Source organism: Pagrus pagrus (assembly GCF_965226575.1).
Source record: "Pagrus pagrus genome assembly, chromosome: 13".
NCBI classification, from domain to species: Eukaryota; Metazoa; Chordata; class Actinopteri; order Spariformes; family Sparidae; genus Pagrus; species Pagrus pagrus.
In genome coordinates this window covers 23,446,480-23,516,531 of record NC_140197.1, presented here as the reverse complement: position 1 = coordinate 23,516,531, position 70,052 = coordinate 23,446,480, and the positions used below count along the sequence as shown (strand labels likewise).

Here is a 70,052-nt window from a genome sequence, read left to right as displayed (position 1 = left end):
GGCGGTTGCGAGGGGGGGGCAGGCAGGGGGCTTGTTGATGCAAAGGTCTGGTTGCTCAGGATGATCGGAGGGGTGTTAGGCTTTGCTACCGTTCACTCTCCTGGTCAAGAAGTGTGGCTTTGCAGCAGGACAGAGTGACCTCAACTGAACGCTCAGCAGTTGTCACAGCGAGCATCTCCGCTACACTTCCTGTCCAAAAGGAAAGACGTGTTTTAACTCTACCGTTTAGTTTTGGATCAGTGTGCTAAGTGCCTCATCAGGAAGGGTAATGAAAAACCATCCGCAACTTTTGATCAAAAATAAGTCTTCTAATGTGTAACAAGCTGAACTCAACTGAGCCGGACTGCTTGGTGAGGAAACAAGTGTGATGCCCATTCACAGGAAAAAACAATGCACAAAAACAGGTCAGACAGGTCACAATAAACCACATATAAAAGACAGATTGGACAGATATATTCAAACACCTTCAATGAGGATATTATGCTCCCGAGCCAGGTTAAAGGATTAAAAGATATATATGTTACATTTGATCCACTAATTAAAGGTCAGAGCCAAGTATTAAAAAGAAAATCAAACCAGGATGTCAAATATCACATGAGCTTCCATCTGAGCATCCTAAACCAGCCACTCAACACTTTTTAAGCTGCTAAATGCCCCAACAGGAAGTGACTTTAATAATAATACTATGGTTTGAACCCCTTCTGCTTATTTCCTAGCTAATTCTGTGTGATATCGGTTGCTCTACAGTGTCCTCTGAAGCTTGAACAGATATTTCATTGCTTTCAATTTGCAGGAGATGTTTCAGCACAGATACATCTTCATGTGTGGCAACCTGTTTCCATGAAGCATCGCATGCTTTGGACATTTTTCATGCAGCAGCTCGTACAGAGTGCAGTTTTCTAGGCCTTTCCACTATGAGCTGTTGATTGTCTCTCTCCTTAATTAGATCAGAATGGGGACTTCGTGTGCGTGAGTGGAGACAACTGTGTGGGCGCATTTTTGTCACATATTATCTTATCATTTCCCCTCTTTCTCTCCCTTTGTCCTCGCTCTTCTCCCCATTCTTTCTGTCTGCCGGTAAATATTTCATTTGCTCTGCCGTCGTAGCGGGCTGGTACATTAACCAGCGGTGCCAGTCGAGCTCTCTGCTTGTGGCTGGCTGTATAAAAATAAACACACTCTAGTTGTAATGAACAGATGTCACAGAATTTAAACGTGCATCCCCCCTCAGCACATCCTCCTCCTCCTCCTCCTCCTCCACCTCCACACACTTCACCCTCCTCTCCCACCTCTCCTCCTCCTCCTCCGCATCCTCCTCGTTCTTGCTCACGCGTAAAAGGCGCACATGCATGCATGCAAACACAACATGCACTTAAAGACATGCATTCAGACACACAGGAGCTGCAGGGTCAGGACACTTGTCCACATGAGTGTATGCTGAGCGTGCATGGCAGACATTGTGCCACTTTGCCAGCCTCTTCCTCTCTTCATCTGTCTCTTCTGTCCTCTTCCTCTCTGCCTCTCTGTCGTCCTGTCTGTTAGTCTGACAGCAGGCTAACACTGTGGTCATTTTACAGACTATTTTCATCAGGTCCTCCCATCCACTTCGCAGAACCAGCCTGTCATCCCACAATCCCCAGCGGTATCATCAGAACCCATTTTGGTACTGTGAGGAAGAGATGGGCATAAGTGCACAGCAGTGTGTGAGTGTGAGTCCGTGTGTGTGTGTGTGTGTGCATGTGTGTGTCCATCCCCCTTGTCACTCCCGCTCTTTTCCCACTGAGCGTGTGCCAGCTCTCTGTGTTTGCTGGCTGACAGGACCGAAGGAGAGACAATTGTTCTCCACGTACCCAGAGACCCTCCCCTGCCAAGTCTGGGATGAAATCCTTTCTATAGCGCTAACTCCTCACAGTCGGGCATCTCACAGCAAAACACACACCATTACTGCTCCGGGTGGGAGGGTGATAGCACGCTAAAAGTCAGTCGGATACACAAAGGTCTGTTTCACACAACACTGCAGAAAAAAGCTCTTTTAGCAAGTCAAGATGTCATGTTTTAGAGTTAAAATGTTTGTTTTTTCAACAAAGCAGATCCTTGTTTTAAAGTTTTTCTTAATTTATGACATTTCTGATGCTACTGGAACGATCTGCCCTGATTTCATGAAGATCTGCTTCATTTTAACATGTTTAAGACGAGCTCATTGAACAAATCTATCTTTGTTTCGTTTTTCTGTTTCTATGTTTATGCAAGGGGAAAAAAAATCAGCATGCATTTTTTAACCTGTCACCAACAATGAGTGTCAATCAATTCATCACCAGCAGCTGGTGCATGAGAGGAAATAGTTTCAGGAAAAGTCTTGAAAAAAACAAACAAAACAAAAACAAATAATCTAATCTGGCTGGCAGATCATCTGCTTTGTTCAAGGTCAAGGTCACAAGCATGGAAATTTACAGTGCTAATCATCCAAATCAACCCACGCTGATCACTTCAAACAGAGGAAGCACAGGTCTCGCTGGAGGTTGTTTGAGGCTAACGCTCAGCACAAGTACCCAGCCCCTATTATAAGTTTGGAGGAGCCGTGGAGGAAGTGATGGACAGAGCAGGTCATCCCGGTGATGGCAGCAGAGGCGGGCAACGGAAGATTAAAGGTGACGGAGTGAAGGCGAGATGAAGGGATGAAGGAGACGGGGATGAGATGAAAGGAAACGGGGGAGAGGTGCGGAGGTCGTCCGGGGGGTGATCAGTGAGGTGGATGCGATGCCATCTGACAGGTCCAGCTGGGAGACTGCCCGCCCCCCAGCGCTGCAAACTGGTCAATATGGAGGCCAATTACTGCTGCCCATGTGACCAGGGCATCATCCAACCCTATCATAACACACGCGCACGCACACACGCACGCACACATGCCATCTGTGCAGACCAGTAACGCCCCCCCCCCCACCCCCACCTCTACCTCCACCCCTCCCTCTCTGATCCAGTTGTGTCCCCGTGCACGCTCCTACTTAACCTCCTAAACAGGGGGCAGCAGCGCCTCCGCCGGACCCTCACGAGCATCCCGGAAGCACGGCCTCGGATAGGTGGAGAAGACTTCACTCTCTGAGCGAAACACCTCTCCTCTCATACACGTCAACATCTGGCAAAAAGCTATCTGGCCACCCGCCAAAGGCCTGACACCTACCTGGCGCTCACCCGGATCTCCACCTCTGTCTTTTCACCCCCTCTTCTACCCTCCCTGCCCCCCTTTACCCCCTCAACCTCCTCCTCCTCCTCCTCCTCTTCCTCCTGTTTCTCCCTTGGCAGGACCTCCAGCGGTAGCACACTCTCAGTTTAGCTCCTGCCTCGTCTTCTGCCCCACTGCCCGTGCTGCACCGTGCCCCATTGTGTGATAACAAACAGATGTTGCGGAATTTCCTCTGGACGGACTGCCAGTGACAGGCCCGCTCCCGCGTCTGGCAACGCGCGGGGACACTGGCACACAGTCTGGCGAGAGAGGATGTGCCGAAGACTCGCACGATTGTTTTGCCTCTGTGCAACATTTTAGTGTGGTGTGAGAGAAGTTAACAGGTGAAGCTCTGTGGAGATAAATGATGAAACGCAGGTGTGATCGGTGTGTTTGTAAATCAAATGTGTCCGTTTTTTGCCTCGTGGTTTGTTCTTTTAATCACCAGACATGTTGCAAACGCTCACAATCTCCTGATCAGATTATCTCCCCCTCCTCTCTCTCTCTGCATCGGATCCTTAATGCCTTTATCTCCACATATTTATGATCTGATATCTGCATTTTGCACAAAAAAAAAAAAGAGAGGAAAGATTACACTCGGTTATTATTTTAGCTAGACGTTAATTGGAATTCACACCATAGTACTTGTGACATTTTGATAATCGCACTATTGACTGTTATGTCGGACAAACACTCTTGATTTTTTTTTTTTTTTTTTTCCTCCACCAAGTTGAGTGAGAAAAAGAGTGGGCATGAACATGATAATTTAAACAGCGAGATTCATTCACTCACTTTTCATCCTGAGTGCAGCACAGAGTGTCACTGGAAGTTTTTTTTTTCCTCTTCTTGTTAAGAAGACTGGCAAAGACCGGCTGCAAATGCAAATCAGACTTTTATTTTTGCAAAATGATAAATTATTGCAAATAAGGTAATAAAAGACTCATTCATAAATAATGGAAGTAATTCTGTAAAGTTTAATTCACCTGATTGTTTTCAAAAAAACACCTGTGAATTCCTGCATATTTGCTAAAATCTCAGATGCAACACATTAACTCGTTTTTACATTTACTGCACGAAGGTTTGACATGTAATTAAAGTCTTAATGTGATGATACACTCTCTTAAAATGTGATGACATGTCACAACCTCTCTCACACACACTGTCCGTGTAGCTTAGTGTCTGACTAAAAGTAAAAAGCTCTCACTGCATCAATGATTTACAGAAGATTGTCAAATGAGCAAATCTGCCCCTTTTTTACTGACCTGAATGTTTTTCCTTGAAAAGTAAAAAACAAACACTGCTTTAATAACAACACAATTATAATAAAACTTAATCCACATTCTGGCGTTTTCTCGTCAGTGTGTGTCTGTTTCGTTGCAAGGTTACCACATGTAAGAACCGGATGCAACACACTCCTCTTGTACAACATAACATGAGAGAGAAATATGCATATTCATGGGCCAACTCTTCACAAAAAATGCCTCGCTGTTGTTGTGTGTATCTGTGTGTGTGTGTGTGTCTGTGCGTGTGGCAAAGGGTTACTCGGGATGAGCGCTCTCGTTTTTAAACGTCCTGGATAATGAACAGATGCTGCAAAAATTAGGAAAGAAACATCGACTCCTCCCAGCAGTGCCACTTTGGCCCGGTGAACTGGCACACTGGCGCGCACACTGGGTTGTCCTCTCCGGAGCTCCTGGTGCTGCTGCTGGGGAACATTAAGGGACTTGGCACGGCTCTCCTCCGCCAGCCTGCCAGCCTCTCTTTCTCTAACACACACACAGACACGCACACACACACTCTCCGGACTGTGGAGGAAGAGGAGGTGGTGGTGGTGTGTGTGTGAGTGTGTGTGTGTGTAGTATTTTGATAGATGCCCTCTCCCACTGGCTTCACTTTTGGGCTGGCTCTTGCAGAAATGCATGCAACTTTTTTTTTTTCTTTTGCTGATGAAGCCAAAAAGAAAATCGAGGCCTGAAACTAACACAAAAGTGTAACACAAGCTTTTGGGTTTTTTTTTCCTGTAGTGCTTCGGTGTGTGCGGGTTTGATTCCCAGCCGGGACTCCTCCTAAATGAATGCGCTCACCTGCCAAACTGAACATGTGGTGTGTAATTTAAGGTAGTTGTGTTAAATTGAACCTAAAGGACAGGAAGAAAAAAATTCATACAAAAAACGAAACGCTGCCAGTTATTCATGAAGTTTAGAAGAAGTTAAGGATGATTCAAATATTTCACGCACTATAATATAAAAACATCCCGCCAGCTCCACAGACGAGATGTCAGTATTTTAGCTGATATTTATGCGTTAATCCCACAAGTGCTGCGTGAAGACTCACTTCAAAAATTAGATTTTTAAATTTGGATTTAAGATATCTTCGAAAAATACACGTTTTCATCTTACACATTTTTTTCAAAGGGCGTTAAGAGACAATACGAGATTAATTAAATGCTCCAAAAGGTGCTGATCAGTTGGTTAAAAATGACCCTCTGCTTATTGTGTTGTACATTTTCAACCGAAACTAATTAAAAAAGCAACAATTTTCTGTCAACTTTTTCCACTTTTTGCTAATTATGACAGTCACATTTCATTTACCAACAAAACTTTAAAACCTGCAGAGATACAGAGATTAAATTCCGGTGGACACGCTGGTGGAAGCAGGCTACAGATGACTGTGAGGGGAAAATAATATTTGCAAATTGTTTGGTCAGTTGCTCCAGAAAACCCTCTTTTTTAAAAAAAACCTTTCAAATTATAATCCTATAATCCATTTTGATTTAATTAATGAAAACGACAAGATTCGTATTGAAGCGTCCTCGACTGAAACCCACAGCTGAAGTTTACGCCCTTTAAATTCAGATAACGTAATAAAATAATTTGAGTTCAGCTGCTGCAGATTGATATTGATATTAGTATCGATACTGGTCATTATCATCGCCACCCACAGCCAGCCTGTGTGTGTCCTTACAGCAGAGAGCACCCAGGACATTTTGGGGAACATATGGGTCCCGGGGCAGCGCTCCAAACCCAGCCGGGGTGGCAACGGCTGCCCCTTGCACTGTGTGTGTGTGTGTGTGTGTGTGTGTGTGTGTGTGGTCACTAGGTGTTTTCCAAATAACATTTCATATTTCTATATTTAAGGAAACACATCAGCGTCTTTAACCTTCCCTTTAACGTGTGAGAGTGTGATGTTTGCAGATTTAATTGATCTAAACAGCCCCGGATAAATAAATCCATATATTTATAAAGCCATATGATGAATCCTTGTGTGACATAAATATGAGATGTGTGTTTAAAGTTACAGCAGGCGAAACTATGTACAAGGGGGGTCGACTTCATAATTTATATGCGATGTTTAATGCATCGTCGAAAGGTGGAAATAAAGACGAATATTTAGATTTGGTCAGTGCTGTGTACGCTGTGTTGTCCGTTGTCATAGCAATGCTGCAAAGTCCAGTATTTTATTTAAGATAAAGAAATAAAAAGATAAAGAAATCACTTGTTTTTCAACAAGTAGGACTATTAAATGAGCACTTATCTGCAGGGATCGAAAGTGTAAGAATCTGAGCCATCGAAAAAATATGAAGGTCTTTATTATTATTATTATTATTATTATTATTATTATTATTATTATTATTATTATTATTATCTTCATGTCTCTACGTGTCACTGATTTGCCCTCTCTCATAGTCGCCAATGCTCTTTCATTACTTATGCATTGACGGAACCTGGTGTGAATCCAACATGTTCTGGAGGGACAGGATCTAAAAATAACTCCTAAAATGTGTCCACCAGCTCCTCGTGGATTGTAGTTTGCATTATGTTTGGATCATTTTGATTTTTCCCAGATTTAAAGCTCAAACCGCCTAAAATCCCGTCTCGGCTGGAGGAGCTCTCCATGGTGCTGAAACGAATTTCCTCCCCACATCTTGTCTACATGGTCAAGAGAATCTGAAGCAGACCTCCTTTATCATCCCGATGACCTTGAACGCAGCGCAGGGCATCAGCTTGCATTTGTTACTCAGGGTGTCCAGACTCTAACCAGTCCTTATTCTCCAGTCACTGAATCGAAATTTACACCAGATCCTGTTTTAATCCTGCAATTTAAATTATTTTCATACATTTTTAAAGACTGTTTTATAAATTTGAAGGCTCTGCCAAGCAAAAATGACGCATTGGCACCAGTTTACTTCATCGGGAGGGAGAGGCAACACTGCCCTCTCCCTCCTGTCCCAGTTTGTATGAAGGCCCCGAGGCTCTGTGAGGAACTCCTGCAGGTTGTGGCACAAGGCATGATCGTCCCTCATATTGTCCAATAAAAAAAGCCTGGTGCCTGTTAATGCTTTCCTAAAAGCCTGTAGCTGCATATTTTAATTATTCCGATATCCTTCAAATACAAATGCTGTCCGCTGAGCGTTACTGAAAAGTTATTGAATGTTGTAGTTCAGGGATGATAGATTGGTGTGAAACAAAATCGAGTTGCACAATCTCATTTATTCATTTTATTTTACCACACAGTTGGTTGAATACAAAGTTGAAAGACTTGAATTTTATGAAAAAAATGCTCAGCAACACATGGGATCCCTTAATTTCAACAGACTATTAACATTAATTACAAAAACAACACAATAAATACGTGCAGCAGTAATAATAATAATAATAATAATAATAATAATAATAATAACATAGCTTTGCAAATCAAAACGAAGATATTGAACCAAAATTTAATTTGAAAATCAAAGTACAGTGCAAAGGCTCAATCAGAAGAATAAAAGGCGATATGAATAAATAAATAAGAGTAAAAAAGAAAATGTGAAAAATGTCTGATTTCATTTTATTTTGATATATTTTTTTTTTTTGGAAGTTAAACCATTCTGGGCAGCTCAGCCACTGTCAGATTAGTTGGGTGTTAATTCCAAAGAGTGTGTGTGTGTGTGTGTGTGTGTGTGTGTGTGTGTGTGTGTGTGTGTGTGTGTGTGTGTGTGTGTGTGTGTGTGCGTGTGTGAGGCCGCGCGCACCCGTGCGTGCAGCAGCAACAGTGCTGATGAAACAGACAGTGTCCTTCCAGGCCTCGTCGCCTCCCTCTGTGGTCTCGTTGGGTTTTGCATAGATGCGAAACGACTGATTTGCTGGAGAACAGATTTCTTCTAAAACGACCCAACGTGCACATTTTCATCGGTTCTTAACGATTTCATCATTTTTCCAAAAATACAACAACCATCCCCCCAAAAATCTCGCGCGCTAAGTGTGATTTGCATCAGCTTGTTCGTTGATTTTGTTCCCAATTTCGTATTAGAAAATCACCGACCGGTGTCAAGGTGCAGCTGTAGCCAGTGATGTAGTGGTAAATATATAAGTGGGTAAACAGTCATCAGGATGCGAACAACCACCGATACAAACACAAATCACACAATCAAAAACGTTAATATTTTGAAATTCCCTCATCATCACACATCTTGATATGATTTGTTTCATCAGATTTCCATTTATTTCAGCTTTAAGAGCTTCAGATTGTGGGTCAGGTGGCTTACCCTCCACTACATCCCTGACTATAGCAAAACCAAAAGAATAAGACGGACTAAATGAAAGGAAACACTAATGACAATGAGTGAAACATCTCTCTAGAAAGCCTCATTCCTGGCAGGTAAGCTCGTCAAAAAGTGTGCCGTGGATAGATTGTTGATTGCAAGGGGACGCACGATAGGTTTCTCAGTTTAATTGTGAAAAAACGCGTTCAGTTCATCGTACACGGGGGGGGCCCGTTCGTGGTGTAAGTGCATGTCGTGGTAAGGCAGGACGTTTTCAGAGTGAATGCCGCTCCGGGCCCCCGAGGAGCCAAACACCAGGTTGTGGGCCCCGGTTGGTCTTGAGCCAGGCAGGCCGGAGTAATGCATAGAGTAGTGGTACCCCTTCTCGTTTTCGGGGGACGCGGAGCCTTGGTGCTTCAGGGAAAAGTTGCCATTGATGCAAATGGGCGGGCTGAGGGGCCCCTCATACTCGGGGCTGTTGTACTCAGGGGACCCGCTTCCACCGTACATTGAATCGTAAGTCGAGCAGTAGCCGTGCGTCCTCAACGGATGCGAGTTCGAACCCGGCTGGCAGTGAGGGCTGGAGAGACGCGCACACTGATAGGGGTAGGAATGCATGGAGAAGGAGCCGGACCCGTACCTCCCCCCGTCCGGACACTGCTGCTCGGTGAGGAAGTTACGGGAGTTTAGCTGCAGGCAACCCGCCACCAGGTTGGTCGTAGGCTGGGACAGTCCTTTGCACAGCGTCTGGACGTAGGCCACGAGGTCGGGCCTTTTTCCATTGCGTAATATCTCCGACAGGGCCCATATATAGTTTTTGGCCAACCGCAGCGTCTCGATTTTGGACAGTTTTTGCGTTTTGGAGTAGCAGGGCACCACTTTACGCAGATTGTCGAGCGCAGAGTTCAGGTCGTGCATGCGGGTCCGCTCCCGTGCGTTGGCCTTTACCCGCCGCATCTTGGAGCGCTCGATCCGGGCCGGGGTCATTTTGCGCTTCTTGGGGCCCCTTTTCTTGGGCCTGTCTCCTTCTGTATCCTCTCCGTCGTCCTCTTCCTCCATCCCATCATCCTCGTCGTCTTCCCCAGCATGCTCGGATTGCGTCCGGCTGTCTCCTCTCAGGTCAGATCCGTCCATTTCGTCCTGGGTGTCTTGGTCATCGTCTTTGATCTTGCTGGAGTCGCCATCGCTGTCCTCCGCCCAGCCAGAGTATTTCTGCACGTCGGGGAGCAGTGAGGGGTCACTGAAAAGCCTCGTCAACATTGTGGCTCTGGAAAGGAGAGAAGGAAATCGAAAATGAGGCCTGACGAGCACAAACACACACAGTATCGATGTGGATGTGCAGCAAGAAAATAATGATTTCAGTAAAACGCACTATTACGCACGAATAAATAAGATTAAAAACTGATTATCTATACTGTAAGTTTTTGTTAAAAACACACCCGAGTCGTTAATTTTGCCTAAAGGACAAATCCTGTACATTTGTGGTGAAATAAAAAACGAGAGAAATCAGCTCTCAAAGCTTTCTGCGCTGGGTTACAGCCAGACGGATCCCCATTTAATTCCCTGCTGTCATCCGTGTGCCCTGTCGCGTCCTCTCGCAGCGGGTCCCAGCGGCAGGGGCCACATTACAGGTCCCTTGGGGGCCCCCACTTTCACTCCTCCTGACGCCCATATACACACTTCTGGCTGCATTCCAGCACTATTCATCCACACCATACACCTCTCCTCAGAGGGGGCGAAAGGGATTTTTATTTAATTGATCGGCTGTAGCTCCGTTTAAAGTCACGCTGATTATTAAATTAAGGCTTACAGACGTGTTCCGACCGGAGCTGTAAAAAGGCACTTTAAATAGCCTGGCCTGTGAGCAACATTACAGGAGAAAGACTAGATAAAAAATAAATAAAACCTTAAAAAATGAGAAAAAACAAACACTTATTGATGTTAGTTCAACTGTAATAATAGTAATCATTTTAAAAATGGCTGTAAAATGTTCTAGAAATACCTCAAAATGTATCTATAAAGAACCACAATCGAACAAATTAACTATAAATAATTAGATATAAAGAAAACGTGCGTATTAATAAATCTAAAATAGAAGTAAATTGAACAGCCTACCACTTGATTAGCAAATGCTGTCCCATCCCAGAAAAAAAGGGGCTTCAGAGAGACGTGGTGATCTTTGGCAGCTGTAATAACTTCCTCCCTAACCCTCACATGCGTCTCTTCCCATCTATTATTATAGTGCAGCAGCAGATAGACTGCTAAGGTAGGCTGTGATGGTTGGTTAATTATCTCGGGGGGGTGTGCCAGGGGCAAAATCTAGTTTTTAAATCTCAGGCTCAGGAGGTTTGCTCAATTAGAGGAGAAAAAACACAACAACGTTTAATTAACAGACCATGCAGCTTACACGAAATAGATTTCACACATAATTCTGTATGCACGAGTGCATGATTTCAAAGCACTTTTTTTTTTTTTACCCGGCGATAACCCTTCACAGATGGAAATCGCTTGTATCCTTTTAGCCCTCGTTAAATATATAAAAAAAAACTCGCCAAACACAATTATCCAATCTCGCAAAAAGCCCCCCCCCCTCCCACTGTAACAACAACGACGCCTGTGCCTGAGACAACGTTGTGTCGAGATAGATTGTTGAAGATAAAACTAGACAAACAGAGATAAATCACGCTGCACGCTGCCTGTCACAGTCAATGGCGCTGTCCCACCCTTTCATTTGCTCCGAGATTGAACGTGGAAAATCATCGACAAAAAATCATCAATACATCTCCCACTAAGCTCGAGGAGCGTCCTTCTCTGATGGGCCCGATATCGAAATCTTCCGGAAAAAGTCTCACACCGCGTTGCCTTTTGTTTCTCCGATTCAAGGTCCAGACGCAGGAATCTCTAAATCAAATCAGTGTCCGATATGATCTATTTACAGCGCTGCCGTGAGGAGGGGTGGAGGGGGGGGGCCGCTCCGATGAATCCTCAGGACTGCTTCTTGTAAATGATCCTGGAAGGAGCGGAGACGCGTGCCCCTTTTGACTCGAGCGGGGTGTTTTTGATTTAGCTGGAATAATCCAGGTAGATTTGGATGTCAAAAGTTGAAGGGCACGCAGAGGGAGCGCGGGGGAGTGAGGAGGTATTTACGCGAGCGCGCTCAGACGAACACCTACTAAAACGAGTGCCTTGTGTGTCCATTTATGACATCTTTTTTTTTGTTGTTGTTAGGATGGATTTCAAAGCGTCACACACACAGACAAAAAAGCTATACATTAGATTTCCATATGGATCCATGCCGGGAGATAATAAGCCTTTTACTCAACAAACTGTAAAACACGTTAATTCACCTAAAACTGGCGCATGGCACTATGAGAACTGTATAAAACACAGATGAACACCTCGCATTGAAACACATCTGTTCATCTTTTTATCAGATTAATTTCTCCTCCATTTTGGATAAGGCACTTCAGCGTCCAGGATGTGTTTTTTCTCTCTCTCGCTAGTGTTGTTGTTTATGTTCCAACTTACCTCGAGCTCCTTGCAGGGGATGGGAGGCAACAAAAAAAAACAAAAAAAAACACACGCGCTTGAGTTTCAGACCATCTTCAGGGACCGCACGAGTGAGCGAACCAACGCTCCCTGTCAGCGTGTAGGCGCAGGCAGCTCTCTCTCTCTGCTGGGTTGTTCAGGGGTGCCTCTTCTCTCCAAATGCGCGCTCTCCGAGTGCCCGGAGCTTGTGAACGGACGTGCGTCTCGGCGTGTCTGTGTATACGTGAGTGAGTAAGTGAGCATGTATGCATGCATGCGTGTGTGTGTGCGTATATGTGTGTGAGTGAGTGAGTGAGTGAGTGCGCGTGTGGCAACCGTGAGCTACCGGGGACGGGGTTACATACCAGCTAAGGCTGTGATGCCAGCGCCCATATGGCTGGCACGTCACCGGCAAGAGCCATCACATGAGAGCCCGGTGATTGACATGCGCCCGCATTCGGAGAGATTTGCCCGCGGGGGGAGAGAGACAGAGAGAGAGAGAGAGAGAGAGAGACAGAGAAGGAGAGAGAGAGAGAGAAGGAGGAGGAGGTAGGAGGAGGTGGTGGTGGTGGTGGTGGAGGAGGAGGAGGAGGGCTCCGCCATCTGTCACCGCGCTAGAGCTCACACAGCCAGAAAAAAAGGAGGAAAAACAGAAGAGAGAGGGAGAAAATAAAATGGTGGAACAACAAAACTCATCATTGTTGACCTGTGCTGCTGCTTCAAGGGATGTAGGCTATCTTTTTTTAATCAGACCTGTGAATTTTTTGCCGTTCACCTGCCAAACTCACACGTCAGTGATTAATGCAATTTAGAGGAGAGCTGCGCAGACATCCCAGCAGTCACCACGAGGAAGATCTGAGGGATATTTTAGGAGGTAAATACACAATTAAGCGTATTGAGGTCAACATATATGTTGAGTGTTCCTCCTTGAGGTCACCTCTGTAATGTCTACTGTAGTTATATGCCTACAGTGACAATACAATAAAGGCAAATAAGTTCTTTAAAATCACATCCACACGAGCAATTAATCAATTATCCTCTCTAAAAGACTCTATCCTCATGTTCAAGTCATCAGTTTAAGGAGATAACACAATGATACTGTGTGGATCCCATTATAACATTACATCAATTAACTCTTCAGCGAATGAAAGGAGGGTAAACAGGGTTTAGTTGCCGGGTTTACCCTCCATCACATCTCAGGTTCAGAAGCAGGGTTGATGTAGGGGGATGGGGATGCATTATAAGTGCATTAAGGCGGTGGAACAGAAGGCATATTGTTTATTTATTTACCTAATTGGATCAAATTATGCATCAATGTATTCAGAGGAACGACAACCAAAACCAATTGTGATTTGTTCTGACTCTTGTGGGCACAAGCCGGGTGCAGATGACCCACTTGCCAAAGCTGCAAATGAGTCAGATTGAGAGGTATAATATTACATAGGGTTCTGCTGTGTGTGTGTGTGTGTGTGTGTGTGTGGACTGGTGCTCATGTGGTTGAGTGAGAAGATCAAATGCTTACTGGTTGCTGTGTCCGAATGTGTGATGTTTGCCAGAGCTGCTGCTGGTGTTTCCAGCATTCAGTGCCGAGCGAGGGGAGCCTGCAGGGGCGAGCATCAGAGAGACAGAGGGAAAGAGACAATAAGAGGAAGGGTGAGAGAGAGAGAGAGAGAGTAAGAGAGACCCAGGTGTGCAGGCTCACTAGGGATGTATGAAAAATGAGGAAGAAGGGGGGGTGAAGCTGTAGATGACAGGGAATTGGTGCTGGTAGGAGCTGGCAGCGGTGCCCAATATTTAGGAGGAGGCATGCTGGCACATCAGCACCGTGGATGCAAGAATTCCACTCCACCAGTATCCTGGTCCCTTCACTGTGTTTGCTTTGCGGCATTGTGTCCATCCTAGATCTGAGATCTCTCTATTTACAGACATTAGTGGAGTTAATGTGGTAGAAATTAGCTCTATGACCACCAAGTCCAACTTGGCACAAAGACACCCACCGGACTGAGGGAACAGGGACCTGGAGGCTGAGCAATAGCTGATAGAAGCTCATCATGTCCTTGGGTCTGGATCACCCCTACATCTCCTCCGCAGCCACAACTAAGGGAGTGTTTGGGGGGTTGCGGGGTCATCCCTGGGGTCACCAGTAGTGTGGCAGCTGTGGCTAGGGAGCCGTGATGCCGCACATTCACTAATGTGCCTCATCCCTTCTGGGATGAGGGGATGGTAACCTGGCACTACCCCAAACCGTGGTGGGGTGATTGTGACAGCGTGTGTGTGTGTGTTTGCGAGTGTGGAGGGGGAATAGAGGGGCATCTCTGCTGCTCGCCAAATCGGTGCCCTATCCTACCTCAGCTGATGCTTCTCAACAAGTCCCAAACAACCTTCAGGTCACCTTGCCAAAATAAATGCTAAATGTCAACAGCGTGGCTTTAGCCAGCGCCGGGCTAGAGGCGACTGCAATCAGGGAGGATTTGATCTGATATTGAAACGCCGGAGGAGAGCTTGTTTGGACTCACGATATTTTAGGATGACTTTACATCCTGTTTGTACGCGGATTAGTCTTAAGTAAGGGCCACCTGCTGTGCTTTTTCATTGGCTAAACGCGTGTAATCAAAATGCAAAAACTGAAGCCCTTTCCCTTTAAGATATCAAATTCTCCATCACTGTTTTTTCCTCCGTGGTCAAATGACACCCAATGACTCTCAAAGTCATCAAGCCACACCTCCACACCTTTGTCATCCTGCCCCTCCTTTTCTCACTGTCAGACATGTGAGGTGATGACCTGCACTTCACTTGTCTTTCTGGAAGAAGTGCAAACTTCTGCTGGCACAAATTTGAAATACAGCTCTCTCTCTCTCTCTCTCTCTCTCTCACACACACACACACACACACACACACACACACACACACACACACACACACACACACACACACACACACACACACACACACACAGACCCTCCCACCCCCACCAGACTCCCGGACCCCATCTGCACTCTCCTCTCTCCAGCCCCCTAATTGCATATGCACAAATGCAAATGCCTATTAATTAATTACTTGACTAATTAGTGCAGTGGTATTTTAGAGCGATAAATCAAGTGGAGATGGGGCCGAGGACGGAGGGGCAGGAGGAGGGCTGCGCAGAGCATCGACAATGAACCCACACCAGAGGGAGTGCTCCCATTGTACAAGTCCTGTGTGTGAGTGTGTGCTGTGAGGAGGAGGAGGAGGAGGAGGAGGTGCACAGTGGAGCCTCTGAAGTGAAATCTAAAAATGCTGAAGAGCCCGAAGAGGTGACTGAGCGAGGTGAGTGCTCTTTGTCTGAGGAAGGTAGAGGGAGAGGGGGGGGAAGAAATTTAGGTTGCATGTGTGATATGACCTCTGCTCTACCAACTGTGTCTTTTCCTGGCAGGTGGCCAAGCTTGGATGCACCTATTTTCACAAAGGAGAAACCATCAGCTACGCACTGTGACTGCTCCCGCTGATGCATATTTATACTGATATTGTAAACCATGTACAATAATTCAATGAGCATAACAGTTGGCATCGCTTACGCAGTGATACTGATGTGATAATTGTGGCATCTGTGATTGGGAGGTGAATAATCCTGGCAGCCGTGATAAATTGTGTATCTGTCTATGTGTGTGTGTGGGTGTGTGCGCGCCTGTAGGTGTGCCAGGCCCCCACCATAGGTACCCATGGAGATCTCCGGACTGAAATATTCATTCTTGTTTGCTCGCCCAGACAGTGTGGTCCTAATTGCAGCATCAGAAAGCTCCACCTCTCCCTCTCGTCTGGCTTGGCTGCAGCGGAGACAAACCTCATCTGGGAGCCTGTGTAAGTATGTGTGTGTGCGTGTGTGTGCGCGTGTGTGTGTACTTGTACATCCATCCTCCTTTTCTAGGGAGTGGAAGTGAGGTTGGTGGATTTGTGCTTGGCTCGCTCTTCCCTCATTTTCTCAGTCATTCACAAACACGATGCACAAAAAGCACATTTTCGAGGAGCGGTTCCATGTGTCAAATTCATTCATTTAATTTGCCTGCGTGTCACATTTTCCACGTATTTTCAGCTTCCCTTCATGCCTCATTCACTCTGCTTGTGTTGGAGTTGGGTTGACTATTGATCTCTCTGTCAACATGTCTGTCTGTCTGTCTGTCTGTCTGTCTGTCGGTCGGTCCACAGGGTGCGTGTGTGTGAAGCTCTGGAGTTTTTCATCAGTTCCTGTGCCAACCCAACCCGTGCCTGGCCAAGCTGAACCATCTTGTGGGATTTTTGGCTTTTAATTATAGTAAGAGAGGATTAATTATGGCAGTGGAAACAAGGGGCCATGCATTATTGATGCTATGAGTGAAGGGCTGGAGGGGGTAGAGGGTGCTAATTAAATCACTGCCCTACTGCCACGTCCTCCTCTGTCTCTGCCTCCACCATGTCTTACACCTGCTACATCTCCGACACCCCACTCCACTTTCCTCCTCGCACCCACCCACACATATACACTCCCATATATTGTCAACCTCACACACTCACACAACTCTGTTGTCATTTTTCACGCCTATCTTTGTTTTAACTCGCTGAAATCTCCAAATCAAAGTTTAAAAAGTCTCCCACTTATCAAACCATCCTTACTTCACGTATTTTCAGTGTTTCCATCGCCTTATTAAATCTCAGTCCTGCGTCAGAAGACTTTTCTCTGTCAGTTTCTCTGCGGCCTGCCACATCCTGTTGCCAGTGATTGGTATTTATTTGATGTCCCTCAGTGGTGACACGTTTTAAATTTGCTTTCATCCTAAATGAGCACCTCAGTTTCACACACACACACACACACACACACACACACACACACACACACACACACACACGTGCATGCAGTCAACAGGGGATGAGCCTTTTAAAAAGCCAAATGTAACAGAAGGCTGCCATCTAGTGGATTATGTTTATAATTATCACCGTGATCATGTCCATACAACCATTCACCAGATTTAGACTCAGTGTATGGCATGTTTTACACTTTCATCTCATTTTTAAGGACCCACATTAATCAATTTTTCTGTATTTGCCAGTGTTAGACAGCTGGCTAGTTTCCATATATATAAATTCCTTGTGAAAAGTAATGCATACAGTCTTTATTTCACAATGTCTCTCTTACTGTAAGACAAGAGGAGCTATGCAGTGATTTTAAAATGATGCAGGAGTTGCACAAGCTTTTCAGCCAGACCTCTTTCACCTAAAATACCACCAAACATTTCTTCACATGACAATTTGTTACAGTCCCACATCTGTGATATGTTTTATTGAAAGTGTACCGACAACTGTCGAGAGAGAGAAACCTTCAAATAGAAAATGAATGCATGTTTTTACTGAATTTCTTCATTGTAAAACTGTTCATTTTGAAAGGGACCCCGATAAGTTCTTCTCGTGGCATTTAGACAGAGAACTTTCTGTTCAAGCTTTAACACTGATGCTAAACTAGTACACAATTTTGATTTGCTGCTTTTTCTGTTTCAGGAAGTTTTATTTTCAAGACTCTCAAATCCTCTCCCTCTTGGTTTCTTTTCTTATATCTCTTCTCTCTTTATTCGTGTGATTCTCCCTCTAAATTCTCAGGGATTATCTCATCGTGCGCCGTGTTGTCCCAACACATTCCAGATGGATATTGGTTCCCTGGCGTCTGACGTTGCAATGATAACAAGCTGAGGAGGTAATCCCCTCTCTGTCCCTCTGTTTTTCTGTCATATTTTCATGTACAGTGCTCAGCGCACCATTTTTGGGACGTTTTTATCCACACAGGAAGAAACCCCCTTTCAATCCGACAAGTTAAACATCCACAATGCTGGAAAAGTATGCAAAACTTTATAGCACCTGGTTACAAAGTTCATTGTCATCCAAATAATAAAAAAAGTGCACACAAGAAAGACTGAAGCAGAAAAATGTGTACATCTATATGAATTAAGTAAAAAGCCATACAAATCAAAACAACAGGAAGACCAATAAAATGAGTTTGAGAAAGAAAAAACACCAGTTTTAAGAAAAAACTGAAAAGTCTTTTTTAAAGTCTGTGGTCTGACCTCTGGATGCAGGTACACAGAACAAAAAAATCAATACAATTTCTGATCATCTACGTGTCTTTTCTAAATTGTAATTACACCAACAGGACAGCAGATGGTGGACGTGCGCCCTTCATGACCAACACATGAGAGCTGCTGGCCCAGTGCAGCTCTCCCAGGTGTGTGTGACTGTAACTGTTCATGTGAGCAGGACCTGTTTATTGTGTGATGGTATGTTATATAACCGGATGGAGGGGGATGAGTGAAGAGTTAAGTGGGGTGTTGACCGACAGGCAGTGCCTCTCCGTGCCCCTCGACAGAATTACCAGGACACCTGCGATGACGGTACAAAGCCTCTCTGTGATCCTGATTAATGGAATATCTCGCCTTTTACAGTGATGTTTGTCCCTGAAATCCCTTGTGAAGGTATCAGCTTATTACTGACAGAGCACCTGGCAGGTAGAGAGAATTAGGTAGAATGAAGGAGAGGGGTTGGGAGTAGACTTTTATTGACAATATTTGTTGGATTTTTGTTTTTTTCCCTTTGTTTTTATTTATAGCACCGTGGCCTGTTTCTTTTGTTTTTGCAGCTTGAATTCATTCTGAATACATACCCAGAATGCATTTGGGCTTTACAGCAGGTCGGGTATCCTCTGCAGGGGGCCTGAGGGGCCTGTGAATTATCTTCATAACAGGGAGGTTTTTGTCAGCTCTTGCTCCACTGAATGTCACATGGTATGAGATGCCCCGTTTGGGAGATAGATTTACACAGTTTTTCCTAATCTGTCTTTGGAGCTGGCTTGGAGTGTCTCCAGTGTGTGTGTGTGTGTGTGTGTGTGTGTGTGTGTGTGTGCAGTGTACATGTCACACATTTTGTACAGCATGTCCCTGCTTTCTGCTGGAGTTATTATCACGTTTGGCGTTTCCAGGCTGCGAGGAGTGTGATCCATCTTCATGAGGTTTTTCTCTGGTTCTGCCAGCACAGTGATTTTAATGACAGGCCTGAAACAAAATAAACTCCAGACCCTCTTGTGATGGGATAACATCAGCCGCAACGCCAAATAAGTGTGTGTGGTACAATGAAACACATGACATGAGAGAGGTGAGTTTGGTGAAACAGGTGAGCCGTAGCAGATTTACCCAAAATGCCTAACCATCCCCACATGCTTCACTGTTTCACCAACTAATTTCTCTCGCGTCATGTGTTCCCCAGCACCATACACACCAATTTGGTGTCGTGGCTGGTGTGATCGCATTGCAAGATGGTCTCTAGTTTTATCTAATGTCTCGGAGTGGACAGGAATGATTGAAACTGGAACGCAGTGCCGGAGTTTCTGGCACAACTTCACCTTTTTCCATGGTGCATGGAGAAGGGAAAAAGTCTAAAGAGGTTGAAACACTTGATTAAATGGATAGATTACACAGACTGGACTATTTGGGAGCCCCCTAAACACACATTTTTATATTTTGTAAACAAATCAATTGTTTTAAATGGCACATGATCATTGTTAGCATTAATATACTGCTCACTAATTTAGTTAGGTATATATTTTAGGTTATCTATATATATTTCGGTATTCAAGCGCAATTGAAAGTCAAAGTCATGTATTTATCAGAGAAGTAGATCTGTGATTCTTTGAGATTTTTAAAAATATTTAAAATATATGTTAATCATTATTCAATGTAGACAGTTTATGTTCCTTTCTCCTTTGTCTGGGCCTCCTAGTTGCAATGATGTGATAATGCGTTTTAGCTTGTGGCCTTCGTCGGGGTCATCCAAGATGAGGTCATCGATGACAACCTCTTATGACTGAAACTGGGATTTAGTGATTCATGACTTAAAACAAATGGGGGTCAGGGGTATAATGTCGGGGGCCAACGGTCCCTTATCTACCCCCTACCCTCCTACTTCCACTGACCTTGACCAGACAACATCCTTCTTCAGACTTGTAAAGTCTTGTGACTGCATCTTGAACGGTTGTGACACCATTGTGATGACACGAGGTGTCTCAGGGACAACATTTTGCCATGATGGCACGCTCAGATGCACAAACATGCACACACACAAACTCACACACTCACAAGTTGGAAACAATACCAGCCATGTTGTCGCGACTGGTAATGAACACAGTAAAAAGCAATAAAAATAGAGGCAGGCACATGCAAACCTACAAATAGATGTCTGTAAATACACAGCAGCATCACGAGTAGAGCAAGTGACATATCAGCCTTAATTAGAGGTACAAACAAATAGAGACACCCCCAGGGGTATTCAACCCAACAAACATTGTGGGAAGGTAAGCGGTTATACAAATAACAGATCAAATTGTTACCAAATTAATTAAAATGGCACAGGAAACATTGAGATCAGCTGAGGTACAAACAGAAATGTTCTTTTCTACTCTATTTATGCGAAAATGAGTTCATGTACTGAAGAATATCAATGTGGTTTCTAATTAGAGCAATTTGTTACTTGTCAGTTTGTCAGAAATGTGGGGTAATTTTGTTCCTATGACAGGCGGCGGAGGATTTTACACTGCCTGGCTGCTCTTGACACGTCTGTGTTCGAAAATATGAAAGCTTACCTGACAATTTGTCTCTATTAATCCATACAGCACAGGAGGCTGTTTATGTTTACCATCCCAGTTTCACATTTTAATTAAGCCTAACCCATACCCAATCTATTTAATCTAACCCCACTGCTATTGTGGAGCTTTAGATGGCGAGCTGACCGGGCAGAACGACTCCCAGGAGTAAATATTGTTGGATTTTACCAAGAACAGAACGTGCTGTCTGAATTTAAAAAAAAAATCTTCTGGTGCCCTAAATCTGATTTTCTGGAGCTCTAATCCAGCCAGTATGTATCGTTCAGCACCATGCTCTGCTTTCAGTTAACCTTCAGTAAGATACAATAAATGGTTACTTGCTGTGTAACTGTAATTATTCCACATGTGGTGTTATCCTATTCAGTTTTATGTGCGTCAAACTTGGTGGCACCGTCTTCCCTGCCCAGCTGTAATAATGTGACTGATTTGATTTTAACTCTCTTTTTTTCAGTCATGCTCTTGCTTGATTTCTATTTCTTTCTAAATAAACATCGTTGTGTTTCTCTGCAGATCCTTTCCTCACTAAATCCGAAAACCAAGGCTGAAAGATGCATTTCACTTTTTGCCAAGGAATTGTGATTATTTTTGGAGATTAAATGCCTCATCTTTTATTGGAGTCTGAGATCACAGCTGATCATCTTATTTGTGTTTACTCTGCCAGCCTTGCACTTGCTTGTTTAGTCTGTGTTTGACTATTTTTATGTTCTTTCCAGTTTTATCTTGGCATGTCCTCCCAGGTTTGCTCATTGTGGTTGTGCAGCAAACTCTTTGGATACAGTGCAGCAAAAAAAAAGTTGACTAGAATAGAGTAGAAGTTAATCATCCAAACGTGGACATTTTCCCAAAACCAGCAGTACACATAAGCAATGTACTGGTCAGAATATGCCAATAAAATTGTTAGAACATATTTGGAAAGTGAAGTCTGCAGATGGCAAAAAGGATCAAGAATAACTTAAAACCAGCCAAAGATCATGTTTATAGGTGTGGTTACAGGTACAAAAGAGTTTTAGCCTCATAGATATCATATTTACAGTTGTGGCCTGCTCTGTCATGGGATTTCCTTATAAAAATAAAGATGAGTAGTCTTTTAAAATGTTTTTTTTTTTTCTAATGCCATCACTGTAAAACACTGTTTATGACTAATAATGTGCTTAAACATTTCAAATCTGCAAGTCATTCCTCTTTCAGGTTCTCTCTGTGAATATAAATGATATTCAGTCTTTAGTATTGCTCGCATTAAAAACATAATAAGTAACATTTCTGCATTAAAATGTAAATTTGTAATTTCAGTAATAATATGCACTGAAAGCACTTGTACTGATTATAGGAACATTAAAGTGCGTTTTCAGGTTTCAAAAGAGTCGTTGGCTGACCTCCAGTACATTGTTCAAACAAAGGCTGCGTTCGACATTTATTTCTTTCTACAACTCAATACAGTAAAACATGTTTATAACTGTCACCAATCTTAATTTTTACTTCATTGAAATACAGGTCATTGTTCATAGTAGTTAGCAGTTTGCTGACATTCGCTTGCTAGCCACAATAACATCGACCAAGGTTTGCAGCTGTTTGATTTGTGTTCATTAAAGAAGTGAGCAGTGTAATGTATTTTATCCTTAGCTGATAGGGGGAGTCTTCATTAGCAGCACTACTTTTGGTGTCCCCCTCAAGAATTGGTCTCGAGAAAATGTCATGTAATTCTCTCTTACAGATTTTCGCCCCTGCTTACATTATCCTTAACTTTCCAAACATGTTGTAATCCAAAGAGATGTTTGATTTGTTCAAGGTACGGGTGCATTTTATTGGGTCACTGTCGCTATGACTTCTGGGAGAGAAACAAGGCTGAACATAATGTGAAATAAACTTTAAAACATTAGCTTGTCCGCCTACACTTCTGCCTGGGTCACGAAGAGAGATTTCCATCAGCAATGGGGGTTGATTAACAATGAAGACAGCAACTACCATGACCCCAAGATATATGCATCTTTTGTTTGGATTGAGAGGCCCCTGGTGGCAGAAATTACATACTGTGCTTTAATGACTGCAGGGCTGACCTGAGACCAGCTAATCAGCTTTTTCCTGTGATGTAAATATCACAGCCCTCTATGTGTAGTGCCAAACTGCCAAAGCAAACAAATGTTCAGTATATTATGAATCTGTATGCTATGTGTTTAGATGGAGAACCCAGGCACAGGGGTGCACCTGTGCTTATTATATCTTGCTCACACACAGTACCATTAAGACTCTATGAGGCCCCCCTGATTCATAAAAAGGGCTGCAACTGACTGCCTGATTGGCCAAGCTTTTAAATAAAAAAATATTCCTCAGTTTAATTGTTTATTATCTGACAACCACTCAATCACGGGTTTCATTAAATAGTGGGATTCTGCGGCTTGTAGTGAGCTCTCAAACCGAGCCTATTACACATTCCTCACGAAGTATTGCACAATTCCTGCAAGTTATGCAAACACTGGAACGAAATCAGATGGCAGCGAGTGACTGAAACAGGTTAAAGTTCTTCAGCATCTACTTAGACAGTCTGTATTATGTCTAGCTTGTCAAACACCTAAACTGGAACCTTTCAGACTTCACGTATATGAAGAGATGCAATAATAAGTTGCCACCTGCAGGCATGTGGAGGTGGTATGTACTTCACACAGGAGTGGCTTTACAGCAGAGTCAAAAACCTAGACACAGCCTTTAAAAAGTAATCCCCCACTCCCCTTGTGCACCCCCGCATGGAAACTGGGAATAAATATCACACTGGCAAGTTCGGCTTGCTCTGACCGGAGGGATAAACACTCATTGACTGTTTAATGATTTTCTGGCCTCTTTAGACAACAGTTGCGCTCCCAGAGCACCGTATATACCTTGACCCTCTTCTCTGTTCTGCCCACCAAGCCCCTCCAGCCACCTCACTCCCCCTCCTCCTCCTCCTCCTCCTCCTTCTCCTCCTCAGCCCATGCCAAAGCTCAACTCTGCCTGGAGGCCAAATCCACTTCTCTTCACTGTCCAAATCCCTGTGCCATGTGAGTGAAATAACAGCAAGGCCCTGAAAATAGCACTGGAACTGCCCTTCTCACTCTATTCCCTTTACATCGCCTCCTCCCCCTCTACGTCCACCATCGTCTGTCTGCACCATGTTGTTCTGACATTGCTTTTGTATTTTTTTTGTAAGTATTGATTAACATCTCATTAGATCTTTATGTTCTGTTGGAACATTTTAATTAGCATTGTTTCAGTTATCGATGAATCTCTACAGGATGGAGGACAAACTGACAGCCGCGCCGTTTCACCGTGGCTGTGATGGGCCTTTCATTGAAAATCATTGGCCATAGCATCATGTATGACACCACCCAGCCTAATAAATGTACTGATGTCGGTAGCATAGGCTTAGCTGCTGGATCCCCATGTACGTTGCCCCCCCTGCGTACGCTCTACACATCTCTCTACTGGTTTATCCCTCCTTGCACTCGCTGCTCCCTCCCTCGCTCGGCATAAATCTCTCATTCACAAATAGAGGCCAAAAGAGGCTCAGCTGATGTGATGAGATTATTTTTTTTTTTTCTGATTACAAATCAACCTCAGCTTAGATAGATAGAAAAAACACAGCCCTGCTACATCCTCTTTCCTCTCCTCCCCTATGTGCTCTGGCTCCTCCCCTCTCCCCTAATAACCCCACCCTTTCTGGACCTTGGCCCCTCCCCTCCACCCTCTACCCACCCACTTCTCTCCCTCACAGCCAGATCTAAGGACTTGCCTCAGCTGCACAGGTTGTGAGGGAGGGGAGAAAGAGTGAAATAGAGAGAACAGGAGAGGTAGAGGAGAGTATTAACAACTGCTGGTGAGGGAAAGAGGAGGTGAAAGAAAAAAAAGAGAGTCTGTTCAGTTTATTGTTTTTTCTAAGAGAAGAAGGAAGGAGTGAGGCAGGAGAGAGAAGACTTCAGGAGTGGGACTACCCAGCAGTGGGAGGTTCCTCCAGGGAGGTTATAGTGATCCTCGGCAGAGACCTCTCCTTTCCACTGGGAGTCAGACCCCCAGGACCCAGAGCCATGGATCCCTCCGTTTCGACCGAGGTCGAGGAGGAGCCCAAGGAGAGGAAGAAGATCCAATTTGCTGTGCCCTCCTCTGCGCCCACCAACCTGGACCCTCGACAAGTGGAGATGGTGAGCAGGCGGTGGACAGATTGGTGTTTGACCCAAGGAAAAAAATTGTTTTTGTGTTTAGATTTTAAGTCTTTCACAGCATTCAAGCGAGAGGTGGCATTGTTTGGTGTAGTCATAAAGTGCAGCACAAATGCCTCCATGTGAGAACTCTGCAAAAGCTTCTCTCCCTGCTTTGTTTAATTTTCGACAAGTTCCTCATGCAGGGCTGTTTTTGCTGGGTCCGTGCCAGAAGTTTGAGAAATTATGATGACATTTCCCTCCCTGTGTTTCCTCATGAGATTAGTGTCTTGCTGTCTCATCTCATCTTGACCTGCTCAACAATGTAACATTGACAAGAAAGTCACTATCTTGCGCATGAAGCCAGTTCACTTTTTTGTAACTCAGCAGCAACAAGATGCCCTTGACATTTTCCTGCTGCCACTGTTAATAATCACAGTTTCTTTCATCTTTGGCTGCTTGACACCCTCTCTGCGTCAGTTTGACCTCTGTCACCTGAACCTTGCAATCCTTCAATCTTGCTTTTCCACAAAAGTGTCTTCATTACTCTGCGAAATCTGTATGCTCGTTTTTGACAGGACAACTCTGATCTTTCTTTTTTGGCTCCAACGCTGGTGGCTCTTATTTTAGAGCAGGGGAAAGTGGGCCAAAGCCGGAACCGTTTGGTAGATCGAGGCCAATGGCTCATCCCTCCTGAGAGCTCGAAGAGAGGTGGTGCTGGAAAGGCAGCAAGAAAGAGATGATGGAAAGCAGAGAGAGAAAAACGCAAAACCTAATCTCTGGGTCTCACCTGTCTGGGGTCAGCTCCCTCAGTGGCTGTCCTTGTTTCACAGCTTGCATAAAACTGGCTTTAAATGGACTACAGTGATCATGCTGCATCTTTCTCTTGACTGGTCCAAGACAGTAATAAGTCTGTTTGAAGACTTTGAAAATATTTCTTGCCACAAAACAAGTTCTCATGATAGACACTAATATTGAATTCTAGACTAACTGACTTGCTTAAATGGAAATATTTTGTGGTGCTTCATGTCACTAACGCTCACATTTACACATGAACACTTTCTCAAGCCCCGTTATCACGCTCTGATCCCTATCGTCTCTTCCAAGAAACCACAGGATATCAATCTAACATATGTGAGCTTCTCCGTCGTCAAAAAACCCCCCTCACTTCCTCCGGTTTCGGGGAGGACCTTATTGCTCAATCACCTTATGGTCAAACAGCGATCGGCTATATTTAGCTCTCCTCCAGCAGGCTGGCCCTGGCCTTTACCTTCACATAGGTTTGTATGTGCGTTTTAAAGCTTCTGAGTCAGCATGGTGCTTCTGTTCGTGACACCAGTTTGTCAAACACCTATTTTGTGTAGGTGTTTCAAGAAGAAATGTAAACCCTCGGATGATACGTCTGTTTCGAGGAATTGGTTTGTATGATTGTGTGTACGGGAGGATGGACGCTGATTGTTGCAACAAAGCAACAATTGTGTGGAAGGGGAGTATGGGAAACCGACGGTCGTTCAGGGGAGGATGTGTTAATGTGTGTTTTAAAGCAGATAGCATCTACCCCACGCTGATGGGAGTCTCCGGGGACCTGTGGGTGGGCAGGGGTAACGGTTAACTACACTCATTTCATTCCCTTCCCCTCCCACAGCAATTACTGTTGCCCACAAGTCCGTCTTTGCTAATGAGTTGCAATGACTTTACCATTCTTCTGAACTTGTTACACAACCGGTAACTCCTTACTGCTCATCCCGATGGCATTTAAACTGCAAAACCGCTATCGACTGAACTGCCGGGGCCTTGTTACTATGGAGACGGGCTGCACAACTATTTCGCCCATCGCTCCCCCACTGTTAGCATCTAAAAGGTCAACTTTAATGGACAACTCTGTCTGTCTGTCTAATAGGTTGTTTACATTGGTGCTGCTACATGTTTGTAGCTATGTTTGTGTGAATGCTCTTTTAATAGGTTGGTTGTTTATGTGAGAGACACTTCCAAACCTCCCACTCGGTGAAATATTGCACTTTGTGGGAGAAAACAGCAGCAATTTGCACATGCCTCAAAGGTGTAAGATATTATGACTGTGTATTTCTCACCTGTTTGTGAATGTTTACTCTGAAAGAGTATATTCTGCATGGCCTACCATTAAAAAGAGATTACTTAAATAACAACGAGAAACCCATCTTAATTAGAAAATGCAGAGTGTCTCGGTTTTATTAAGCTAAGTTTTGAGACATTAATTGCTTGCATCTTCTCCCGTACATGAAGGTGAAACATTACCTACATATTCAAACGTTTTGCTAAAAAGCATTTTCAAGTTTTCAGTTAATAATCTCCCAGGTTACTTCATGTTAATCCATGGCCTCACTGTGAATAGATTTCTACCAGCCTGTCCTCAGTAGGGTCCCTGTTTCATCCAAAGCAACCTGAATGTCACTTATGTAAAATCTGGGCGCAAGTGGAGTTTTCTCACTTTGCTGACAGATTTTTTTTCCAGTTGTTTCTAAGAAAATATAAGCATGACTCACTCGTTATATTGCCATGAAAGCCTTTTCAATTAAAAGTCATCGAATTAAAGGGATCAGAGCGCGATGGGGATGAGAGATAGAGGCAGTTCACATGTAAATGTGGGTGGAAGTCTTGCCAAGCATTGCGAAAACATTTCCATTTTAGCAAGTCATTTAGTCTATAACTCAATATTATTGTCTCACATGAGAACACAACATGTACTGTGACAAGAACTATCTAAATACAGGTAGTGTGAGAGGAGAAAATCACACTTGATTCATGGAATAAAATCGGCTGGAAAAAAGTGCAATTATCACACTTTCTTGCAAACAAACTTGTTACAGCTGAGAGTCTTCTTTCAGGCCCTCAAGCACCTACACCAGAACCATTCAAGAACATATTCATAATATTTCCTTTCTTGGCTCCATTGCCGTCCCTGCCATCTCTCAGTATAACTGCAATTATGTTCTGCCCTCCTAGTATCTTCTTGAAAAATCCTCCTTATCTTTTAAGATGATCACTCCTCACATCGAAAGGCAAAGAGCGAAGTTGCGGCTGTGCGCAGCAGCAACGAGAAAGCACATGGCAGTGTTTACCATCCCTACCCCCACTGCACAAAACACACCCACACACACCAATCCTGCTTGCTTTGCAACTGATGTAGGGTAATGTGCATAATGGACAGAGATTAGGGTCATGGTGTGGATGCTGCAACCCTGATTCCCTCCAAGTCTGCCTCCCTGTGGACTCAACAAGCAGACATCTCTCTATGTTTCTGAATCTGATCTGGTCAGGTCATGTCGAACCTTTGAACTGACTCAGAATATGAAAGGGAATATCAAAGGACAGGAAAGGGCATCAGTTCAAACCATTGTGATGCCAAACTCTTTCACATTAATCTATATTAAACCGAAAGGAATTATGGAGGGCACGATTTAAGTTCCCCTGACCTGCCATCTCCCCCCACCTCGTCCCTCATCCTCCCCAGTCCCATCTCTGGGTTAAACGTCAAACAGCGACCTTTGATGCAGAGAGTGTTTGTGTGTAAACATTAGCGGTCTGGGGGACTGTCAACATGCACTCCCAGAAAGAACATCTTTTTGGATTGCACAAAGCATGCTGGGTGCAGTGATCTTTCCCTCGCATGTGGACGGTGAGGAATGTCACTGTAGTGGTGTGACTCAGTTTGCCCAATGACGTGATCGGCTTTATGAAAATGATTTTTTTTTTTTATGTTCCCTGCAAAGTTTCCTTGTTGGTGTTTGTAGTGGCCAAAACTAATTGGGAAAGAAATTATTTTAAAAAGATGAATTGCCTCACTGGAAGCCACAGATTGTAATTACAGTTTGGACACAATCAATGGGTTTCTGTCTTCTTGTGGTTGGGTTATGTGTTTGTTCCTCCCTGTTTTTGACAGCCCTGCCGTTTTGATTACTTAATGAATACAGAAACATTTTCATGGCCTGTGTCTGTCATCAGCAGTTTGGCACAAAGTTTTCCTTTCATATTCCTTTAGCAGTGTAGTTTCTGTGCCCCAAAGCCTCTTTATTGCACATAATCGTTCATTCTCTTATTCTGAAAATCATGTTGTCTTAATGACAATATTGACCGAACAATCTGTCATCTTCTGTCGGCTCCTGTGCGCATGGATGTGTGTAATGTGTACACAGTTAAAAAACATAAATATTGAGCATGGGTAGAGTGATTTGTCGCCTGATGACAGTGTACACAGTGAGTTGAAAATGTGCCATAATGCCCGCTGCACCTCAGGCATGCATGGGGCACTGTACACTGTGCTTCAACACGCCCTCCCCTTTCACGTTGTGGTCAACAAATCCTCTGTTGTCAGTCGGTGTCATTATCCCACTCAGTCACTCAGCTTGTCCCTTCAGGGATCGTTGTTTATCAAATCGAGTCAGGCTGTCGTCAGGGTGCAGAGAGAAACAGCCCCCCTGATGTGCGTTCATTCATTACCAACTGCAGATCCACATTTTCTTTGTATCTTTCTGTGACGGTGCAGAGAAATCACAGTGCATCTGAAGCGCCTCATCTTTTAACCCTGGCTATTGCAACAACAGCAGCAATCATATCTATGATGAGAGGAGAGGGATTAGAAAGGCAACAGTGGCACAGCGGGCAGAGATATGGGGGTGGGGGATAAGGGCTGGACAGGATCTGGAGCTGACTTGCCCCCACATGTCATTAGACATCACTATGTGTGTTGCAACTGTGTCAGGATCTTGGCCCTGAACGGCACTTTCCTCACTTTCAGTGTCAAGATCTGGACGCCCTGTCTTTCATCAAAGACTGATGTATGTAGAGAGGAGCACTCAGGCATGATTCAAACCAGATGGGATTGGTCTCGATTCCTGTTTCATCAACATGGAGGAGACATGGCATTATGTTATTGCTGCTGTGCTTGTTGTAATCTCTGATTTTCGTCACAGCGGTTGAGACATTTTTATTTTTTTTTCATGTTTATCTGCTTGCAACTTAATGAGCTTGCACTGGGGCAGGCACACCGGGTCATCTTCAATATGTTTAAGGGGGTTTGACCAGAAGTACAAACAAGGTTGTTCACAAATACCACAGTAACAACAGCCATAATCTGGATCTATGTCATCAGATGCTAAATTAAGATGTTTCTAGATATTTTTTTTAATGATTATTTAACCAGGAAAGAGATTAACCCAATGGCCAGGATGTTAGCTAAGTATGTATCTGTAAAACCACAGAAAAGATCTAACTACACATCTCTTTATGTTGTGACTTTACATTTGTTTGGGTTGGATTTTATATTTCTCTCTTGTTACAATGCTGTGCTTACACTCTGCTTAGATTTAGGCACAAAAACCCCTTAGTAAGGGTTACACAAACATCATGGCCTGGCTTGAAAAACTCGTTTTGGTCGGCATGATCACGTATGCAGATGGTCTGGCTTCCTCTGAAAAATAGCTGGTTTTAGTCGCCACAAAACCAGCTGGAAATGTCTCGAATTGTCGACCATTTGGCGGCCTCGTTGGCTGTAATAACGCCACCACCTTTCCATCTATTGCTGCGACAGGTGGCTAATAAGCTTATAATATGAAAGTGATATGCTACGTTTGGTACACATGTCAACCTTGGACGTAACTGTGGTTTGCAGAAATGTTAACTGATTGCCAAGACAGGCAGCAGCACAGTGACACAGTTGCCGTCAAAGTGAACAATAAAAGTGAAGACGTATAACAAAATGCTGACTCATAAAATGTCGAAACATTCATCAACATTCAAAACATCTAACGCTAAATGTCCTCTCTTCAAAGTTGATTAGAATAGCATACCAAAAATAATCTTGTAAATAAGAAGGCACACCAGTTAACGTGAGCATACAAAGAGCATTGGTGAGTAAGGGCTTCAAAAGATATAATGAAATGTCACTGCTCCATGCTCACAAGTCTTGGTTACAATCCTTAGTGATGTTGAAATTTTACACTTGCTGAGTTTATACATGCCTTTTGCATCCAAGCAATGACCTGTAAGCTGCACAGCAACCATCAGCAGGAGCCTTTTTTTCATTCATCACCTGTGGGTACGAATGACGTGTCGGATGAGTAACTATAGCTACTTTGTCCTTTGTTTGTAGCTGCCTGTTGACCTCTGGAACTGGTCTTTGTCAGCTGCACAATGTGACACCGCTGAATTTGAGTGCACAAACAAGGAAAGGAGAGTCATCTGAGTGTTTGCAGACTGTTAGTCGTGCCGTCGTCTCTGTGAAAGCTTTGATTGGCACCTCCCCTGTTGTCGCCGCGCCCTGAGTGTTGCTCCAGTGTGCGCTGTGCCCTGGCAGGTGGCTTCCTGTCACTCATCAGCCATTGGCACATTATTGCTGTTGTGTTGTGATGGTGGACCTTTCTTCCAACAAACTCTGGAACGACGGGCCAAACGGCTACCAGCAGCTAATTACGTAAATGCTGGGTGGGTACTGTGTGACAGAGGAGCGCGAGGGAGGGGGGTGGTTGTCTGAGTATGATATCATCCTGCCAGTGGGTGCAGCATAATTACATTCTCCTATTTGGGGGTCATTGGAGAGCCCCTCCAGATGCTATCTCTAGCCCATCTGTTTATCTAGTTAGCCAGTGGTGGGGTCAAAGGTCAGTGCAAAAGTGTTATTTGAATGCTGAGAAGCAACATGCAGCAGCCTCTCAGACTTATGGGAATTCAATGCTGCTGGTATTTGAATAGGAATGAGCACATCATGCATATGTGACGGACCTTGGACCTCAGTTTCGGATGGGGCTGTAGTTTGTCACGTCCTTGACCCTCTTTCAAACAGCTGGAAACTCGGCAAGCGGGTGTTGCTCACTGAAGCCCAGCTGAAGCTGCCTGAAAGCACTGTCTGTTATTAACGACTGGGATCACTGGCCTTTGGTTGTGGATTTGTCATGCTTATGGAAACATTTTTGGCTGCTTTGTAAGGAAGGGTCAGTGTGGCCTGGTATGTTGGGTTTAATCCTGACAACAGTGTGTCCAATTCCAAAACACAAAACATCCTTTATGGGAGACACTACAGTGTCATGCAGGAGCGGGGAAGGTGGACTCAAATGCACGAGATGGCAGGCAGGAAGTGCAACGGAGGACATTTTAATAATCTATTCTTTTGCTCAACATTTCATTTGATCCCCTGTCAGTTTAACTTCTTGGATACAGGCAGAGAGTAAAACTGACTGAATGTAACATGACTAAAACTAAAACATTTCCCTGTCTGTGAACGTTTGTGCCTGAGTCATGTCAGATAGATTTGGAGGTTCCAGTTTGAAGGCAGAGATGATGATAAATTAGACATACTGATATTTTGGATGCCTCTTTGAATTACCAATGAGCTGTCCATCCATTATTTTATCCCACCAATAATAATTAAATGTATATATCTAAAAGATACATGTGTTTTATTCATCAAGAATGCATTTGCACTAGAACCAGAAAAAAGAAAAAAGAAAAGAAACGCCACTAAGCTCATACTGAGAGGGATCATTTTTCACCTTATTGAACTTATTGCTTGATTGCACTTAGAGCACCACATGGGGTTCTCCCACTTGGTTTTAAAAGGTTCACTGCACGGAGGAGGGGATGTGGGGGTGGGTGTATGACTCTGAAAAAAGGCCGATTTGGTTTAATTAAGTTGCTCTTCAGAGTTCATGCAGGCTAAAGATCACAACAGCAGAGTCAGGGAATCAAACTGCAGCCGAGATGAGTGGCCTCAAGACAAGAGAGAGGGAACTTTGTATTCAGGAGACGTACCCGAGGTTTTAAGGAGGAGGCGATTAAAGACCTGAAGGGGAGAGAAACTGAAAGGGTGAAAGATGTATGAGTTAATGTTTACAGTAAAAGGAATGAAAAAGAAATAAAGGATCGCAAATTAAAACTGCCATCCATCTTCACTGGGTAGAACAGGGCTACACCACTCAGAGACCTTCATTTCTTTACATTGCAAAAGAAATGAAAGCCCTTCTGAGTTTCTGGCTGAACATTTTGAGTCCGTCCCATTGGTGTACTATATGCGGTGCACATACACACGTACTTATTTCAGAGTGATGCAGCGGCATGCGCCTGTGGGCAGATGCCATAACTGCAAATCAATCTTGTACAAATCCATATCTATCCATCCGGAGCTGGGTTACAGCTTGGCCACGAGGGAGAAAAAGCTTCATATGGACCTGGGTGATGCTCCCACATCTATCAGAGAGAGCTGACACACTCTGATTAATAGGACGACCTGATGTAATGCAGTGCCATTGGACACAAGAGATGTAAGCTGGCAGGGAATGAGATCTGAGGTGTGTTTGTCTCTGTGTTGAGGCCAGATCTGCACAGCTGACTCCCCTCGAGATGCTCGACTGTTAGCGCTGGTGTGGGGCAGAGCTTTAGAGCTTTTCTGTCTCGTCCCACTAAAACCCCAGAGACCCCTCCGATCTAGTTTATGCTGTCCTACTGCTGAGGCTTTTTATAGGCCCCGGCCACGAGAGCACCAGCTTAGAGGACTGCCACTGGGGAGCAGACCCATATCAGCCGATCTGCACCCAGGCTGCTACGCAAGAACGTGCTGAGCCAACACACATACCTGCGCACACACGCAGACACACACACGTGTGCAAAGTCAACATTTACTAATGACTCATGTACCCCACTCAGAGTGAGGTACTGGAGTCCTTCCTAGCTACTTGGCTGCAAATTGCACTTGACAAACTTATAAAATTCAACTTGTTCACAAGATATTTATTTATATGGCACGTCTCTAAACACACCTGCAACGGCCTTTATAGAGAGTGAAAGAAATCTTTAACAAACAAAAGAAGAAAGGACTGGAAAAGCATGACTGCTTTAATAAAAAACGTAATAAACAGGTCGACTTCAAAAGACAAACATGAAGCCAAACAGTCTGCCAGTCCACCTTTCAATGAATCTGGAGGTTTCTTCCTCTCGCTGCCTCCAGAATGCCGACTCAGCGCACGATTCACATTCAATCATCAGCTTTAGATAAACTGATACATCTCCTTTCTCTGTGATCCGTCAGCCAATATTTTTTATTGAGACCAAAGCTCTGTATGAGACCTATCGAGGCGCTGTTGCCTCTCGGGGAAGCCTGCAGGCGTACACCTGTGGAGCCGCTGAAAGGCCACCGCAGCAGCCTACTTAGAGCCCCTCAGTGCAAGTCCACAGAAGCTCGACTGATCTAGGTACAACAACAATGGCTGCCAGTGAAGGAGAGGGTTTGGGAGATTGGGGGCAGGGGGTTTAGAGAAATAGAGGAGGGAGGGGGAGAGGGATAAAGCGTAGCGGGAGTAATCTCACACGCTGTGCCCCAGTGTTGGCATAAATGAGGAAGTCACATACATATTATATAACTCTGGGAGAGTGGGGTGGTTTTAAGGCTGGAAAATTACTAGAGTTACGATGTGTGTTTGTGTCATCTGGCATAGCCAATGTCATACAGCAACATGTCACTACCGCCAACACTGCCACTATCACTGTGTGTGTGTGTGTGTGTGTGTGTGTGTGCATTAAAAAGATTGTTTACCTGCTACAAATGTGAGTTGATGCCATGATTTCAATTGAATTTTGTGGAATGTAACTAAGTACATTTACTCAACGAGTACTGTATTTATAAATCAGAGGAAAATGTACTTTTTACTGCACATTTTTTTAACTTTAAACAGTTACTAGTTACTTTGTAGATTTAGTTTAATAATACAAAATATAATCAACTTAATAAATGATGATGTAATATCATAGATTTGGATTATTGATCCCCTAGGGGAAATTCACAAGCTACCAGTGTTGTAAAAAGTAGCCAGAAATGATACTTACCCATACAAATAGTGATTGAATTAAAGTCTATTCCACATCCATTAAAATATCAAAAATATTTTTTGTACTTGAGTACAAGCGGAAGTAAATTGGATTCAATATTCAGCATTTTTCTGATTATTTGAATAAGGTTTTTTTTTAAATCTGATTGCTGATACAATACATTAATTTAAAAATCTGCAAAGTAAGAGTTACTAAGGTTATCAAATAGTAGAGCAAGAGGAAGTAGCAGAAATGGAAATACTGTTACATAATAATTTTGCTTAGTATGTATTTGAAAGCAGCGCTTGTATTTGTGGAGTATTTTCAGTTAAGTAAAACATTTGAATTCTTCCACAACTGAACTTCATGTGTTTTTACAACCTGTTTCCCAATTAACCTGAGAGGTGGACTCTTATTTGCTGGTTTAGGAGGTCATGTCTTAGCATTTCACAAGACCAGTGTGATGATTACATGACAACATTAGTAGGACAGTCATCTGCACCTACACACACACAAACACGCGAGCACAGGTTCAGGCACATAGATCATCAGATTATGCTTCTCAGTGACCTCAATTATCCCACACAGTCATTTCACCTTTCATTTATCTCTCCGTTCCTATTTTTATCTCCATCTGAATAACAAAAACTGGACTCTGTCTTTCAGGTCTTTTCCTGCTTTTATCCTGGAACTGTCTATTTGACAGTGACAATGACACCGTATTAGGAAAATGTTTTGCCTTTCTTTTATAATTTCCACTACAGAAATAGATGAAATAGTACGTGAAGATCACCAAACGTTACCATCACTTTAACTGGAATAATGTAACAGAGCCTTATCTCAAAAAAGAGAAGTGAAACTGGAGAGGTGAAACTGTTTTTAGCAGCTACTTTGTGTAAGACTTAAATAGAAAGTTGTGGTAAAGTAAAATTTTAAAAGGGGAAGTAATGTTTTGTAAACCATGATACAAACATTTGTAGGAACTACAGTTATTGGAGCTGCAGCAAATTATTGTTTTCAGTATCGATTAACCTGACAGTAGTCTATGTAGTGTCAGAAAACAGTAAAACAATGTCCATCTTAGTTTCTCACAGTCATGTTTACTCTAATCAAATATCCAAAACTGGCATGCGACAGAGATACACAGCAGATATTCACAACTAAAATGACATGACATTAACGATTAATCATACCTTCCTCATCACAACATTACAACAATCCAGTGGTTTTCCCAGTTTAATTGCTTTAATGCCTCAGGACTTGGCCATAGGCTTGGTCACGGCAGCATCTGGTGTCTGCTCTCTCTTGTGGGTGTCTGTGTGAGCCACCTCAGGCTGCCCTGCGAGGCTGGTGAGCAGGTGTCAGGCAGGCAGAGGCAGCAGGGTTCACAGCATCATGGAGCCCCAGGCCTCCACACCTCGCCAGGGGGAGAGACAGGAGAGATGGAGGGGGGTTAAATGAAGCCCTGTGGAATTTCACTGCCAATAAAGAGATAGGTCTAGTGATGAAAGGGAAACGCTAACAGGTCAGTAAACAAAGAGATAATAATATGATTTCAGGGATGACGAATCCTGGTGATGGAGAGGAGAGAGGGAGAGAAGTGCGGCTAATGTCACTGTCAAGGTATTAATGCTGAACATGGAAGTAAACCGGATAGAGGAAGCAGAGGATCAAGTGAGATGGAAATGGTGGGTGAATAAGAGATAGACAGATAGTGAGAGATCCAGAGGAGACAGGAAATCTGGAAGTTGCGTGAGGAGATTAAAATGTGTGTCTGGTGTCGTAAATACGGGTGAAATCCACGCTCGATTACTCCGTATTGTCGTGTTTGACGGCGGCAGCTTTCCACCACACGGCCCAGCAAGCCTCTGCTTTGGCAACATGTGCCTCGCTGCGATGACGCACAGCTCGCTTAACAAGACGGAGGTGAACTGAACACAAACACACGTCTACGTATGGAGCAGTTTTAGCCAGGCTACTTAACTCTCTTCCTGTGATGTTATGTGGTGCCGTAAACAGCAGTGCCCAGGTTCATGTCATGGCCAAGGTTGGCCGGCTCCACAGAGGACACCTTTCAATACCTCGGTTGTCTGACCTGCCAAGTCCAGTTAGCTGAACTGCTTTTATTCTCAGTGCACTTCATGTTATCCAACTGTTTTCCAAAAGCCAGTTTTGTAAATGTCAGCCATTAATCATTTTAGGATTGCCAGAGTCAAAGCAACCCAGTCGCCAGAATAAATGTTGGCAGTGTACGTGCAAATTTTACATTTCTTTATGTTCACTTTTATGTTCACTTTTAAATTTTATGTTTAATGTTATGACCACACTGTTCTTAGTGAAGCAAAGAGCCCACACAATTGGGTCATTTTATTTCAGGAGGGTTATTAAAGTGAAATGCTTTGACTTTTTTATGGAGTACCAAGCAGTTACTTCATGCTTGCTTGAATGGTGCCTTATAAAGTTTGCAGTTTGCATTTCATGGAGAACGCAGGCTGTATTAGGGCTCTGTCTTATGCCTGTTTCACAACGTGTGTACACCTGTACGCGTGCACGCTGCTATGAGTTATTTTAAACGTTTCCATGAGCACAGTAATGTCACAAATATCTTGGCACATTTAAGCAATGAAACTATAAACTTGACAGGAAAGAGGAAACTCTACAGAGGAAACAGTTAAACCTTTAACTTCTGAAATAAATGTTTTTCGACAGCTGTGAAGAAGCTCAGGATTTATCAGGAGAACGGCTGAATCATGCCAAATTGGCGTACAATACCTGATTTGGTCGCCACAAACATGGTTGGAGATGTCCTGACTTCATGTCAAAAATATTAGTTTTTTGCAAACACGGCTGGTAATTGTCCTGGGGTCTCTCCCAGATTTTAAAATGCAGCTGGGAAGCCCTCTCTCTGTACGAATGTGAACATATCAGTGGTTTGCAGAGATGTAAGCGGCCAACATTTCACCCCGCGACTACGTATCCCAGTCCTCATGCTGAGCCCTGTTGAGTGTTTGATACTCAAACTATATATATTTGGTCTAATTGATTTTAAAAGGACTATTGCCAAAAGAAATATCAAACTGTAAGAGTGCAGTCCCACAGGCAGGGCACAATGTTGGTGAGCTGGACGGGCACAGCCGGGCATTTGTTCCTATCAGGACAGAGAGTGCACTGTACGGTGGCACATGTGGAGTGCAGGGCTGCAGTCCGTTTGCTCCCAGACCGACGACGAGTGGCGACCTGGCTTCAGCCTCGAGGGATCAGTGTGTGGGGCTGGAAAGGGAGTGTCTGGGCTGATTGCTGGGGCTCATTTAGTCTAAAATCCTCTTTTCCATGGTCTCTCTGTTTGTGAGGGTGTATGTGACTGTACATCGTGCGCTCAGGTGATCAAAACCTACGTTGTGTGGTGTGTGAATAGGTCATTCAGTTCCAATAAATCCTGTGTCAAAAGCTTTAAAACCCCTTAAATGCTGGATAATTTGAAACTGCAGCAACAAGCATCAATTGAACAAACTGTTAACTGTATCTGTCAATGAGATCACAGTCGCATAATGAGTCTTCCTCTGCTCTACTGACCGACCGTGTGCGCGCTCTGACCTGACCAGTATTGAGTGCTGGAACTTGCTGTTGGCTGTTGACCCATCAGCCAACTGGGCAGCAGCACTAATGAAGTAAGCGAGGCCCCAGCACGCCCTTCAGCATGAGCTGTCAACATTTTTCTGTCTTGACTGATATGGCATTAAGCATTATTAATAATACAGTATTGTTCGGTTTAATTATTCATGTATTTATGGCTGCCCGTTATGTTTGTGTTTGTTCGCAGATCCGGCGCAGGAGGCCCACACCTGCCACGCTGTTTAGAGTAGCTGACCAATCATCCCCCGAGGATGATCAGTCCACCCATCAGGTAAAGGTGAAGTCAAAACAGTTTTCTACTAATAATTCACGTCTCATCCGTCCTCCATCAGTGCTTTTCCACCCATGAAATCAGAAAAATCACCCACAAGGTACCATTTGTTTGCCCAAAGCTCTGTAGAAATGTTGATATGATACGTACTTATTGAACAGAAACGTACAATGTCAACAGTTTATCCTGGCCACTGGGCTGGGATGCTCTGATGTTGATCCATCATCACAAAGTAATGTTGTGTGTTCAAAAGGTTCATTCTTGACCCTAGAAACAGCAGCTTGACAGAAGAAGCCACCCTGAGTAATGATAATAGAGAGACGCGCGTATCGTTTCTGCTGCTTGTGGATCCCTGCAGTTAATGTCATTAACATGCTCCTCATTAAAGCCATATTTCATCCATCCGCTATTAATCAGAGTGATCATTTTTATGACCTGTCCTGCCTGATCCGTGCATTTCAATTACGCGCACGCAGACATGCAGCAGCGTTCCTCCTCTCAGTTAAATATCAGGGTATTTTCTCATATGCAATCCAACGGAGTAGCTGATGGGACGGATGATTGTGAAACAGCGGGGGCAGAGGGTCCAACAGCCACGGACGACATGCCTGTCCATCAGCGAGGATGAGTGCCGCTGTTTAATAGCGATGCTCTTGATCCTGGCGCACCTGGCTCTTGAAGGGAATAAGAGATGACACTCTGATTGGTTTCATTTATGTTATCAAAACACAGCAATGACTAATCAAGGGTCTAAATACAACTCCTTCGCGCCATCAGCCTTACGTTGCAGCCAGACTATTAAAATGGAGTCAAATAAGGCCCCTTACCTTGATGTACATGTGGATTTAGACACTAGTGGGCTGTTTTCTGCTGAAGGGGACAGTTTCTCATGCTCACCTCCAGTTCAATATGCAGAAAACATGTCTGAGGGGATTTTTAAAGAGACATTTATGAGAAAAACCCGTGGTAATGTTTCTCTCTCTTTGTTCGCAGTGGGTCGTAGGAGAGAACGGAGTGCTCAAACCAAAACGCGTCAACCCAAACGTGTATCAGCCTCCATCACTCAGAGGTAGGGTGTGATAAGAACTGATACTACAGGTGGTGCTTGTGTGTTGTGATTCATCCTTGTGTTTAAGTCCTTTTTGTTCTACCGTGCTTCGCTGCAGTCAATCGCCTCCTTGCTTTCCATGCTTCACGATAGCTGACGAAGGAAAATAAAAGCATGCGACAGATGGCTAGATGTGCATGAACCGTCTTTATTTTTGTTTTTGTTTTCTGCATGTGCATGCGTCATAAGCATAGGCGTGTCTCTGTGTGTTTCTGCTCTTAGTATACGGCGGGGTGCGTGTATCTGTGTGTGACAGATAGAGAGAAAGAGAGATTAAAGTGTGACAGCTGTGAGACAGTGAGTGTGAGTCTAGGAAAGTCTGGATCATCCTGGATTACAGTCAGTTGTGTATACAGCTGTGGCACACACACAGGCATGAACACAAACATATAGGCAGTATAGAAATACACAAACGCATACTTTCTTTCCTGTCTTTATGCATGTGGCTTCCTGCTTGTCGCATGATAAAGGAGCAAAGATCTACATTTCGGCGCTTGTCAGCAGAGCTTGGTTTAATGGGGATTTCTGGGTGTGTGTTGCGTGACGAGCGATGACATAATGAGCCAGGAAGCCTCGCTCCTGCATCAGAAATGTGCCCTTCATCAGCTCAGATGCAGAGAGTGAACGAGAGAGCTACCTCGGCAACAATTTCCAATTGCATAACCTACCTCGAGCTTGGATAAGTGACCTGCCTCAGTGCCGCATTGTGTATCTGAGGGTGTTAAAGGAGAGAAAGGGAGAGAAGCCAAGGTGACCCAGAGGAAGTGAGAGGAGGAGTTTAGGTAATATCATAAGAGAGAGGAGAGTGCACAGGGAGGGAGAGAGGAGAGTGTGAGTCAGCACTGCCAAGAGAGAGCGTCGAGGAGGGCGGGCGGTCGAGGAGAGACGAGGGTACAAACAAACAGATGGGAGGACAGGGTGAGGGAAGGGATGGAAAACAACAGCGCCGGCTTCTCTGTAAAAATCAGTGTGGGGTACCGTGTTGCCGTCGCTTGCCTGTCTGTCTGTCAGTGCATGTGTTTAATTGGCTTCCTGCCTATCTGGCATGTAGTAAAATAAACCCTCGAGGCTTGATAACAACTGACAGTGTTGAAGCGTGGTAAAACCAAAACAACATATCCCTCTATCCCTGTGTCTGTGTCCATGTGTTTGTGTGGCCGTCTCCCTGTGTGTGTGTGTGTGTGTGTGTTGTGTTTACCTGTGTGTAGCTGTGCAGAAGATGGCTGAAGCACACATGCAGAACCTAGGTGTCTACCCCCCTTTGGAAGACCCTTGTGAAGGGGAGGAGGATGAGGACAACTGGCAGGGAAAGGAGGGAGAGGACACATCTCCCACCAAAGCTGCTGGTGAGAGGGAGGCTCTCCGTCAACTGGCTGGGACTCGACACAACAGCAGCAACACTGCACAGCAAGGACAACACTGTTGTTGTTGTTGTTGTTTGTAGAGAAAAATACACCCTGTGGCACTTAAACACTGCGAAAAAACAGAACAACTGGCAAAAAGACAGTGGGTTCATGCTTACGAATGTTGAAACGCAGTCTCGATCAGTGGTTTGTGGCTTGGCAGCTGTCTCGCCCACGTAACACCTCCCAAACCCCTCCACATCCCAACATTCACGTGCTGAACAGTCAGCTCATATAAACTTATACGACAAGAAAGGAAAAGTAAAATCCCAACATTTTATTCTGGCAACTGGGCCGACTTCCAATGAAGCTGACGGTCCTTCATCAGATATAATGCAGTGGGCCTCACAGGCTGCTGATGTATGCAGTGCCAGAGTATCTGAAGGTGTATTTTTCCTTCAGGTTTGTGTGACGGTCCACTTCGCCCTGGTGTCTGCACACATTTCACACAGTTTGAGATTTCAGAGCATGAAGCCATTGTTTGATAACAATCCTGAAAGAGTGAGAAAAACACGTTTTACAGCCTTGAAAGTTTTCCAAGATAGATCAAGAAAAAACTTAAACCTTAATCATTTTATGCTCGTGCTGTGTTACAGCCAAAGTCGGATCTTGGTATTTCCTTGTTAAAGTTTCCAGCTTACAAGTGTTTCAGGTGCGCAATGCCAAAAACTGACAAAATATTTTCCGTTACAAAAAAAAAATAGTGTCTCTTCGGCAAGTGTACGCACAACTGGACCCTCAGCAGTGCAGCACACCCAAAAAATGTACTGTACATTTGATTTTACAGCACTTTTATATTTGGAAGTGTGTCTAAATACTTACTTTAACAAACAAACATAAAGTGGTACAGGCAGGAGGGAAAAAAAGGAAAGAAATGAAACCAGCAATCCGTTTAACGACCATATGATGGTTTTGTAAACATTTATATTATTTAACCTGCGTGTTAGCTCCTCAGTGGGTCGACCAGCAGCACAGGTGTCATATTATCTGTCTGTCAGTCTGTCACCTCAAATCTGTCGGAGGCATCTGACTGAAAACCTGGACCCAACACCTACGAGTCACAGAGGCCAGACAGGATTAATAAGCACAGACAGCAGTCTGATCCTGATCTGTATTCTGCTCCGTTTCAGCGCTTGTTCTGCTATTTTATACTTTAATGCGTAAATCAAAGCTTCGGACTCAGTTTGAGTTATGAGCTGCAACAAAGTATCTGTGTGAGTTTGATCTCCAGCTAAACAAAACTAAACACGAGTAAATAAATCTTAAATTGCAGAGAACTTTTTTTTTTGCATGAACACTCCATTATTATTTAGTTTTATGCTGCACAATTATTGGTTTTTAATCTCCATTTTATCACACGAGAACAGTGGCATTTCATTCAGAATTACTGCTCTGTCAGCGCAGATGACAGACGGTCTCAATAAATCCTGGTGAAACACAAAAGTGCCAGGATTTCGAAGGATCCTGATTGGGCCCTTTGATTACAGTTCATCTGTTCTTTCAGTCGAGTGACACCGTTTGGGCTCGGCCTGTGTCATCACAGACAAGACAAATCAAGGCAAGCGAGTTCATTAATCAGTTAGCTGTTCGTCACAAGACTGACATCTGATAAAAGTCTCCTTTTCTGTCTCGTCCGGGGTGTTTCTGAGTTTGTTTTGCAGCTTAGAAATGAACAAATTATTATGAAAAATGGGTGTAATATCACCAGAAATGTAACTATTTTTATATTTCTTTACAGTACGGCCCATTTTCCTTAAAACATTCCCATTCCTGAATTGATTATGCATCAATCTACGTGTCTAAATAACTATAAAATATTCCTCAATGTTTGTCTTTAAGTTATCTTGTCCATTTGATAGTTGATTTGTTGGTTAGTCAGCAGGATTACACAAAAACTACTGAACTGATTCCCAAACTTTTGGTGAGTACGAATCATTTACACACCAAAACATCTAAATACAGGGCCCAGGTGTAAAAATACCAGAAATCCCCTTTAAAATGGTTTTGACACCACAAACACGGCTGGAAATTGTCTTGACGTCTCCTTAAAAATATCCAGTGACAGTGGTCTTTCTTTCTGAAGCTGTCACGCTCAGCTGTAACGTCACCACCTTGCGTCTTCCTCCTGACATGAAAATCAGTTCATATAGACGTAATCTGAACGTGACAGGCTGATCAGTCATTAATATATTGTTTTCTACTTTCTACTCTCAGTACTAGTGCCACTCACAAGCGTCTCAATCTAAACCAAAGCCACAGGGTTTTGATACATTTGCAACGACTTTTCTGCTTCTGTTGACATCGGCCTTTGTCTCCTCAGATCACCAAGAGACGGCGACCACCGAGCAGTCAGACAAGTTTTCCAGCGTGAGAGAGACGGGCAAGGAGGAGGAGGAGGACGACGAGGAGGGGGACAAACTCAAGGAAACGACAGAGGAGAACAGCCGGGGTAGTAACTGAGAGAGAAAGAGCGAGAGAGACAGAGAGAGAGCAGGGAAAACATTTGGAGGGAAGTGAAGGTGTTTTATCAAATGGTTAAAATCTGAAGAACTCAGATGAGATGAGCTGTTTTGTGGATGTCACTTCCGTGAAATCAAACATGTGAGTGAGCAAAGATTTAACCTCTGATGGGCAAGGTGGATTAAAGCGAGGACAGAGGGGGAGTTTGTGTTTTAGCAGTCAGCCTTTATGAGCAGGCGAGGAATGATACTGACAGAGCAGACTACAGACGCCACTTTGGCCCTAATGTCCCTTTGTTTATAGAGAGAGTGGAGGGGCCAAGGTCAACGTGACCAAATACCCTGTTAGACCAGTCCTCCCTCCACCTTAATGCTTCTGCACAGAGCTAAATGTTCCTTTAAAGAGGGTAATAATGACCACGATCATCACAAGATACACACACATAAACTCTCTTGGGCACATTTTAAACAAAGACTCTTATACGACCCTTTCAAAAGTGCTTGAAAGTCTTTAAACGTGTGTGTTCCACTTTTATTGAGAGGCATCTTTCTCATAATTCAGTGTTTAGCCCTGTGATTAAATGTGCATGTAGTGCCATCTTGTGTTAAAAACAGGAACAGCAGGTTTAAAGTGATACTCCAGCCCAACATATTTATTGCATCAAGTGCTTAAAGTTAAAATCCTTAATATTTTTATTGAATAAAATCCAGTTTTAATTCTTTTTGATGATTGACTTCAGCCATTTGGTGTATTCACATTGTGTAACTTTCCCTCAAGCGCTATTTCCAGTATTTTTCATTCCCTTGTGGGATTCAAATAACCGAAGCACAAGGGATTCATGGGAAATGAAAAGAAAAAAAAAATGTTACTGATAAAATGACCCCTAACACCAGGATAAATCTCAAAGAATCATGTACGTTTTTGCAAACAATGGAAAAGTTGAAACTTTACATTTCTTTATGTTTAATTTTTAATTTAATGTTATGACAACGCTGTGCTCATGGTCTGGTTTGGTTTAGGCACAAAAAACACGTAGTTACACACATCCTCATACCTACACGACTCACAAAAAGATATATGACCATTCCTTTAACAACATAACTGTGGCAGCTGACCAGCATCCGGCGTACCGGACCTTCGTTGTGTGCTCACTGTTTGGTTCAGGCAAGAAAACTACTTGGTTAGGTTTAGGAAAACATCATAGATTGGCTAAAAATAATATTTAAGTTAGGAACCTAGTTAAGTTAAGTACGTAACGTTAGTTATATAATGTACATGACGTCACTTTAACAGTGGCTGGTCACTTTCACTGCGGACATGAGGAGCGGTCTTCCTGTCCTCATTTGACCCAACCATCCGACCCAGACCTCCTCCTATGTGGACTTTTTGGTCTTTGTACTTCACCTGACTTCCTCCTTTGTTGCTGTAATAATTAAAAGGCCACTCGAGGTCGCCGTCTAACAAGAAACATATATATGAGTTGTAGTATATGGTCGTTTTCTGATGAGAACGCCCTACTGTAGAAATGTTATGATGTGTGTGAAATGTTCAAAACGAACACATCTGTGGTTTTGCAGAAACGTACAATGCCAACATTTTATTCTCTCACTCTCCTAATCAGAACTGAAATCTTATCGATTATGACTTTAAGCTTTAAACGGTGGCTGCTGCTGCTTTCATTGATAAAAAGATAGACCCTGAAATCATTTTGGGTTGGAGTATCACTTTATTCATGACGATTTCAACAATAGCAACCACAATGTTTGTGTTAAATCTGTGTGCAAGTGTGCGTGTGGTCGTTTGATACCACATGTCATATTTGAGTAAAATTCATCTTTAAAGGGCGAAGCTACCTCTGATTTGTTTGACATACAGAACCCAACCATCGCCTCCCCCGCACATCACACACTTAAACTCGACTCATTGTGAACTGACACCACGTTAAGGATTAAAAAAAAAACTAATATAAAATCTTTTCCATTCGGGATTTCTCAGTGCTCACAGATTCCCTTTTGTATGTTAACACTTTTCTATCTTCATCTTCTGATTTGTTGTAAGAGCTATTTTTCTAATCTAGCGTCCAGTGTGTGAGTAGCTCAGCTCTGTCCTGTTTCTACCGTCTATATCCTGCATAACTCGTGCAGCAGAGAAAACCTATAACAAGGCACTGCAGTTATATGACTGGCATATGAGCCAAATGGTGACTGCACAAACTTTGTGTAGTCTTTTTACCACAAACACTCACTTGGTCTCTCTTTTCTCGGCGTCAGCAACAACTTTTAAATGTTTTTAGTCGACATCTATCTAATTTCATTGGATGAAATGTATGAGCATGTTTCCAGGATGAATAAATCTTGCTGTTTGTTTCATCTGAGCTGCGGTTTGTATATAAAAACTGTGTGAAACTTTTTTAACCTCTGACCTGCCCAAATTGTGGGATGACTGGATGAGCAGGTTGTGTGTGTTGAGGCTCTGCAGCCGACGCTGTCCTCCCTCCTCCGCTCTCTGTCCGCCTCCTCTCCCCTCCTGGGTCAGAAGAAAACAGCCATGGAAAGACATGTATGAACTCTTATGCTTATTCTGTCTTTATTTTTATTTTATTTTCTTCCATTCTCTTGTTTCTCAATGTGATGTGGATGTTTTAAAGTGAGCAACAATATGATATCAAAATAAACAGTTTTTCCTTTTCTCCTTTAAAGTGATCTGTATGTATTGTGCGTGTGTGAAATCTGAATTCATGCAAGGGAACGTGAGTTTTCATTCATTTTGTTTTGCCGAACAAATTTATTTTCAGTCACTGTTCTCCATGAAACACAAACACTAAAAATACATGGTTTATTAGCCATCAACACACAGATTCTCATAAAACGAGGAGAAATGAGAAAATGTGTTGTGCGGGTTTATAAAGGAGAATGATTTATAAAATATGAATTCTTATTCTCATATAAAACAGAAATAAAGGCTTTTCTGGTGCAAAGTAAAAGAGCAAGGAGTGAACAGTACATTTTTACAGACGTATAAACAGAAGAAGGTAAACTCAAAGTTTGTTTTTTGGGTCTCACAAGAAAGCGTAATCAAAATGAATGTTTTTCCACCAAAATATATTTCTTTCTCTATAATTGTGCTGATTGAGTCTCTATTGTATTCTACTGAATGAAATCAAGCCCAATTAAAGTTTTTATTAACTGATGTGACACAAGCTGAAGCTTATTTAATAAGCTCAGACTTTGAGCTACAGAATAACTTTAAAAACGCAAAAAAAACCAAAAAACTATGAGAGTAAACTAGAGAGATTTTTGTATTTAATGACACAATGTGCACTTTGTCTATTGCAATGCAAATTTTTCTTTTAAAAGCACATATTGACACTTATTGGTGATAAAATACAAAAAAAAATAAAATATTTTTTTGATAATTTACCTTTTGCAGTGCAGAGGTTGAATGTAAAACATTTATTATATATTAAAGGGGGTTTCTTCTTCCTAAGAACTTTTATTAAAGGCCCCTTCAAATGCCATATTCTGTTTTCTAACGAAACCGGAAGTACAATGCAGATTATTCTCTTGCCGTGTTTAACAGCGAGCGGTGGTCCCGTGGTTTCTTGCAGCAGAACTTTGTTTTGAGTTTGTTTTGAGCATAGATTTAGAGCAGAAACAATACATATTATTATCGTTATTATATATATATATTAAAAAATACACTTATGATGATTTGAGCTAGCACCAATCGTGTAAAACAGTGCACATATACACATCCGTTTATTTTGAAAGCTTTATTTTGGAATGTACATACCGGAAGTTTTTGTGTATATATGTCTATGGTCACTGTTGCATTCCAGTTACTCGCCCGAGTTGCAAAGTGGGAAATCTCGCAGCTGTCTCGCGATATTTCACCGAGGCACGCCCCCTTTTGGTCGGAATTTCAACCGTCCGTCTCGGGGCTCCTGAGAGTACAGAGCGAGGATAGACGAACGACTAGTCAAACAAAGATGGCTGCGCCCGTAATCGATGGTAAGTTGAGATGTATTTTCTTTGTATTCGTACCACGTTGGTCGTTTTAATGTCGATTTCAAATGCTCTTACACACTTGATTACGTTACTGCTTTAATCCGGTCACCAATGTATGCATTGCACGGTCTTGCTGTGCGTGCAATACAATGTAAAGTTTTGTTTTCGAGCTGGTTTGCTAACGAGGCTAATGTAGCTAACAATAACAATAACAATGGTTAGCCTGCTGCTGCCCCTCGTGGCTCGAGAAAAACACGACAGCACTTGTTGAAATTGAAATATAAGGCTTGCAATAACGGAGTTACTTGAAATGTTAGTGTTTCTGTAAAAGGAAAAAAAAAAGTATTATTATTTCACATTGACCTGACACAGTACTCCAAAAGGGAGCATGAGGGACGTGTTTTTAGCCTACTTCTGTTGGAAAACAAAACTTTAGGTGGGAAATGGGTGAAAATGTGTGTTGCTGCTAGTGGTTTAGCAGACAATGAATAGACCTGCAGCTACTCAGAAAACAATGGAAGAAGTGAGAAATGGTTGTAGATTGCTGTAAGGTGGGTTTCACCTCAGAGTTTTGTGTTGTTCATTCAGAGCATACTACTCAAGTTGCAGTCTGTAACATACATTGTGTTTTTCTTTTTAGTCTTCCTCAACCAGACCATGGTTGCGTTCCTTGACAAGGACAGGACCGTGCCTTACCGGGGCAAACTGTACCAGCACACAGACAGGTACTTTGTGGATGAGGGCCTCATGGTGGCTGCCAACCGACACCTTGCAGATTGCACTTGCACGGGTGAGTTATTAAGAAGCATGACACTGTAGACATGAGGGTACTTCAACAGTCTTTTATCTCTGGGTGCTGCAAGTACTGTACTGACATGTTTCTCTTTTATGATTCAGATACCTGCGATGTCAAGCCAATTACAACACAGCGGGTGAATGAGGGATTCACCAAAAAGCAGACCCTCTTCCTCATCCACCTGATGAGAATCCATATTCAGGTAGAGGGACCTGCAAAGTCCCTCATGGTCCTCAACCGGCGGCTGAAGTTGAGGAAGAAGACGAAGAAGCTGCTGTGGGAGGAGATGGCTGGGAAGCTTGCCAGACAGTTTGGGGAGCACTTCCAGCACGACAAGGTGGCACGCAAGTGGTCGACGCTGGTGGAGGGCTATAAAAAAGTCAAGGACAACAAAGCGTTGACAGGAAGGGGGCCTGTCCGCTTCCAGTTCTACACAGAGATGGACGAGCTGCTTGGGGATAACCATGATGTGGACCCACCTGTTGTGGGGGGCGATTGTGTTGGTGTTGTGATACGCCTACCTGATTCACTGAGAAGGTCCTGTCAGCAGACGGAGCTCCCTCACCTGTGCCTTCCACCAGCACAGCATTGTCAGCGCTGCCCACCAGCTCCTCGTCCCCGTCTCCCGAGTCTTCCACAGCTACCTCCAGTTCGAGTCCCCACCCCACCCCCAGAGGATGAGCTCTTGGCATACCTTCAAATGTCTGATGCTGCTGCCCAGGCTGCTTCCCAGAGGCGGCACGAAGAGATCATGGCCGAGATGAGGGGTCTGAGGAATGATCGGAGGGAGCTCCTACAGCTGTTCAGTAGGATGGTGGACAAAATGTGAGCCGTTGATGTCGTTGTATGACGACAGCGGACACAAAACTTTAAAGAAGACTCTCTTTTCTGTTTGACTTTTTTAAGTTAAATTAACCTTTCATTTGCACTGTCAAATCTTTTCTAACACTAAAGCAGACATGCAACTTGCACAGATGTACATTTTTCTAGTTTTAATACTGTAATAACATTTTGTTTTGTACACATTTTTATATTGGTATGTTCTGCTTCAAAAAATAAACATTTTTTAACTCATCCAAGCCTGAGTGTGTATGAATGTTTGTTTAGCTACAAAGGCACCTCACTGCAGTCATGCAAAGGATACCTTGCATTGTTATCACACCCGCAAGAAGTATGAACCATGTCAGTGTATAGTTGTGGCCAAAGATTTCAGAATGAAAAAACAGTGTTGTTTTTTGTTACTGCTTTGTAGAGGAAACTCAGTAAAAAAAAACTCAGGTGTGTTGCATTTTCATTTTCTGTGCTGCACAGCTAAATTTTGGAGGTTCATCAGTGTTGAACTTGTTTTGTTATAGTGTCACTAGGCTGTCCTCCCCCACCCCTGAAAACACTGTATGGTAAGTGTGATGAAGCTGGAATATGGCCCATTGAGTCTGGAATGTGACCTTTTCTCATGCACACACTGACTTAATTGCTTATAAAACCTCTAAGTAATTACAAGTGTGAATGGCCGATTTTGAGTCTGGAATGTGACTTTTTCCAGACACACATTCACTTAAATGTTTTTATCTGGTTCTACAATGTGACTACTGTACTACCCAAGCCTTTCCATTTCCACCCATTAAATAAACTGGTTCATAAATAAATAAACATTAATTTTAAGGTTCAACACTTTTATTACAAAACACAGGAAAAGTGTCAGCAATATACGTCATATACGTAATCTCGCTATTGTTTATGCTCGAGTTGATTCTCAGCATGGGGCCAGTTACAGTATGAACATCTGTAAATAAACTAAAGCAGATAAACGTGGACGGTGTTGGCACACTTTAGCATCTAACTTCATTGTATTCAAACCAACATGTGTTCATAAAGGACCGCCTAAAAGTGGGAGACTCTTTTAATGTTGGAGGAAACTTTTTAAGCTAGCGTACCTTGTGCTGTAAGAAGCTAGCTGTCTGCAGGCAACATTTATAAAGGCAACTTAGCGTTTGCTGCCCTCTTGTGGTCAGAGTGACGAACTGCAACACATTAAATTGACCAAACTAGCACAGGCGTGACTGAGATTCTCTGCTAGCTCTGATAGATAATTTTCTAGCTGTAGTGTCAACCTAGCAGCCGCCTAAATGACCCACAATCAACAAAAAAACAAGCTAGTAACTAGCTTGCCAATGCTACTGCCTTTATCCATTCATACGTCTTTCTAACGCTCCTCCGCGCTTGAGTTTTCCTGCCCTCTAGCGGCCATATTGAGGAACTACATGTTATTGTTGTCAAGCTAAACACAATAGCATAGTACGACTTCCGGTCATACTTTAAAAAAATAAAACCCACAAAGTACATTATTGTAGTTATGCGATGTGTCCGCCAGAGGGCAGTGCAGCTTACACAAACGTTAACATTGGGCATATTAGCTTCATTTAAACGTTTGAAAATCAACACTTGCTTCTTTCATAAGACAGTATAGTGAAAGAAGGTTGTACAAGTTTTACAATGATAGTATAATAGCTTCAAAAGGTGAAGAAAATAGGACAACTGATTTTAAACACAGAAATAAATACATTAAAGCATACAGCTAGACAGCTAGAGACATTAAAAACAACAACAATAAATCGTTAAAAAGGAAAACAAATACAAATTATAAGATTATATATTATAAAATGAGATATACAGTAAATACGATGTGATTAGTATCAATTTATATGGTGGAAACGACTGTTTATGTTGTTTTGTTTTTTAAGTCACGTGTACATAGTTTTCAAGAGTTTTGATTTGGTCTGAGATGGTGCTTAATTTTTATCTATCTATCTATCTATCTATCTATCTATCTATCTATCTATCTATCTATCTATCTATCTATTTTTCAATTGGTTATTAAGGTCCCTTCAGTCAGTCCACCCAAATTATACAGTGGTGTAGTTACGGACTGTGGCCACTGGAGGGCACCAAACACCAGTAAATAATGTCCACGAATGTCAAGTTACATATAATAGCTTAGTAACACATCCGGTAAAAACTTTCAAAATAAGACTTTCAACATAAGCGCCGTGTTGGCGGTCACGTGGTTTTTGGCGTGTTCGGCAGACTGAGCGACTCATCTTGCGGCGATATTTACTCTTTGTAAGGTCATCCCGGAAGATTTGGTAGGCGATGATGAAGCGGTAAATCAAGTGAGTTTAATGCTTTAAATTTGTATTTCTATTAAAATTAAACGCGAGGTTGACGTATCCATATTCTGTTGTCACTTCCTGTAGCTGTTTTCTTGTGGCATGGTGTGTGTGCGTGCCATTTTTCCTCATGGTGTAACAGTTAGCAAATAAGAATAACTTGCTTGAGGTAAGTTAGCCTGTGTATGCTAACCGGAGTAGCTAAACATCAGTGTTTAGTAAGTTAGCCGATGTTCGTGTGAGCACTGCTTGTTATCAAGAGTTGACTACATGACAGTACCACCGATCCACGCGACTGTTTTCCGTCTGGCTTGTTGTTTAATAACACCGGTTGACAGCGGGTTGTTAGCTTGCTAGCTTCCCTCACAGACACTCAAGTGCCGTCAGACAGTTGTTTGTGTTTGAGCAGAAGTGAGGGGCGGAGGAGTCATGAGGTCCGAAGTCAGTGAAACTACATTTAATCAGAATTAAAAATATTCAAAGACATCATATAAAGCCACGGATGAATGCAGTTTTCTGGGTAAGTAGGTGACTCATGCTGCTTGTTTACTTTAAATCCACTGTTTACGAAAAGTAGTTGTGAAACTCATTCAGTGACTCACTGGGTGAAACAATGATCCGATGGTTCAAACCTGTTGGTGAAAAACAGACTCTTCTTGTTATAAACAGTATTCTGCCACAAATCTGATGTCAACGTGAAGCGACCTTTAATAAATGCTCTGCTACTAAAATGTGCTTTCACTGCATGCCTCAGTGAGTCATGTGCCTGCAGCACACATCATGGTCACAGCTGGATGTGTAACGACAACATGTCCAGTGGAGAAACATCAGCTTGGATGTAACACTTGGTCATAAACTGTTCATCTTAACTGCGTCTATAAAATGACGTGGCAACAATAAATGGATCTATTTCTGGCTCTTGAACCTGATGAAAAGGCCTGTGGTGAGGTGAGGAAAGTCATGAGACGACATGCAAATCAGCAGGAGAAGTGAAAGATGTGTATCCTCTGCTGTTTAACTGCTTTATTATCTGGTTTTACACACACACACACACACACACACACACACACACTGTAAGCTGCACAGGAGTGTTTTGTTAGTCCTCTTCAACATCACTGACATTTTTTGGCTACCTTGCCTTCATTAGGATGCTGGAAAATTAGTTGATTTATCCATTTGTCAGACAGAAGAAAACTAATTGCCAAATATTTAGATGATTTTTTTATTGTTACCGTCATTTTTCAAGCTGCTCAGAGCAAACATTACGCACACCTGCGGACCGCCAGGTACGTAGGAGAAGATGGACGGTCGACGAAATCAGAACTAAGTAATTTTTCAGGCAATAATGTCAAAGTGAGGATATTTTGTAAATGAGCAGTTACTGGCTTTTTATGAGTCTGTTGGATGAAAGAAGCTTTTGTACAATGTTCTAGGAAATTGATGATGATGAGCGTCTATTATAATATTTTGAACATTATGAGGGCAAGAGAGAAGAGCTGGAGAAGAGCTGAGTGACATGTTTTAACAATATTCATCTGATTGTTTAACTAAATGATATCATGGGTCTAATATCTGATAGATACAGAATATATCCAGTAGCTCCAGCTGCCTGTTTTCTGTTTCCTCTTTCAGTCTGTCTCTACTGTAGCAAACCACAATGGAAATCAGTGGCTTGAGTGAAAACTGCTCTAATACTCGAGGGTTTTACATCCATGTTTAGTGAATGTTGTACGCCCTTTCTGTGCATATTATCCCCAGAAGGACAGTGGCAGTAAATATAACAGTCCAACAACTTGTTCACTTTGTTGCAGGGGGAGTTTCCTGTCTCACTGCAGGAATGCCGGGTGGAGAGTACGGGGAGCTCGATGGCAGCCTCCCTGCCATCACTTCCTTGAACGCCTCCTACTCTACGACCCTGTCCATCCCTTCTCCGTACCTGTTTGTACCGCCCGCAGAGCGCAAGGCCATCTCTGACGTCCGACGCACCTTCTGTCTCTTCGTGACGTTCGACCTGCTCTTCATCTCCCTTCTGTGGATCATTGAGCTGAACGTGAGCATTAAACAGACAGTTTGAGTTTTAGTGGCGTGATTTATTGATCTGTTCGCTGTGTTTTAACGCAGCAGTGAGACTCTGTCTGACTGCGATGTTCTCCTGCAGATCTCCAGCTCAATCAAGGACAGCTTAAAAAAAGAGGTCATCCACTATGACTACACATCTTCCTTCTTTGACATCTTTGTAAGTGGCTCAATCCCAGTCTATTTACATTTCATTTGATTTCACAGTAGAATAATGGCATTGCAGCGTGTGATCGTGATCGAAGCCTCTTTATGACCGCTCATTAACGAGCAGATACTCATGTTAAACCTGCTCTACAGAAACGTGTCCGAGATCCTATCAGTTTTGGATTACAGTCAGGGCTTTTGGTATCACAGAAGGATGTTTAGCTATTACAGACGTGCATAACCGAAGAATTTCCTAAGTTGGGATGACATTGACCCACGTTGCAACATCGCTGGCAAAAACCCCAGGAACCAGTTCATTTATGAGTATAACATTTACTCATGATTTTTTCAGATGGGAGAGTGTGTACCTGCTGTCCAAATTGTCCATTTTTGCTTTTGCAATATTGTTCTTATTATTTCCATGTCAATAAAACTCCTTTGAATTAAAAAAAAAAAGCTATGCTACGACAGGCAACCATGCACCTCCGTCCCCAAAACTCATTAGGAGATGTTGTAATCATAAATAACTGAACAAATGAGCTGTGTTGCTGCAGTACTGTGTGCTGTAACTAACCGTCCATGACGGTGGACATGCTTGTGCATGTGCTACACAGATCGGGTAGCTTCTCTTCTTGTTATAGACATCGATTGAAGAATCGAGTTCACGGTTCTAGTTAGGATGTTTTAAGTTAAGATATGAGGTCGGAGATGCGACACAGCCATGAGTTTAGGAAATGCTTCTGTAGTAAGAATGTAGGACACTCCCTGTTGTTGAAACTGGAGATAGGTCGAGCGGTCAGGAAACTTTCTTCAGTGACGCCACAGGCAGATATTTGCTTTATAGCTTGATTTATAGTCTCTGAATGAGCCGTCGTGGTAGGTCACGTCTGCGTTTACTGACACAAGAAGAGAAACTTTATTGACACAAAAAGAGAGACTTAATTGGCACAAGGAGGGAAATTGTGTGGACACAAGAAGAGAAAAGCCTGAGTCAACATTTCTGCAACGCATGACGGGTCATTTTCCTTTTCTCTTCTTCCCCCTCGCCTCAGCTCCTTGCTGTGTTTCGTTTCCTGTGTCTACAAGTGGGTTACGCTGCCTTCCGCTTGAAGCACTGGTGGGTTATTGCGGTGAGTGTGTGAACTCAAGTCAGTCAAACACAAGCAGATGAAGTAATGAAACATCTCTTTATTAACATCTGGACATGAATCATAACACAAATCTAAACTCTCCTGTCTTCCTCCACAGGTCACCACTCTAGTGACCAGCGTCTTCCTCGTCGTTAAGGTCATCGTATCTAACGTGAGTTCCCCCCCCTCCCCCCCAACCACCAACGCCTATGTACTTTCACAGTTGAATATGTGTGGGTGGTGTGAACATATCAGTCAAAACCACAGAAAGCTTTTTGACTTCTGCATTCATGTGTGTCTGACCGACAGACAGCAAGCTGTTCAGAGTTTTATGATTTTATTGTTTTGTGACGCAGAGAGGATCAAAGCGTTTAAAATCAGTCTCACAGTGGCCCTTAAACTTCAAGTATCAGTCACCCTCTAAGTTTAGCTCCAGGATGATGTAGCTTCTGGCCCTTCACAGCTCCTGTCCCAGAATGCCTTTGGCTACGTGCTGCCCATCACTTCCTTCGTGGTGGCCTGGCTGGAGACCTGGTTTCTCGACTTCAAGGTGCTCACTCAGGAGGCCGACGATGAGAGAGGTAGGAAAACGTTCCTGACGCGTTTGAGCACGACTTGATTGAAATCGACTTTTTCTTTAGAGCCATTTCTCTCATTTTGACCTCAGCCTACCTAGCGGCGGTGAACGCAGCCTGCGAACGAGCCCCCATGATCTACCCCCGCGCTGTTTCAGACGGACAGTTCTACTCTCCGCCCGAATCCATCGCAGGTGATGTCTGCTTGTCTCCACGAATGTGTTCTTGTTCATCAGCCTCTAGGACTGTCTCTGTGTGTGTGTCTTCCTACATTTACTCTTTGAGCCACACATTGAGTTTTGTCTCTAAACTTGCGTCTGCAGGCTCGGAGGAGGATCTGGATGAGGAGGGTCTCGGACGCAGAGCTGTCACTGCACAGGTAGCTGCATCAGTCTGAGGGATCTGTTTACCCTGCCCTGCTCCTCACCTGATCGTGACTGATGATTTTCTGCTCCTCCTCCCCCTTTTATTCCAGGAGAAGGAGTATGTCAGACAGGGTCGTGAGGCCATGTCTGTGGTGGAACAGATCCTAGCCCAGGAGGACAACTGGAAGTTTGAGAAAAACAACGTGAGTCTGTGATTTAGCTTCAAGTGTCTGTTTAGTTGTGACGCGTGGGTTAAAGGCTTGACTGCAAACCAGGCGTGTCAGACGGTGCAGGAGCAGAGTTTTCTGTGGGAGAGAGTAACTCCCTTTGGGCTTTTTCACTTTGAAGGCTTTTTACATGCACAGAAATGCTTCACAACACAATAAAGGAAAGGTGTTTGCCGTGTTGTTAATCAAACGTTTTGTACACACTTCTTTAGACGTAAACTTCTAAGTGAAAGTGAATCCAAATATTTTCACCACTTGGAACCAGTTCCAGTGAAAAACTCCTGCCACACCACATTGTTCACTGCAGGGACGGTTTCACTTTATTTGAGCCTCAAATCTTTTTCGTTTAAAAAAAAAGCTGACGTGCATTTTACAGGTAATAGTACTACAGTATTCTGCTTGAGAGAATAGTCACAACCTTTTCCTCCGACACACTGAAATAAAATTGACAGCACATTTTGTCTCTGGTCAGGACATGGGCGACTCTGTCCACACGCTGGAGATCCCCTACCACGGAAAGACTTTCATTCTCAAGGTACCACTACTCTTTGTGTATTCATAGTGAAACTGCTGCAGCACGGATCCGGATGAACCACATTACTGTGCTTATTTATCGTGTTTAGACGTCTGTAGTCCGTCAACATTAATTCTGATGTGTTTTTTCAAGCTGTCTAATAATCAGGCTTGTTGTTATTTGATGTTCAGGGCTGATTTTGTGCTACAGTACTGAAGCTGTAACGAGCAGAGCAGGCTGTATATCAGTGCACCTGAATTGAATACACTTTGCAGCGTGTATATATTTAAACAACCTCTGAAGGGCGTAGTGATGAAGTTATGGGGACTAATGGGGTGTTACATTTAATCAGACTTCCTGGTGCTGTTCCACAGGCTTCAGAGAAATTTGAGTCACGATGCAGTTCCTGCGTCTGTGTGTGTAGTTTCCCGGAGAGGAAGTCTGTTATTTACACAACGTCTATGTGTAATCTCGGTTTATTTTACTGTCAGACGTCTGCTGTGTTTTAATGTGTCGATGAGTTAATGATAAGCTTGACCTACCGGCTTATTTCGGTGATTGTAGAATTGATTTGAGTCTTGTGTTTGACAACATCTTTAACGCTTGTTATCGGTGAATTTGACTGAGTACAGCTCGAGATCATCTCTCCATACTATTTTGCAGTGTGTCTTGTTAAAATGCGATGGAAAACATAACACAATGGGTTTTTCCAACAGGAGAATGACTAAACACACAAGTAATCACCCTCACCAGCTAACATCAGGATTTTTGAGTACCATAGTGCCGACCTGCACCTCTGATCATGTCAACAACACAAAGGATTTAAGAGTATTCTGAAAATTGCCATATTTGCATGTTTCTGATGTGTAACTTTATTTTTTGTTCAGGCCTTCATGCAGTGTCCAGCTGAGCTTGTGTATCAGGAGGTTATTCTGCAACCAGAGAAGATGGTCCAGTGGAACAAAACTGTTTCCGTCTGCCAGGTGACACATTCCCCACATCTTTACTCTCTTTTCTGTCCTCTTTGCTCAGTTGTTTTGTGTTTAAGTCTAACCGTGCTTTCTGCCGTCTCCTCAGATCCTTCAGAGGGTTGACGACAACACTATGATATCATACGATGTCTCCTCTGGAGCAGCGGGGGGAGTCGTGTCTGCGAGGTACATCAGCACAGCACACAGCCGGCGTCTCTTCTTTTTCTTATCTTTCAGCTTTTCTCCCCTTTTTATCTTATAATTATTTTGGACTGCAGGTCTAAAATAAAGTAAATTGATTCGACTGATTGATTTGTCTTCCTTTAGGGACTTTGTTAATGTTCGGCGGGTGGAACGCAAGCGAGACTGCTATCTGTCTGCTGGCATGGCAACAGACCACGAAGCCAAACCTCCATGCGGTCGCTACGTCAGGTCAGACCATGCCTCTAGCCGGGCCCCTTTCACTGATCCAGTAAATTAAAACATCGTATTGATTTGATAAAAGTGCAGTTCTGTTAGTTTCATTTCTTTTAACTCCTCTGTCGCTTCTCTTCTGTCTTTATTGCCGGCCTCAGGGGGGAGAACGGTCCAGGAGGATTTGTGGTCCTCAAATCCAGCAGTAATCCGTCCGTCTGCACCTTCATCTGGGTCCTCAACACAGACTTGAAGGTAAGAAGAAACCCACTGCAGTTATTCCAGTTATTGCAGTTGCTTGAGGCAATGTGGGACGGTCTTTACCTCGAAGGGCAGAAAAACCTGAATTGTCTGTATTTAGACGATCACTGCTGCTTTCCACTGCTGCTCTGATGGCAACCTCCAACTTTCTCACCTAGTTGAGACGACTCTGCAGCAGATCAACTCTCAACCGCTGAAGCTTAAAAACAACATTAGCCAGCTAGCTACACTGAGGAATAATTGAAGTTGATTAATGCTGCTGGACTGTGCATTTCTTTGCAAAGGACTCTTGACTGCCTCCTCTCAGTCTGATAAGTCTGATAACATAAACTAATGGTCGGCTTCTAACACAACAAAGTTCCTCAGAGCCCCTTTAACGTAAATAACAATAAGACCTATTACAGATGAGGGAAAAACTGTAAAGAAGTACACAATTAACACACACTTTTTGTGTCTCATCAGGGCCGACTGCCCCGCTACCTCATCCACCAGAGTCTGGCCGCCACCATGTTTGAATTCATGTCCCATTTACGCCAACGGATCACCGACCTGCGGCCTTCTCATCGCTCCCACCACCACCACCACATTTAAAGCAGGAGAGACGTCCAACTGTGCCACAGGTGGCCGAGAGGCGTCGCTGCTGTTGACCAACGGGCGTGGCAGTACCCTTGTGATGCGCCTGAGCTGAAGGGACGTGCTACTCTAACTGAGACGACTGCGGAGATGTGAGACTGACCGTGACCACACATTCGCCACGTTTCAGCAACAGGAGAGGAGGAGTAATTCGGTTATCAAAGACAATGTTCCTCCTCATTCTCAAACTTCAATGTTATTTTTGAAGCGTGGTCACACACATGATTTTATGCGGACCTGTAATTGTTTTGCCGTGTCCTTCACTGTGCAATGAGAACTGTTTTTCCTGAGCCTGCCAAGTCATCTTGTGGCAGGGTGGACATCACTGAAACAAGCAAACCTGGATGAAGACATTAGTGATTCTCACTGTGTGGGCATCTGTCTCTCTTGTTACAAATGAACTAATACAATAGCATGAAGCAGCTGTCTCTCTGAGCCTTATCTAACTACACACATTGTTAGCCTTTGATTTGCTGCTTTATGTTGTTTTTTAAAAAAATACTTTTGTGTGTCTGTATTTTCTCTTCTGGTGCACCTGCCCCCCAAAACAAATCAACCCTTCACAGCCATATTTAGCGGTTAATTTGAATGAGTAAAAAGCTATTTCTACAGTTTATTCTCCTGAACTACACTGTGATGGATGACGAAGGAAGTCACTCGCTGTCTAACCACCACTAGAGGGAGACACCACTGAACCACAGAGTGAAAGCCTCTTGGTTTTACATCATTCCCTATCCCAGGGTGCAAATATCTTATCAGCTGACATTTAATCACCTCTTTTTTCATTTTGCTTTGCACTTTGGGATCAGCAAGGAGGTCAAACCATGAGTCAGATCGGGAGGATGTTAGTCTGTGTTGCAAATGCATTATCAAGCTTGGCTCAAACTATGACGATGTTCATTATTTAGGATGCTGTATACCTCCTAAAGCTATCTTTTGTGCCAATCACCTCAAGTAGCCTTGTGGTGAAATAGCTGAACTCATTACTTGTCACCAAGATATTACTGTACGCATATGATTTCCATTGATAGGTGCTGGTCTCTCCTCAGGCTCCATCATGAGGTTTTTCTATCAAATTTCTTGCATCGTGGAGCATTATGCGGTTTTTAATTATTTGGAGATGTTTCAAGTTGAAGTTTTAGTTGTGTTTTCAAAGACTGCACCTCAGAATATCATGATTTGTCACTGCATATGTACTGAAGTCTGGCTATTGGTTCAATTCACTGTGGAGCTGAACCAAAGGAAGTTCTTCCTTGTGCTTTTTAATCATGAGAAATAAGGCATGAAACAACTTTGGCTAATTCCTCACAGTTCGAAGGAGCATTTATGGGTGTGACTGATGTGTCGACTGTAATGTGATCATTTAACACGTTACACTCACAGCATGGCCACATGGCCCTGAGGCATTTTACTTTGTAAGCTCAGTTATGTGTGAATGCCGCAGTCATAGTTCCTTCTTAAAAGCGGTTATTGACATTTAACTGTGTCATTGCTTAACAGTGATTTTAGATTCTGCGTACTATACAGAGGGAATGTCAAATGAAGGTAATTTATGATATCAACAATTGTGTGCCTTTATCACAGTAACATTAAATATCAGCCTTTTCTTTTGCTTTGCTTTGCATTTATTTTATACTGTTAACTTGATGCTTAATACCTTCAGCGGAGGTATACTGTACGCAACTTTGTTTTTCTTTAATGATAGTTTTTTGAATGTACGTGTCTATGGATCATTCATCAAACATGTTAATTTAAAGCCATCACAGGAATACTGACCAACAGTTTTTGAGTCTTAACCGGTGTCTCATGTCTAATAAAATATATGAATTCATGACAGTGTTCAGCTTCAAAACCTCATTTAACTTACAGACGAAACCAGCTGGTAATATTTTATAAAGACAGATATTAGGGAATAAAACAATTGTGACTGATACGTAATGAAGGCCGGATATTTTACAATTTAACAATAATCTTTAAAGGATGAGTTCACCAAAAAATTGAAACGTATCCATGATCAACTCACCACCATTCTGATGGAAAGTCAGGTGAAGTTTCCACAAAACACTTGATCTCCTTTATATCCTCTGTTTATGTGCTGTACATCCTGATGCTAGTCGAGTGGAGACTAACGTAATCTATGTGATCATACAGATGATTTAGTTTTTCCGCCACTGTGACTGCATTAGAGCAGGTGATGCCAACTTACTCTTAAGATTTATCACGGTAGATTCAACCCACATATTTTCCACCATTGTATCCTGGGGGTGTTATGTCATGAACAATGATATCCTGTGACTTGAGCCTATGTCACATGCGTGACGGCCTTACTGTTTTAAAAAAAAAAAAAAACGATAAGGGGCACAGCTGACCTCTCTAAAATAAAATAAATCTCATCTAAAATAAGGCTGGCTTTTGGGTGCCATCCTCCTCATCATGATCATATTGTATTATAGCGTTATAATGTTCACAATGCTTTGCCAAAGTTCCCCTTTGAAACTTTTTGGATGTGAAGTCATCTGAGTTCTTCAGAAATTCAAATCAATCCCTTCAAAGATTCTCATCTCACCACATTCTTGCAGATTCATGCTTAAGAAAATCTCAGCAACCACATACGGTGAAATTAAATAATCCTTAAATCAATACAGCCATGGTAGATTGGATACAGAGTGTGTAATCAGAGGATGGGATGTGTTGTCCTCAGGGCAAAACACAATGCTAAGGCCAAGAGATGCAGCAGCTCACATGATTGTGCTGTGACTGTCTTCTGAGGCTATGGGCGTGTGAATATGTGTGTTTTCTTTTTAAACTGGTGAGAGAGCAGGCGTCTCACTGTTCTCATTGTCCTTCATGTGGGGCTGATCCGAAGGACCAGTTCTTGGGCTGAGTTTCTCTGCCCTGGCAGGCTCAGGCCACCGATCAGGAGGACAAACGCATTGGATGTGGAGCAGCATCCTGGAAAATAGGAAGCTGAAAATTAGGTAGAGTTTGGGGATCAGTGTTTTGTCATTTTTTTGACCTGTTGTTCTCTGTGATCAGTTTTATCAGATGCTATTCCTCCGAGAGTGACGGCAGATTAATAAGAGTCATTCTAGTCGACCTCGATTGTTGTGACAGCTGCCTTTTCTTACATCTTCTCTGAAATATAGGCTGTGAATAAGGTCCTCTTTCTAAGGAATCTCCTCTGAGCACCGACAGGGACAGCAGCATTGTGGAGCACTGGAGTTAAAGAAAACCAGCTGTGTTCGTACTTTTCAGACAAGACCGACCACTTGACTCCACTTCATTATTGCTTGAAGAACCGAGGAAGTTGTTCCCTCCATTCGAAGAACTGAAACACAGCGTCTGTCTGGACTATCTGCCATCGTGAACACCTATTACCCATTGACTCTGTTCGTAACAGATGGGTTCAGCCTTTAAGAGGTTCATGCAGTTCTGCTGCTGCTGCTGCTGTGCTGGTGACGAAGACGATGAAGATGAGAAGCAGCCTTTAGTACCGTAAGAAGACTCTTCACCTTAATACATGAGTATTGCTATCATCCATATATCAGTTACACTTGAGAACCAACAGAATATAATCCTCAGAAAATGTTTTTTATAGTGTCAGAAAGGGACTTTCATTACTGTAACATATAGGATCACTGTATTAAAGTGTAATAACTGTGCTTCTGGGCCTACCACACAGTCAGGATCCGTTGGAGTACTTCAACCGTGAAGTCCAGAAGCGTCGTGATGAGGAGACCAACCTGTGGAGTACGCCAGGAGACCCGAGCCACTCGGAGAGAGAGGACGACCGAGTCCTTTACGGCCTGCTGCAGGCCAGGAACAAGACCCGCATGGGATCCACGGTATGTGAGAATAATCTTCACTCAGGTCATGTTAACCTAAAGTTTAAAAAAGAAACCAATAGTGGAAAATAACTCTGGGTGATTCTTAATGGTGCAGAATTGGATTAAATTTAAATTTACATGAAAAGACATGAAATATTAATAATAAGTCGTCTTAGGCTGTATAAAGTTATTACCATCAGCTATTCAAACCAACTGTGAGTCAAATCATCCAATTACAAGAGAGTGGGCCAGCAGAGCCTCGCCTCTTAACAAGAAATCACAATGGCCTGAAAGACAATTATTCTTAAAAGCTTTTTTCCTTCTCTTGTTCAGGGTTATCGCCGTCTAAGTGTCGACATTGAGGCCATGAGAGACACACGTCGAGAGGTCAGAGACAAATGGCAGACAATCCTGGAGAACTTAGGTAACACCGGACAGATGAGACGTGGGACAGATTGTCTCTCCTGCACACATACAGAGTAACCGGAAATGGTTTGCCTTCTTTCCTAGGTTTTATGGCGGAGGCAGAGTCGCTGCTGACAGTGTCTGCAGGAGCCTCACATGACCGCATGCGCAACGCCCCAGCAGCACGTGCCATGCTGAATATGCTTCACACTGAGACTTCCATCTTCTGCTCCAAAGAACCACCACCGGCAAGATATCTATTCATCCTGGTGAGAGCAGGGGTTTGTCAGAGGGAATCAATGTTATAATGAACTCTAGCTGAATGAACTAATGCTCTAATCCCTTAATGAGTGTCCTTGCTGTGACCTGGAGATTAGGGTTAAAACCCCACCTCTTGGGTGTTATGTAGCACATCAGTCATACCATATCATAACCTTATCCAAAATGTGGGCGTTCTTACTCTATCCCAGTGCTCCAGGCTAAAACGAGGGCTACCTTCCTCGATCCCTTGGGGCAGTCTTGTACTTGTCTTGTTTACTTGTATCGATAAGACTAGGGGCATGAAACTCAGGATGAATTTATAGGGAATCCTTTGTAGAATGACAGAAATGTATCCTTCTTATTAACATGTTGTCCTCCTTCTCCACTCCCTATGAGCAGAGCGAGTTCAGGGGCAGAGAGGTTGTTTAGTTGAATATGTTAGTCAAGTCTGTCTGACTCAGCGGTCCTTTATCTGAATGAGGTTTGTTCAAGTTAGAATCTGTGACCCCGATCATGGCGAAATATCAGTAGCCTAAAGCAACGTTTCCACCAAAAGTCTTCTGAACTTTTAGTCCCAGGAACTTTTCAACGGACTGAAAGGTTAATTCAGCATGTTGTTGTCTGTGTTTCCACCACGGTCTAAAGACTCGTGAATAATGGACAGATTATTCTGCTGCTATAAGACAAAAAGAGGACTGTTTTAAAAAGCCATTTTTGCACACATCTATACTTCTACTTTATTCGTCGTTGGTCCATCTGTCATATGCTTTTATCTGTAAATCCTTATCGATGTGTCGAAGCACAATACAAACTGGTTTGTGGATGCAGATTTTTAATAATGATGGCTGATTTAAAATGCTGCAAGTACTCGACCAAATCATCCCTCAGTTTCAAACATGAGGTTTCTTTTCTCTCCTGAGAGTTTTTTGCCAGGGTAATCCTGAGTAAAGGCGAGTGAAAACAATTATTTTTTTCAAGAGAAAAAAACATTTTTTTTCACGTGCAAAACCAAGCAAATTTTTTTTGACACATTTTACAAAAAAACTAAAAAAGAAAAACAAATTTCAGGAGAAATTTTTTTTTTCTTTTTTTCAAGAGTTTTTTTTTCCATGTGTGAAACTGAGTAAAAAATAAATAAATCACTGATTTAAAAAACATAAGAAATGTCATGAGTAAAAACAAAAATAGTTTGGAGTGTAACTAAGTGATTTTTCTTTCAGGAATAAAAAAATCTCTTTCTGGGTTTCTGACTTCTGGGTTTTACAAAAAGACAAAAAAAAAATTTGAGAGAGAAATAAAAAAAAAATTCAGATGGACAAATTTTTTTTAAAAAAATTTAAAAAAATTTAAATGAACAATTAATTATTTTCTATTACAAAAAACAAAAATAACTTTTCCAGAAAAAAAAAAAACAAGTTTTTTTTTTCAGGAGAAAAAACAAAACAAATATTTTTCTGGAGAATTTTTTTTTTCATGTGTGAAACAAAGCAAAAATAATTTTCAGGAGAAAAAAACTTTTTCAGAAGAAAAAACAAAAAACTTTTTTAGAAGAAAAAACAAAAAACTTTTTCCAGGGAAAAAATTAACATTTTTACGAGAGATTTCTTTTTTCACGTGTGAAACCGAGTGGAAAAAAGATTCACATGGTTTTACAACAAAACAAAACAAAAAAAGAAAAAACGGAAAAAAAAAAAGAAATTCGGGAGAAAAAACACAAAAACTTTTTCAGGAGAAAAAACAAAACAAAAATTCTGGCGAATTTTACTTTTCATGTGTGAAACGAAGCAAAACTTCTTTTCCAAAAAACAAAAATTATTTTAGAAGAAAAAAAATTCAGAAGAAAAAACAAAAAAGTTGGACCAGGTGAATATTAATGTGCAAAACTGAGTGAAAAAAAAAATTTTCAGGAGAATTTTTTTGAAACCAAGTGAAACACATGTAAAAAAAATTTAACTTTTCCAGGGATTTTTTTTTAAAATTGCAGATTTTCACAGATGGAGAAATTTGGATCAGACTTAGAAAATGAAAATTTTCACCAGAAAAACAAAAGTCCTCACCTGCCCCTCAGAGCTTCCACATACAATTGAATTGGTCAAAAGAAAAATGAATCACCATTCTTCCAGTGGTTCAGATCACAGCCCCAGCAGGACACAGGGGACATATCTAATCCCTGTGGTGCAACAGAAAACACTGCCCCTGTAAGATGTTCTGACAATAATCACATTTGGTTTTCGAGCCTCAACCACTTCTTCTGCTCCTTCTTTACCTCTTCATAGGATCGTCTCCTGTACCTTGACATAGCTGATGATTTTGTGGCAAAGGCAAAGCGCTTCTATCCTCCAAAGGACGACTCTGATGAGGATCCCACAGGCCTTGGCATAAACCTGCCGCTGCTGCTGGCCAGGGTAGAGGCCATGAACGGAAAAGGCAATGAAGATGAGGAGGGGAACGAGAGCGAGAGAGATGATGGAAACTTTAGTGACAGATCCTAAGATCTACCAGCTGCAATAATAATAGACACAAGGCAGGGGGCAGTAGTCATCAACCCTGGAGACCTGGATGACAGCGTCGCATTGCTCTTACCTTTAAGTGTCTGATGTCTCTCACAGTGTTGCTGTTGCTTCTTGGGAGTTTTAAGCTGAAAGATTTCTCTTTTCTCTGCTTTAGTCTTACTCTGTTTTCTGTGGTCAGAATCTAAGATTTCCAGGTAAATGTTACAGAGGTGTTAACCGTCTAATGACATTTAAATGTCTAAGTCTATTTTTTCCCTGTCTACCATAGCATTTCATCAAGTTCTTACCCTGTTCATTGTTCAGCTGTTGTGAACCTTGAGGGTAGTGATGTTCCTTTGAGCAGAGCCTCTTTATATTTTGTCCTATGATTATCAGCACTCATTTTATTCAATCACATGATCGTATCAACGCTGAAAAAATAGCCGAGTGTGTGTTTGTGTAATTGATACTTTTAACTCATTAAACTTCTCATTTGGCTTTAAAATGTTTGGAAAACAGCAGATGGAAAGTCAATATAGTTGGTACGGTACGTTTGAACTTCTAAATTGGTGGTGTATGTGTGTGTGTGTGTCTGAGGCGTCTTTCAGGTGAGGATCTTATTGAAAATGTGAAAGTTTTCTAAACTAATGGCAATTTGTATGTGTGTGTGTTCTGGTGTCCAGTTTATGATGAAATAAAGCTGCAGCCTGATGCCTGTTATGTGTACAGTGTCACATGCTTGTGTGAAGCTTTCCCTGGAGCCGCCCCAGGAGAAGTTTCCAGCTATTCAACATTACACAAAAGACAAAGAATAAAAGATGGATTTGCACGACTATCTGCAAACTGAAACGTACACTGAATTTGCTGCGTTGAAGTCAAGTGAGATTCGAGCAGCGATTCTACGGAAACTGGCACGAGAGCAACATTCCCTTGTAGTGAAGTACAAGTGTCTTCTTCAGTCTGTTTCTATGCACTCACGTGGCCCGTCGGCTGTGTACCCATGGCTGGCTTACGATCCGATCTGCAGGCATACTGCAAATCCTGTCTGGTGTCTAACCATCCCGCTGGGACCAGGCCGGGTTGCAAGATGGATGGTGATGATGGTGTTTTGGTGGTCAGCTGCTTCTTGTTGTTGTTATTGTTATGTAAGAGAAACACTCTGCTGAGGGCACATGTTCGAGCACGGCACCAGCCTGCTGGCACACTGGCACACACGCAAATAGCTGGTAACATTTGACTCTGTGGTGCTGGTCTGCAGGGCTGCAGTCAACCAAGGAAAATCTTGATAGACTGAAATTCTACCTACTCTTTAACCAGTCAGCACAGGAACATTTAATTCAGCACTCGGTTGCACCAGCTATGCATAAGGCTCAACGTAGAGTTTACTAACATTTTAAGGGTTGCACCACATGAAATGGTTCCTGCAGAGGCATACGTTGAAACTTAAATCTTACACTTTGCCCTTAGTAGGTGTAAAATCCTCCATGAAGTATCGATTGGCATGGCCCATCATTTTGAAAGATGGGAAAACTTGGAGGTTGAGGAGGCACTAATTATAGAGGCTGTTTTTGCATCTACATTTGATCACCATGTGTTTGTTAGGCTTATAACGTTAGTTACGTAACTTCATCGACCCAAAAATAGAGTAATATAGCCTATGGTTGACGATGACAATTTCCCCACTCAATGTCATTGTTGATATTTGACTGTGTATGCACCTCTTGTTGTTGGTAACGTTAGCTATTTTTAGCCGTCAGCCTCTTCGCTATTGTGTAGCTAAGTGTTCAAAGACAACTGGGCACAAGAGCAACACAGTAACAAAGCTGCATTAACAATAGTGCTGTTCTCTGATTGGCCACGGTAAGTTAAAAATGTAATTTTCTGCAAAAGTATTTTGGTTAATTTGGACTTTATTCCACAGTAGTTAAGATGAACCATCTCTGTGGTGCAACCAAACATTGACACAACTTTCAGAAGAAGAATCTTTATTTATATCGCATATCATATAATATGCAGCATGATGAAACTGGTGATCTGCATTTAACCCATCCCGAGGGAGCAGTGGGCAACATACAGTGCCAGGGGACCAACTCCAGATCTAAGCCAGTACCTTGGTCAAGGGTAAGTATGAAACTAAACTAGTTTCAATGTAGCGTTCAGTGTGTACTTTGCACCGTAAACGAAGCGAGAACTTATATATAGCAAGACTACCCCTACAGCACTTACCTGAGGATGAATTAAATCACCACACTGTAAAATTGTTTGATTTCTTATGCAGCAGGAAGTGATCTGGAAATTAACCTGTTCCCTTCATCAGTGTGATGAATGCACCTTACTTGGTAGCCAAAATAGCTGCTAATCAAAGACACAATGTGGCCAAGCGATTGAATTCCTGCATTTTGGTCATTTCTTTTTGTCACATAGCTATAATGTTACCTTCAGGGCGTGTCTATTAACTAAATGTACGTACAGCAACAACCCACACACATCAGTGATCTCAAGTTATACAAAATGCAACATGAAAAAACAGTTACAGTACTCTTTATTCAGTTGGATTCAAATGAGACTTAATGTTCAAAGTTTCTCCTGACTGTCACTCAACATTACACCTCCAACCTTCAACCTCCAACATCACTCCAGCCTGGGGGAGTAATAGATGCTGGCCACATTAACCATGTAACATGCTTACGCCAAGTTCAACAGGCTAACCAACAGCATAAATAGTAAAACAACATACAACATTTCAAAAAGTTAGAGCTGAGTCTGGTCACGAACAGTCGCTATTGATCCATCCTTGAGCTTGAACTGTTGCAGGCCCCTGTGGAGGAAATTCTGAGTAAAATGCACACACACACACACACACACACACACACACACACACACACACACACACACACGCGTTTCAATCAAAAATAGATTTGATCCACTCACTTCTTTCCTCTGAAGCTAGAGGCCGATGTAGCAATTTGCTCTGGTTCTTAGACGTGGCGTCAATAACTCTGGAGCAGAGTAAATGTTCAGTGAGCGAGTTCAAAGTTGTAAAAACTAGAGTCAAGTTGAAATATTTGTGAATGCAAGAATCAATAGAAAGTTAACTGTCACTCATATTCTTCCAACTGCTCAGAAAAGACACTATGTCAGGGTGGCCTGTAGGAGGCTCCTTAACTCATTCCTCCGTCACAAAAAAAAATCTGACTGGCTCAAACTCTCACAATATTTTGCCTTATTTACCACCTCTTGACAGGCCTGCTATTGCCCTTGTCCTCCCTCTCTCCCTCCCTCCCTCCCACCCACTCCCCATCTCTTTTCCGGTGACAGCTCATTTAAATGTCACTTCCCAGCAGCTGTGGCAGTGTTGTTACGCAACACAAAGTTCTTCCTGGCCGAGCCTGGCTCGGTGCGGTGGAGGGATGAGGACTAAGGGGGGTGATCGCTGTGACAGGGCTCACCTCATCACTGTTCACCTTTACAGACTCTACACAACCCCGGCTTCATTATTATAGCATGACTCACCGGAAAACAGCGACGAGGTGAAAGTCATCTGCTGCTCTCTGGCAGGTTTAGCAGGTGAATACTCTGAATAAGGGCAGGGACTAAAAATTAAAAGCATCAATCTGCCTATCTACTCTAATTTACAATTTGATTACTCAGTCAGGAGTCAGAGTTATTATCGTTTTTCTCTTTAGTTTTTATTTTTATTTCAAAAATTTTAATTCAGTTTAGTTTCAGTTAGTTTACAGGGTGGGTTTGCTTGTTTCCATTATAGTTTACATTCATTTCAGCATTAGTTTTAGTTTTTAACATTATTATTATTATTATTATTATTATTATGATACATGGTTATTTGACAAGATGTAAGACTTTTTAGTTTTAGTTATCTACAATCAACTTGCTCAGGCTCGAGTTGATTCTGAAAAGATATGATCTTGACACTGAAGGACTTACTGGGTTTCTGAAATGGCATTTCATGGTTTCCATGGTGTCATAACATAA

The 70,052-nt window shown here is 42.8% G+C and overlaps 5 protein-coding genes and 1 long non-coding RNA gene across 14 annotated transcripts; 5 read left to right on the top strand and 1 right to left on the bottom strand.

Moving 5' to 3' along the window:
• Nucleotides 1–7,690: 7,690 nt before the first annotated feature.
• On the bottom strand, nt 7,691–12,716 carry LOC311268287 (neurogenic differentiation factor 2-like). 3 transcript variants are annotated; one of them, XM_084371839.1, is made up of 2 exons: nt 12,273–12,716; nt 7,691–10,011 (listed from the first exon to the last, which is right to left on the bottom strand). In XM_084371839.1, exon 2 carries the CDS (start codon nt 10,002–10,004, stop codon nt 8,931–8,933), a length of 1,074 nt encoding a protein of 357 aa, XP_084227965.1. In that variant the 5' UTR covers nt 10,005–10,011; nt 12,273–12,716; the 3' UTR covers nt 7,691–8,930. The 3 variants fall into 3 exon arrangements, with proteins under 3 accessions (XP_084227965.1, XP_084227964.1, XP_084227966.1); XM_084371838.1 differs by lacking the exon at nt 12,273–12,716 and adding an exon at nt 11,468–11,692; XM_084371840.1 differs by lacking the exon at nt 12,273–12,716 and adding an exon at nt 10,860–11,194.
• Nucleotides 12,717–15,952: 3,236 nt separating this feature from the next.
• On the top strand, nt 15,953–21,931 carry LOC311268191. The gene is made up of 4 exons (XR_014623943.1): nt 15,953–16,109; nt 17,877–17,970; nt 18,424–18,495; nt 21,433–21,931. It is a non-coding gene; the product is annotated as an uncharacterized lncRNA (long non-coding RNA).
• A 2,739-nt stretch (nt 21,932–24,670) lies between these two features.
• Nucleotides 24,671–46,493, top strand: ppp1r1b (protein phosphatase 1, regulatory (inhibitor) subunit 1B). Of its 2 annotated transcripts, none has more exons than XM_084372027.1 (5): nt 24,671–25,088; nt 38,737–38,820; nt 39,814–39,889; nt 41,137–41,274; nt 43,652–46,493. In XM_084372027.1, the coding sequence occupies exons 1-5, from the start codon at nt 24,975–24,977 to the stop codon at nt 43,789–43,791; spliced, it is 552 nt and encodes a 183-aa protein (XP_084228153.1). In that variant the 5' UTR covers nt 24,671–24,974; the 3' UTR covers nt 43,792–46,493. The 2 variants fall into 2 exon arrangements, with proteins under 2 accessions (XP_084228153.1, XP_084228152.1); XM_084372026.1 differs by having other exon boundaries at nt 38,737–38,826.
• Nucleotides 46,494–47,732: 1,239 nt separating this feature from the next.
• LOC311268050 (uncharacterized protein) lies at nt 47,733–49,662 on the top strand. Of its 2 annotated transcripts, none has more exons than XM_084371391.1 (3): nt 47,733–47,801; nt 48,439–48,588; nt 48,696–49,662. In XM_084371391.1, the coding sequence occupies exons 1-3, from the start codon at nt 47,780–47,782 to the stop codon at nt 49,421–49,423; spliced, it is 900 nt and encodes a 299-aa protein (XP_084227517.1). In that variant the 5' UTR covers nt 47,733–47,779; the 3' UTR covers nt 49,424–49,662. The 2 variants fall into 2 exon arrangements, with proteins under 2 accessions (XP_084227517.1, XP_084227518.1); XM_084371392.1 differs by lacking the exon at nt 47,733–47,801 and adding an exon at nt 48,278–48,349.
• Nucleotides 49,663–51,689: 2,027 nt separating this feature from the next.
• stard3 (StAR related lipid transfer domain containing 3) lies at nt 51,690–60,905 on the top strand. 4 transcript variants are annotated; one of them, XM_084372247.1, is made up of 15 exons: nt 51,690–51,764; nt 53,573–53,811; nt 53,920–53,997; nt 55,037–55,114; nt 55,233–55,286; nt 55,578–55,695; nt 55,782–55,883; nt 56,013–56,068; nt 56,165–56,257; nt 56,754–56,816; nt 57,683–57,778; nt 57,873–57,952; nt 58,094–58,198; nt 58,342–58,435; nt 58,904–60,905. In XM_084372247.1, exons 2-15 carry the CDS (start codon nt 53,599–53,601, stop codon nt 59,030–59,032), a joined length of 1,359 nt encoding a protein of 452 aa, XP_084228373.1. In that variant the 5' UTR covers nt 51,690–51,764; nt 53,573–53,598; the 3' UTR covers nt 59,033–60,905. The 4 variants fall into 4 exon arrangements, with proteins under 4 accessions (XP_084228373.1, XP_084228375.1, XP_084228374.1 ...); XM_084372249.1 differs by lacking the exon at nt 51,690–51,764 and adding an exon at nt 51,812–51,930; XM_084372248.1 differs by lacking the exon at nt 51,690–51,764 and adding an exon at nt 51,955–52,281.
• Nucleotides 60,906–61,891: 986 nt separating this feature from the next.
• On the top strand, nt 61,892–66,776 carry LOC311268663 (melanoregulin). 2 transcript variants are annotated; one of them, XM_084372417.1, is made up of 6 exons: nt 61,892–62,052; nt 62,221–62,569; nt 62,757–62,919; nt 63,235–63,325; nt 63,412–63,575; nt 65,844–66,776. In XM_084372417.1, the coding sequence occupies exons 2-6, from the start codon at nt 62,475–62,477 to the stop codon at nt 66,057–66,059; spliced, it is 729 nt and encodes a 242-aa protein (XP_084228543.1). In that variant the 5' UTR covers nt 61,892–62,052; nt 62,221–62,474; the 3' UTR covers nt 66,060–66,776. The 2 variants fall into 2 exon arrangements, with proteins under 2 accessions (XP_084228543.1, XP_084228544.1); XM_084372418.1 differs by lacking the exon at nt 61,892–62,052 and having other exon boundaries at nt 62,216–62,569.
• Nucleotides 66,777–70,052: the final 3,276 nt, after the last annotated feature.

Coding starts and splice junctions, on each gene's coding strand:
- LOC311268663 (XM_084372417.1), top strand. CDS start 62,475: ATGGGTTCAGCCTTTAAGAGGTTCATGCAGTTCTGCTGCTGCTGCTGC. Junction 62,570..62,756: donor GAGAAGCAGCCTTTAGTACC/GTAAGAAGACTC, acceptor CCTACCACACAG/TCAGGATCCGTTGGAGTACT. Junction 63,326..63,411: donor GACAATCCTGGAGAACTTAG/GTAACACCGGAC, acceptor CTTCTTTCCTAG/GTTTTATGGCGGAGGCAGAG.
- LOC311268050 (XM_084371391.1), top strand. CDS start 47,780: ATGGCTGCGCCCGTAATCGATG. Junction 47,802..48,438: donor GGCTGCGCCCGTAATCGATG/GTAAGTTGAGAT, acceptor TTTTCTTTTTAG/TCTTCCTCAACCAGACCATG. Junction 48,589..48,695: donor TGCAGATTGCACTTGCACGG/GTGAGTTATTAA, acceptor TTTATGATTCAG/ATACCTGCGATGTCAAGCCA.
- stard3 (XM_084372247.1), top strand. CDS start 53,599: ATGCCGGGTGGAGAGTACGGGGAGCTCGATGGCAGCCTCCCTGCCATC. Junction 53,998..55,036: donor CTTCCTTCTTTGACATCTTT/GTAAGTGGCTCA, acceptor CCCTCGCCTCAG/CTCCTTGCTGTGTTTCGTTT. Junction 57,779..57,872: donor AAACTGTTTCCGTCTGCCAG/GTGACACATTCC, acceptor CCGTCTCCTCAG/ATCCTTCAGAGGGTTGACGA.
- ppp1r1b (XM_084372026.1), top strand. CDS start 24,975: ATGGATCCCTCCGTTTCGACCGAGGTCGAGGAGGAGCCCAAGGAGAGG. Junction 25,089..38,736: donor ACCCTCGACAAGTGGAGATG/GTGAGCAGGCGG, acceptor GTTTGTTCGCAG/ATCCGGCGCAGGAGGCCCAC. Junction 41,275..43,651: donor ATCTCCCACCAAAGCTGCTG/GTGAGAGGGAGG, acceptor TTGTCTCCTCAG/ATCACCAAGAGACGGCGACC.